Source organism: Hippoglossus stenolepis, chromosome 12 (assembly GCF_022539355.2).
Source record: "Hippoglossus stenolepis isolate QCI-W04-F060 chromosome 12, HSTE1.2, whole genome shotgun sequence".
NCBI lineage: Eukaryota > Metazoa > Chordata > Actinopteri > Pleuronectiformes > Pleuronectidae > Hippoglossus > Hippoglossus stenolepis.
The window spans coordinates 5,311,824-5,370,756 of record NC_061494.1 but is presented as its reverse complement, the minus strand read 5'-3'; the positions used below and the strand labels follow the sequence as shown (position 1 = coordinate 5,370,756).

Genomic DNA, 58,933 nt, shown 5'->3' with positions numbered 1-58,933 from the left:
AGTGATTTCTCACCAAATCATATTTGTTATGTCTGTTTCATCATTGTAAATTTCTTGTTGTGTTCTTCAATGTTTTTGTCTGCAACAGTTCTTTTTAGCTTTTTGCTGACTTATAAGTATGAGCTCACTTCTTAGCCATTAGCTCACTTCTTAGCCATTAGCTCACTTCTTAACTATTAGCCGACTTCTTAGCCATTAGCTCACTTCTTAGCTATTAGCTCACTTCTTAGCCATTAGCTCACTTCTTAGCTATTAGCTTACTTCTAAACTATTAGCTCACTTCTTAGCCATTAGCTCACTTCTTAGCTATTAGCTTACTTCTTAACTATTAGCTCACTTCTTAGCCATTAGCTCACTTCTTAGCTGTTATCTCACTTCTTAGCTATTAACTCACTTATAAGGTGTTGGCTCACGTATTAGCTACTAGATCACTTATTAGCTTTTAGCTCACTTATTAGCTATTAGCTAACTTCTTAGCTACTAACTCACTTATAAGGTGTTGTCTCACGTATTAGCTACAACTCACTTATTAGCTATTAGCTCACTTCTTAGCTACTAACACTTATTTGGTGTCTATACACACTATGTCATGTTTTATTTTATTACATTTTTTTAATTTTTATGTCATACGTGCTGGATCAAATTGTCTTGCAGTCATATACGGCCCCGATACAAACTTAAGACTGTTTAATACATAAGAGTTTCATACAGTATTGCATATGTTTATTCACGTAACAACACGTACTGTGACAGTCTGTGAATGTAGGTTTTACATCTCTGTTTTCTCATATTCTACTGTACATACTGTTTTTAGCAACATTAGAGTAGTGCATGAAGGTAGTTGACTAATTGGCCCTAGGATTTAATAATATTATATTTTATTTACAATTCAAACAATTTTTAACATACTCTGTAACATCTGAGATAAGTGTATCTATGTCCCAGTAGTTCTTGTTAGGATCTTATTTATTATATCATTATATTATAATATGCAAGCTGAGTTAGTAATGTGGATATTATACACAATTGCTGTTCATTAACATATAGCCTAATGAATACAATGTACAAAGTCTGTATATCAACAGGATATGTAAACTTTATTCAGTATCAACACTTAATATCAGTCAGACTGACTAAAAACACAAAGTACAAATAGCTAGTCCTTCAGAGCTGGAATCAGTTGCAATGTTTTAATTTTTTTCCAATCAACCCAATATATAGATTTATTTCAAATTACATAATTTTTGGTTATTTTTTTTATTTCACTTGAGATCAAGGTGATGCATCTTTGACGGAAATTACAGAATATTACATGTTAACCCTAAAACATTCTTGTGTACATACTTGAATGTGTGTGTGTGTGTGTGTGTGTGTGCACGTGCTATAAGAAGATCTCAGATAAATTCCTGACTCAACATTCTTCTGACTCAGAGTTAATTGTGCTGCAGGGAATTAAGACTCACATTCTCCATCCTCCCACCGTGACACTGCTGCCCTAACATCTGCCACACGCACATACACGCACACACGTGCATGTCTGCAGGCTCGCTAGTCTATCTGCTGCACCTGCAATTCAACATTTGGACATTTACCACATTTTCCTACTGCTTTGCTGAATTATGATGTCACCTTAACAAGCTGATGCCACATCACCAGTAAATTCAATGTATAAAGTGTGGACAACACACACGTTAAACTTCTTTTATTGCTACCATTCATATTCATACACCGGATAAACATGCATAGTGTTACTATATATTTACAACAGGTTAAGCAAACCGATGCCTATATTAACATGGTATTACAGTATATAAATACATTTCACATAAAGATGAAGTCCAAGGAACTGTGAGGTCGGTAGCCAACATCACCTTGAGGCATTACTTTACACGTCTCACAACAGGAAAAGAAAAGGGCAGTCCATCATTTTCCACTATTATCTGTTTGCCCAAAGTTGCTGTAAAGTTGCTTCAAATATGTCCAGGCAATGTTGCCCATAATGTTCCACTTCATAGCTTTATTTCTGTAATCTTCGCACCATCCTTGGGTTATTAATGGCCATCCAAAATGCTGTCCACTCAGACCAAACCAGCCCTGATAATGCAGTTGTGACTGTGGAGCCGTAGGGGGAATTGGTATTTTGAGCCTTGTGAATGGATCATCTCCATCACAAAAACGTTCTATTTGCATTCAGACTGAGAGGAAGCTGTGGTGGTGGCTTTCTTGTGGTTCTTTGGCTCCATAACGGCATTCGTGTCTTGTACAATTTACTGAGAAGATTAACTATCAAAACTACAATGGTGGTACAATATTGTATAAAACTTGACAGTTTGTGTTTTATCACATTTGCCTTTTCAGCTGGTCAGTGCTCACCGACATCCACAGAGCAGACACAGCTCAGTCGGTGGCAAATTAACTGTCATGAACACTCATCCTTTCAAAGAATAAAGTTCAAATAACTGAAAATGAGAACAGACGTTCCAACATCCTGCACTCTTGGACCCAGATGAGACCCCAAATCAAAGTGGCATCACTATCAATCAAAGTTTTTTTTTCCTTTTCTATAGCCTCAGCTAAGCATTTTATGATTTTCTGCTATCATGTTGAACCAAATGAAAATCAAATAAAGCAGAAGAAACAAAAGTTACACTCAATAATCATGCAGGAAGAACAGAAACGAAAGGAAATCGTACTTTTCGAATATCTGCGGGCAAAGAGAACAGTCAAAAAGTTTGGTAAATAATGGCATATTTAAAAACAGATTAAAACATTCAAATCAATGCAGCTAAAATATGAATTGAAACAATTTAAAAGGCAATGGAGCATAAATAGATACCAGCTTGCATCATGATACAAATTCTTGAAAATGGAACATTTGCTTTGTGCCTAAACAGACTGTTCAGTTCAGTTTCCATTTAAATGAGTGAGATTATGTAACAGCAATATTGAATACAGCAATAAATAAACATGCATCTCTGTTGTTCAACTCAACCCTGTTTTCCATCTGAAAATGTATTGTCATCTTCTCGTTGACTGCATGCTATTTCAGAATTCTCAATTATGATATTATCATTTGGTAATGCAATCAAAATGTCCTTGTTGAAGAACTGAAGTGAAAGCAAGAGGATTGCTAAAATGAAACTGGAATCTTTGGTTCTTAGGCTCACGTCACTGGCAACAAACATACTCAATCACCTGAACGTTAAAAAATGTATTTATATAAGCTTTGTCCTCCACTGAATGTGGTAGGTAGTTTGTGATGGACACTTGCCAAGAGCTTCACCTAATGTTGTGTTTACAGGACAATATATCGTAGGCCTGCACCCTCTGGCCTGCACTTTGACTCACTATCAGAAAGAGACAAGACGGGCCAGATGGGGCTAGCTAATTAGCATGCTAACTTCAGTAGAAACAACTATTACAAGTGACAGAAACTGAAACAAAACCAAGAAGTAAAATTGGTATTGCTTTTCACTGTTGGAGACAACTCTTGGCAAGTAAAGGAATGAAGTTGAACTTGCAACATCATATTGGTAAATAAACAGTTGTTATGCTAATGCTACGTAGCAATTGCAAAAACTTACATGTAGCCCTGTCAAAAACTTGACACTGCCTTATATGAAAAATAGCTAAGGTTGGTCCAAAAAGTGACTAGATATGTTATGTAGGTGCTTAAAAGCAGCCAATTGAGAAACTCCCGTAACACGGCTGGCCAAACAATGGTGTAACTTGATCATGAACGCACTCACTCGCAGACATTCACATCCAAATACTGAGGGAAAAAGTGATATGCCACCTCAGTTGTAGCGTATCCAGACATTTTACCATTTTCATAATGCACAGATGATGACACACTGTTGAAATATTTTGGCCATTTCATTCATATTCAAATCACTCTACAATGTCTAACACATCTAGGTCTGGCTACTGCTTTACGTGTTATAAAAGCACAGTGAGAAACACGACTTGCACCTCAAAAGGAGGAAAAATCATACACTGTATTTCACTATAATATGGTACCCGTCCATCCAGGTGTATCTTTTGTGCATCTATTGCACCTGCCTAGCTGCCGTGGAACCTCAAAGTCTAGTTTAAGAATCAATGTTTGCCTTGTTGGTGCTCGAGCTAACGAGAGCTGGTTGTTCAATGTTTGGCTTTACGTCACTGAAATAGAGGCGTGGTTCCGTTAGTAAACATCCTGTTCATTTTCTGAATAGAGATTTTGATGATCAGCCATAATACTAGCTCTGAGTTTGACAAAAAATATATGTAAACTCCTGTTCTTATAATATCAACTGTGTTTTAGGAGTTATATTTATGATGTCAAGGAGAACTACAACACTAGTCACAATATTCAGCGACTTCTCTGATTGGTAGAGCTTGCTGTTACCCTGGAAGTATTTACTACAACTGCGAAAATCATGTCAGCTATGATCAGATGGTTCCATGCTACATTATGTTTACCACAGAGCAACCATGATTTCTCTTTCTAACATGCTGCGGTTTTATATGATGAGGTTCAATGGGCTCAAAATGACCATAAGGTTAAATTCAAGAAGAAGCGCACTGGAAGTCGTTGGACAGCAATTATTTGCAATGATTTAGGGGATGCGTAGTTTCTTGACGTTTACATTTATAATAACACTATTTTTTACATCACTTCTGCAACCCATTATTTTTCCTTTTCCACTTTGAATGCTGTACATGGCGGCAGAAATGGAAAATTAAGCTATTACATATCAATGACCCATCCATCACACAATAAAGAGTAAAAAGTGAGGCAGGCATTTGCTCTCACTCGAGAATGCTAGCAAATTTGGCGACAGAGCTTTGAGTTACAGCTCCATCCTCTCTGTCCCAGATGGTAACAACCTGCACAATAAATGTACTATTGCAGCAGAGATGCAGACTGGCCGTGCTTTTTTAGGTCACCGATGTTCTTTTCATCTCTAGGTGTATCAGAATTGATGTAATCTTGCCAGTCAATACCAGATAGGTCCACTGTTGTTAATAAATCAAGGCGTATGAAATTTGATCCAAATAGTTACTTAAGTATGTTATAGTAAAAATGCCAATAAAAATAAATGGGGTTGTCCCAAAAACAACCCCATATGAGAATGTTACTTTGCTCATGAATCCAAAGGGATAAATTATACACACTCATCTTAATGCAACTAGAGTAAAGAACACTTCTTGTCTACATACGCTCTCTGTCTGACACTCTATTGGACACATGCCGCACTCGAGCAAATGCTAGAAGTACAGATAATATGTCCAGTAGAGCAGATTGACCATGACGAAAGACAGTGGGAAGGTGACTCTCGAGTAGTTGTCTATGTGGTGAGGGTTCTCCACATGACAGCAGTTTATGGAGCGGAGCACTTTACGAACGGTGGCCAGAGCAGTGAGGCACCAGTTGACGGGCTTCGGTGGCGACGCCTCAGGCTTTGGCTCGCTGCCCGAAGGGCTGGAGGGTCTGACAGTGAGTTCTGTGGAGTTAGGAGCTGTGGAGGGAGTCGCGGCAGGCTCCTTACGTCTCTTGGCTCTGCTGGCATGCGTGGAGATGGTGGTGATGATGCCGTTCATATCATCGTCAAAGTCATGCATTTGGTGGCGGTACTGTTGGAGAGTTAGGAAAAGTAGAATTAGTTTTAAGTGGAAACAAAGACATGATGCTTTTAAAAGCTTGCAGCACTTTTCAACTTACCCCAAAATGCTCATGATGACATGATGATGATGATGGTAGTGATGACAATGACAATGACCACCATCATGAAGACAATGACTGTGACCACAACGAGAGCAATGACCACAAACATGACCAACAAAGACAGTACTGTCAGGAGGCTCTCACCATGAGCATGTGTGGGTCCATGTATGAGAGGGTGCAGAAGTGGGCAACGGCGTACTCAATGAGCGCGCCAAAGATAAAGCTGAAGCAGATTCCCAAGTAGACATCGATGGCCTTGATAAAGCAGTTGGCATTGGGCAGTGATGTCCGGGCTCCCATCATCAGAGTGGTCATGGTCAGCACTGTGGTCACTCCTGGAATACACACAGATACTTTGTTGACTACAGGTTATCTGTTCAACCACTGAATCTGTGGACAACTGCCTAGAATCCTTCTTTATAAGAACTAGTGCACTGTCCGTTCTAAACCTGACGTTGTGTCCAGAGATTTGTATTTAACAGTCTGTGGTTCAGAGAGAAGTTATAAATGTTGCGTTCATCCTACCTTGTTTATCTACAATGATGATTTTATAGTCAGTGTTTTTCATAAAATGGAACTGAATTTAATTCATTAATGTTCACGTGTGGTTTTCATCAAAGTTTGAATTATTTACTTAACCGCTGTAATATTTTCAAACATGGCAGCTTTACTATATCAGAGGTCTGTTTTGCAACTGACACAATCTTCACACCCAAGTTCACAGCTTTTCAAATAAAAGCTCTGTAATTCAATTGCAGCAACAAAACGAATGTTGTGCTTTTACTTTGAAGACAACTTGCAAAAGTGATTCTCTGAATGTTGTTGCCATGAAGGAGATCAGCCCCCACAACACCTGTAAATGTGTGTGTTAGTCCAATATGGTTAAATAAAAATATTAAAATTATCAATGATCAATAATCTGGTGGGCCAGTTTTAGCTGCCGACCACTGCTGTAATTGTCCGAAGACATAGAAGAAGAAAGGTTCAACTTGGTCCGCACACTGACTATTAAGGCACACTACCCTGTCTCCACTAACTGCACAGTGCTGTTATTATTTGTATTAATATTTAACGTATCGAGTGTCCAAAACGCAGCAAATTTGGCTTCTTTGGGCCATCAACAATACACGTACCAAATGTGAAGCCAATAAAATTAATGATTCTTGACATATGTGTTCTACAGTCAGACAGACAGCCTGAGACCTCTGGTAATAGTAAAAAGATGGTTGTGAGTCAGGAAGACAGATGTACTTGCAATACATTCTGCTATATGCATTTATGCCTAAAGGGAAGGACACAGTTGACTACACAATGTAAGATGGTGTCATACTGGCTTTTCCTTGCAACTAGAGATACTGTGGTGCACATCCTGTTCATAACCAGTCTGGACTGGTTTCCTGTTGGTGACCTTAGTGTGCAGTCACTGTGTGTTTTGAAAACGTATTGTTGATTCCTGTAGTTTGGATGTTCTGATGAGGTAACTCCAGTTTCACAGATGCTCTCTTCAAACCTCAGCCCTATAATCAGTTCAAACTCAGAGGAGAGAACGCCTCTTCTATCTGTGTAATAGTAAACAAATGCTGAAAAAGTGCACATGTTTATCTCATAAAAACAGTGCAGCACATCTGCAGTGACACACAATACATCCTGTAGATAAGCGTTGGTGCAATGCAAAGGTAAATGACATTTAGTCAGAAAGGTACATTTTAACATTTGACTGAAAAAATGAATTTTGCCCCTTACCGATACAAACCCGTGCTGGAACAGAGGACAGAGAGATCCAAAAGGAAACCCATGAGAGGACCACCAGCAGGCTGGAGGGGACGTAGGTCTCCAGGATGAAGTACAGAATGCTCCTCTTCAGCTCAAAGTGGAAAACCAACTTGGGGTACTGGCCTTTGAGAAGAAGAATAATAGAAAACGTGGCATGAATGAGAAGTTCTACCCACAGGGGGCTCAATATTTTGACAATACCACATCGGAGTTTAAACTTAAGTACAGGCGTGGGATTAACATCATGCAGAGATTTAGAATGCCTTGGTTACCGGTTTCATAGATGGCCTCTGAGACAGATGTGTAGTAATCCTCGACTGTGTACTGAGCCAGCTGCAGTGTGTCCAAACCACTGACGGACGCATTTCCTCTGGTCCAGTAGAACATGACATCATTAATGTTATAACCCCCTGTAATAAAAATAAAAAGATGAATCTTTTCAATATTCGCGTTAGCTGGAGAGAATTATCACACAATTCTTTAGTTCATTTCATCTCGATGCAGCTTTTTAATCTGTCTGTCATTAACTGTCTTGGCTTTCAACTCACTGTTTCGGTTTTACAGCCGACAACTTGATTGTTTCAGTTCACAGTCACTATCCTCATTAACCCTTTTTGTCGCTGCAGCAGTCGTTTAAAAAAAAAAGAAAAGACAAACCCACTGCATGAACCTGCACAGCACCTAACAGAAGACACTGAAAGTATAGGTGATGAAGATAGTGGAGCAAAAAGACCATTTTACACGGCAGTCAGCACACACAGGGTGGGAGGCTCAAATGCTAATAGAAGTGCCCTCTGGGGACAAATAAAGTTGATTTGAAATTGAAATGAAGAGAATAATGTTGTAATACTGTGATCCAGGTTTATAAGTCAGAAAATGTCACTGCCGTCTGACTGATTCAGCATCTGAAAAGATAATGAGATAGTAAAAATGAGTCATGTTTAAATGACATATATGCAGTTAAACAGCCGCATATGTCCAATAGGATTGCATCAGGCCGGCCATAGCTTACATTTAGACGGCCAGAAAAACAACTCCACATGAACACTAACATTAGGCAACTATTTGTGAACACTAAAACCATTAAACTATTAGATGATAATATATGAATATTATACAGTGGATCAAATTCATAGCTTATCTTTTTTTCAATCCCAAAACACTTTGTGGTTGATTGCATTGGGCAACAACAGCGTGATCATCAATTCCTTTAATTGACCAACACACAGTGAAATGTACCCTTGTACTAGTGTAAATTGAAATATTACCAGCACATTATAAATTACCTAGAAACTACCATATTTTATTAAATTGATAACGTTTACAAAAAATAAGTATAACTACATAAGGTTTTTTTTCTAATTAAACCCCAAAGTAGCAATGGTGCGAGCAGCTGGGAATGTTAATTGCCAAAGCACACTTGCTATGTGCGAGTGTGATTCTCTCATGGTTGGGTTGTTTGGGATTGCAGCCCGTAGTGGGTGGTAAATTCCCTCTAATGCTAAACATCAGCACAAGAGAGATATTTGGCAAGAACCAAAGGGAATGGGATAAAATAAACTGCTTTGAGGAGCTAGATGAAGACATCATATTTCATCAGAGAAGCAAATGGGTATATGTGCACACAGTGTGTTGATCATGATCCAGGATGTCTGCATTAAAACGAGACATGAATTTGGTTAAGTATGCAACTTCAGAGGACAATGTTTGTGTATAGTTGCAGTCACAGTGGATTTCCCCGTTTCCCCATTAGTCACGTAACACAGTTTGACAGAGAGATCCAACAGGAGCTGCTAATGGAAATGCATTTGTTTGTAAAAGAAAAAAGAAAAAGACAAAGAGCTTAACTCTTCCCTCGCACCAGAACAGACCTTATCATGCATTTTGCACCAGGCCCCAGAGAGCGTACATATATAAACCAACTGAAACTACAAATAAGACTGCATGCTAAACTAACACTTTAACACTAATTAGAACAATGTAGCGATAATAGTATTAATAAATAAGAGATTGTGTGGTTTTAATTATAAAATATGTTAAGGATGACAAGACGTGATTAGCAAGGCTTAACCTCTTTGGTGTATTCTCCTAATGTATCTGCAGAGGGAGCAAGAGATTAAGAAAAGTGAGAAGAAGTTCTGTTGGTTCAGGTCGTATCACACCTCTTTAATCTGTTGTAATCTACACACATTAATTAGCCATCACACTCCGTTTTTGAACCCACATGGAGTCATGTATTATTGACCAGGATGAGGCATGAAGGATGCTGGGAGCGAGTGCCTCTAATGAAGGGCAGTGGTGAGTTTGATGCTGAGAGGTCCTGTAAATTCACTCTTTTCTATCGTTCACCGTGATGCTCTTACTAGAATAACTCATTATTTTTCCTGACCTTAAGCCCTGACATTATATTTACAAATTAGAGATACAAACGAGTAGTGACATGAAGTGCAATAGCATAGAAAGAGCTCCATGGGGGTATAATCAACCGTCCAGTGCCCTGTGGACCCTTGTAAACAAGTACGCTCACAAAGAGAAAAAGTTAAAACAGGGCCATTCAAAGTTTAATTAAAGCTGAAAATAATTTTCTATAATAATTTATCATTATCTCTTATTTTTGTATTTTATTTATTAATATTTTGACCACAATCCTGATCATTATGGGAGAATATTAACACTATGTGCAGTATTACTGTTTATTCAGCTGCAATAGTATTACTCATGTGCAATATTACTGTTTTTCTTCATATTATGTTCAATACTACTTACTGCCACTTCAGTTTAGTATTATTTTCCCTGTCTTACCTAACATATTCATTTCTATTGTTATTTCTATTAGGCACTGGTTCTGCATTTATAGCATTTACACTTTATATTTTAATTTTCCCTGACACGTTAAATCTTTATTTTATTTTCACTTATATATTGTTAGGCTTAATACTCTATTGTTTTATTCTACTGTAATCTATTGTGTATTGTGTTGCTGTAATCCTGGAGCAAACTGGCCCGAGAATTTCCTTCGGGATTAGTTAAGTCTATCCTATTATGTCGTATCGTATTGTATGGTATTGAATTGTATCTTATTTATGCCCCGCACTGCCACACAACAACACTGTCTTTAAACCTCGCTCCTGTGTAGAGGATCCACTTTTGGCACGGCATTAAAAGAAGCAAATCCTAGAATAAACATCTTCATGAAGAGACGGAGCAAGAGGGAGTCAGAGATTGAATGAGAGGAGGAACAGAGAAAACAGGAGAGGTAGAGCAGCAGGATGACAGATAAAGATACGGTGAAAAAACGGGAAAGACAGACAGAGAGAGTGAGAGAGACGCAGATATTCTGCCTGGAATTACTGAAGCAACAGAGAAAGGGATCCATCATCTTCTCAGTTACCTAACTTTAACCTCCAGATGTCTTTTTGTCTGCTGCAGTTAAATGTTTTATTTGGCACCAGGGTCCTGGAAGGCTGCTGGCAGGGATCAGACAGGGCTCAGCCTGACTGGCTGCCATTTACTAGCATGGAGCAAAACGCGAGCGGGAAAGCAAAGACGGCAGATGAGCGAGATAGGGGCGAGGGGACCTTCTCTTCCCTCCATCACTTTTACAGCCCAAAAAATCCATCTTGTCATGTAATTCAATCTTAATGATTTTCTTTAATTATAAACATACTGTCGCCGCGTTTCGCTTTGAAACCACTGAAGATAAGTCCAAGTTAGTTAAACTGACACGTATTTCAAGAAATCTCATTTATAACAGCAGAAGGATTTTTAGAGCTACTGGTAGATGTTCGCATTCTTAGGATGTATTAAGAGGAGTTCAAAGGATTTGTTTGGTGGGAAAGGCTGACGCTACAACATAGTGCCTAAGGGCCTGACCCTCTGGATTAGTTAACCCGAGGACTTGAAAAACTGTTTGGACATCACCTCTCAAAACATACTTTTACCCAATTATTATAATTTTTTTGATATTACTTTTGTTTCTTTTATTCCTTTCTCGCTCCTCTACTTTTAAATGCTGTAAAATGATGTATTCTTTTATTTGTCATTAAATTTAGTATTACAGAATTGTCTGTCTTTGATTTTAAATGACATTGTATTAATTTGCTTTTGTCTTTGATGTTTTGTATTCTTGTGTATATTTGTCGTTTGTGTGGCACTTTGTAACGTCTGTTTTGAAAGGTGCTATATAAATAAAGTTTTAATTGTTTATTAATATTGTAATTTATTTTGGGGAAAGGGGCTGCTGTAATGAGCACCTTCGGGTAAGACAAGGACAAACAGAATAATTTAACATTTCGGGAAATAGCCTTGATGTTTTGGAGTTTGCATTTTTCATCATTCGTACCTAATGATCACAACAACAAGTTTGTTTAATGTATTCAAGAAGAAAAATGTTATGACAAGTTGCAATTTCAAAGAAAATCTTGTCATTTTATGATGACATGGTTTAATTTTGTTATTGTATAGATTAAACAAGCAGGATACAATGTGGTAACGCTGTTAGATTTTAAGGTGGTAGCAGGTGGATGATTCAGATTTGGAGTAAGCTATGCTAGCTGTTCACCTCTGCAACATTATGCTAAGCTAAGCGGTAACCTTCCCCATCAGTGAGAGGTTTAGAATTCTTCCTAAACTGTTAAACTGTCCATTTGAAGGGGTTGATCATTTTGAAAGGTTACTGCACAGTAAGTACAGCTACATCTTTGTTTCCATGACAACAATCAAGTCGTTTAGTATTCACATACATCCAAAGAGAAATTACAATGTAAAATACTTCATCATGACCTGAACTGCACTTGCAATTTCTGACATAAGCATGCAGTCTCGCACACCATCACGTGCAAGCACACACACGCACACACACACACACACATCAATGGACAAAAGCACACACACACACACACACACTCACACACACAGTTTAGAAGATGAGAGAAAGTGATGTGTTTGATCCTTTAGTTTGATCAGATTCATTTGAAAATACGCCCACCCACTGACTCTCTGCCACAGCTTCAAGCTGCTGACTTCTGATATTCTTTATTAAGTGTGAGGTGTCCTTACAGCTCTCCAGTTGTAACGTGCAGGTCTGCTTGTCCATCGGATACTTGGTCAGATCCATGTTGCACGCAACAGTGGTCGTAATCCTAAAACAAGAGAACATAAGCATGAACGAGGAAACCAACAGTGAATGTTATTATAGCAGAAGAGTCTATCACAGTGGTTTTAACTAACGCACCATTCATCCAAACAAACAATGAGAGATTTGTGAATTATTTCCAGCTGTCTGGTTGTCGTGGTGCTGTTCTAAGGCATCAGATGGCTTGGTTTAAATTATGCAAGAATTAAGCTTCTAAGTCACATTGAGATCACTTGTAATGGAGAAAGTCTTCACTTTATATTGCTGCCACATTATGCCTCCTCCTGCATAATGTTTTGGTCTTAAGTGGATCAAAATGTTAAATATGATTCAATGTAATTCCCTTAGAAAGAAGATTAAGTGTGATGCATAATCGTCTTTGGACACTGTGCGAGTTTAGTTTGCAACTTGTTTCTATTTAAAGAGAGCACCAGAAGTCTCCTCAATAAGCAAGGAGAGACCAGCAGAGGCATTTGCTATTTACTTTATATGTTTTGGAAATGTTTGATGACGAGTTGATAAAAGACACAAGGCCTGGCCCTGATTGTAAAGTCAAAAAGTTCAGGACATGAAGCAAGTAGCACGGATGCGACCAAATGTTCAAATGTCCCTGTAAAATATATGATTTCTGGTCTGTTTAGAGGCCATTAATAATAAAAAAAAACATAGATAACAAGCAAGATAGATTAAAATAATATATAACAAAATATATATAAAATAAAAGAGAAAAAGTGTAGATAAAGGTTGTTGTATATATGTGGTTTTTATGTGTCTATCACAAAAAGTTTAATATACTTACTTTTACTGTCTACGAGCTTTGTTTACTTGTTACAAACAATTTGTAGTGTGAGAGGATTTTCAAGAAAGTTCCTTATTAGTTGTTTACACAGCAGCCATGATGTGGATATTCATATGTCATTTAGAGATACTGATTCTGCACATATCTTTATTTCTATGCACCAACTTGACTTGAAAATGGAGGACCAGTAGAAATGTTCACCATGGCAATCTATCCTGACTGCTAGAGCAATTTAACACAAGCCTTTGTCTGTGAAATTTGGATGACTGGTTTCATTTTCATTTTTAAATTACATTTCAGCTGTAGCCTCTTCAACCATAAAAGCAACATACAGTAATTCATTTGAAATCTCCTCTCTTAACTGCCCAACCACTGGCTCCAATCACCTCAGTGCTTTCCCATGTTCCCCCGTGGCACAGCACTGAAACATTTACCACAGCTGTCCCTTCCCTCCAACACCTCACATTTCTCACTTTACTCTGTTGTTTTTCACAGCCCCAAGTCCCCGAGGTGGCCTTCCCTGTCCTGACTGTCCTCTTTTTACTGTTTTACTCTCACTATTCATGCTCTCTAACTGTAAAGTGCAACCATCCTCCTTATTTCCTCTGTCGAGCCCAGAAACAGTACAGTTCAGTGTATGGGGGCTTCATATTTACATTATATTTACCACACATACACACACACACAAACACACAAACACACACTTGTACTTCTTTCTTAGTGAGGACACTTATTGGCATAATGCAACACCAAGCCCCTCACCCTCATCTTAACCATCACAACTATGCCTGATCCTAACAATTACTGCAAATCTTAACCTTTAATCATCCCTTTGAAAAAGTGAGGACCAGCCAAAATCTCCTCACTCTGTAAGGTCTATGCTCAAAAAGGGTCCTCAGAAAGATATAAGTACAAATGTACACAAACACTCCTTCAAAACCCGTAAATCAATAACCGGAGTCACAGTCTATCCAATAATGTTGGGCACTTAATAAAAACATAAATCACAATTCACCGACAAGCTCGCTCACATGCGAGACCCCCTCTGAGCAGTACAGGGCCTTCCTGACAAGTATTACTGTACCGACACATGATTAACTGTGAGGCCAAGCTGAACTGAGCCTGGATACCCTACTCAATGTTCTATAACAAGACACCTATGTACTGCACATTTCCCCCCATGATAGTTACAGGTTTCCCATTAGAACAGTCAGGATCTCTCCCATGTGACACTTTTCCCCTTTCATTGTGTAACCAGGCCATGTATAACTATGACTGTACAGCATGAAAATAAGTTCAGCACCAATGAGTTACAGGGTCGAGTGGGGGAAGTGAAATCATCATGGACAGCTCTTATACAATGCATATTTGAGATGAGGTTAAAGAGTGTGGCATAAAAACATGTAAAACCCATCATGACTAGGCTTTAGAGAGATTATCAAATTGCTGGATCATCTATAGCCGTTCTCTCACTAACCTTTCTTGGCCTATCCATTCAAAATACATGCATGTTTCATCTGACAAGAGCTTGTCACATGTCAAGCCCTTGCACACAGAGCAATATCTGTAGGAGGGATCCTGCAGTTGCAGGGACTTTTGTTAGACCACAGCTCCTTGTATTGACAGATGACATTCCGCTGTACTCATACAATCCAATAGTCAAGTAATAGAATTGACACAACTCCCTGATTTGCAATCACATTATCTCAAACTCAACCCACGCTGCCTCCCTCAGCCAATTTCTTCTCCATTCCCTGGCCTACTTTACATTGTCTGTCGGGGCAGAAAAAAAGAGAAACACAACAACAACCAATAAACAGTCTCCTTGACCTTCGTACCTTAGAGCGTACAGAACGGTTCCATTGGGGAAGATGCGGATCAGTCTGTTCTCGACGGTGATGTCATGGAGGAAGGACTTTTTGGAGTCCACGATAAAGGTGTCGGGGACCCAGAGGAGCTCCACGAGCCGCCCGTCCAGACTCAGGCTCTTGTTGCCTTCGAATATCAAGCGCTCGTCTGTCCAGCGCTGGCGGAGGAAGATGGTGGCGGTGTAGTCCTGCAGGATTCAGGCGCAAAGGTCACAGTTGAGCTACTATACAGCTTTAACAAGCGTGTCAATAATATGCTGACAGATACGTGGGGTTTTTGCAAACATAGCTTCTTCTTTCACACATGTATTTCATTAGTCAGCTCTCGGGTTCGTTTTGTGCTGTTAGGTATTGATGGCGTCAGGTCCCTCAGCCCTTCTGTGCCCAAAGCGGAAATAATCTTCAGCCTTGTAAAGTCAGCAAGTCTGTTCTGATTTTAAGGACGATGAACATATTTTTGGGTAATTCACTCCGTTAAATCCTGATATAACATCACGTGTGGCCACCTAATCACTTTCTCCAATTGTCTGGCATCAAGCTGTGAGTGGGATTTTCTAACCAAACATATTCAGCAGCACAGGAAATAACCCTGTCAGTCCCGGAGGAAAGCCAGAGACCTCACTGAGTGAGGTTACACGAGAACTGACTGGTCATCAATAGTCCAGTTTCTAAGGAACAGAATGTGCTGTTACGTGTGGTTGTAATCTCTGCTTCCATGTAACTGTAAAGAGTTCCAATCTCAGTAGCCTGTGTGCCAAGTATTTTCTCAAGTCGTTTTCAGACATGAACTCTAGAGAATATCTGCCCAATTGGAGCCAGATTTTCTCCGGAGTTTGCATTTCACAATTAAAAATCTCATTGAATCGCTGTGACAAGCGTTTCAGGAAAAATGTATATTCACACCATCAAAACAAACATGTTTGTCTGAGTGAGAGTAAAGATTAATGTTCGTGTCAAGGCAGAGGAATTGGGACAGGGCACAAAAATTGTTATAGCTTTGAGGTTAAATCTTTAAAATGTATTATTGTTTTTCTGAGGGTAATTTACAATTATAATACAAAGTTTCTGTATGATTTTATTTTGAAGTATCTCAATTAAAAGTGCTGCAGCTTTTAGACCGGCCGTCTATGTGTGTCGCTCTTACTGAATAAAGACTCAGCCTTCTTGAAGAGTAATACACTCAGGGGGCACTTTATTAGGAACACCTGTAAAATCTAATCCAGCACAACAGCCCTGCCAGAACGTCTGTCTTTACCAAGCTCTTTTTGTGACATTGTCATTGTGTACATTTACGTATACATGTCAGTGTTACTGATTGGTCAGTGACATGGTTTGATTTGAGGCAAACTTGAGTAAACATGTTGCCTGTGATGTTTATTTGTTGTGGTGATGTTGTCAAACTTGCCGACAGTTACAACGGAAACGTCACACATTGCACTGATAAATCGGATTTCTGTTCTGTAATTAATTATGTTTAAGACCTTTAGAATTTGAGAACCCAGTAAATCACCAGTCAGTCATGTTAACGATGACAGTGGAAAAAGCACAATTGATTATCTGTCAATATGTGCAGCGATCAAACAAAACCACAACTGAAAGAGATGTCAGAAGTTTTCATGTAAGAGAATTGCAATTTAATTATCCAACAATTTTTCAGTAAAATGAACAAAATGGTAATTAACCAGACTGAAAGAAGTCAGACAATTTCCTTGAAAACCTATTTTTATAAAATTGTTAACATCAAGACTGAATGAACCTGAACGTTTACCTGGAATGACTCGGTACCACTTGACACTAATCACTTGTTGATTAATGATTTAGTGCCAAGAATCCTACAAATCATGTAATAATTGATTATGTTGAATGAGATAATGTGCTTCAAGGCAACAAGATGCCAGTATCAGAGAAATTAAGATTATCTATGAGATTATTTAAAAAATGTATATTATGATTTATTTTTCACACTATTTGGTTGCAATTTAATTTCAGCAGTGTATAAATTAGTGGGTCATTATTTTTTGATTACTGAGTAATTATTTATTACATTAGACATGATTGTAATGAATGGATTTCATTTATTTATTTAACATTTAATATTTATTTAACAGCAAACACTGACTACAACATTAAAAGTTTTCATTTTCAAACAGCTCTAGTTAAATCCACATCTGAAATGAATAAGAACATCTTGGCATACCTAAACTAGCACAACATTGTTAGACCTTGTTTTGAAAGTGGACACAATGAGGCCTAAGGTGACAGTAAGGCTGTCGGTAAGTCTTACCATGTTGATCTCTGAGATCGTATCAATGCTGGCGATATCCAAGCTCATGCCCACTGTTACTGGACCATCTAGAAACAAAGAAGAAACCAGTGATTAACTGCTGTATGTGACATTTACTCTTCAGACAGAACACTATCCACACATTTCCAGAGTTTCCAAATGTGTTAATGCAAACTGTATATGACTACGTTTTAAGTGACATAACAGAGTACAGTATATTGAGAAGGCATGGGCTACAGTGTTGTGTAATGAAAGGTTAGTGAAGGATAGGATATTTAAAATGCTAAAGACCCCCACACAGCTGCAGTCTGTCAAGTGTGAACCTCCTTGAGGGAATTAGTTCTCCCTGATTCACCATCAAAGAGGAGTAACTTCTGCGCTCTCCTGTGTTTCATCTCCCCGTTCTCATTCTCTTGCACTTATTCCATCTTCGTTTCTGTGCGAGAGAGAGTAATGAGCCTGCTGTCATATTGCAGATACTGTACACGTCTGATTTCCTACTGCAGTCATGTGGAGTATATGTTTGCAGGCGTTTGTTTGTTTTCCTTTAAACGTGCAGTAAATAACTTGGGCCACTACGGGTCCTCACTCAAAACAATAACAAAAGACTTATTTTGATGACATTGTGAAGCAGTCTGGACAGAACTAGGCTGGATGTTTCCCTTCACTTTCCGGTCTTTAAAGAACAGAAGAGAAGTTAAATGATATGTTTTCAATAATTACATGTATTCATGACAGTACCGTAAATATGAAGCAAACGTTTGCAAGACTAGAAACAGTCTGTCTACTGGACAGGGTTGAGCTTGCTGTTTCTCTCTAGTTTCCACACTTAATGCTAAAATAACTGTCTGCTGGCTGTAGCTCACAGCCGTTCACAGGTTGTATCTTCTCATTTAACTCTTGGCAACAGAGCAAATAAGTGCATTACCCAATCTGATAACTATTACTCTAGGGTTACTTGAACTTTAGACATAATTATTAAGTTTGGAGTGAGGGGCCATGCTGTGTCACAAGGTCTAGTCAGACTGAGAAGACCTCCTGGCTGTGCCCGGAGGCTGTCTGGCAGAAGGATGACATTGACAAGCAATAAAACTCTGCGTCTTGCACCAAAATGTTGACAATTGTTTTACCTCAAATATTTGTGAGGCCAAAAGATGTCACAAAAATGATGGTGTCTCAAATTTTAGATGAGTCTAGTACTTAAGGGCTGGAGATTTAATCAAGAAAGTGTTTACAGATAGCGATGTAAATACACGTGTCTGGGTATGTGAATATGTACGTTTGTATCAGTACACGTGCTGTGTTGCTTGGCAGAAGGACTAGTGATAACGCTGAATAGCTTTTGTCTTGTTAAAGTCCGGGCTGTTATAACAGAGCAAACAAACCATAATCACATCGTGATGGATTTCCGCAGCCTGGACAAATAACAGTAGCAAGGGATTTACAGGGGATGATATAACATTGCTCCTCTGAGATAGACTTTATTCCCAGGTGAATTAGTCAGCTGGTGAAAAATAGAATTTACATTACGAAAAATATTAGTAGATATATTTAAATATAATGGGATTATAATTTGAAGATATTATTACAATTAAAATGGATTGTAGTATTTGAGAAAAGTATGTATATTTATTTAATGGCCTTAAATCAATGTGGATGCTTTTTTCTCCTTCTGCATACACAGTATTTCCTTGTTACATTTGACTTCTTCTCATCTTGTAATACATGTGCAGTAAATTCAAATGTATGCATGTCAGCCTATATTACTCAGCAGGGACATGCAAGCACAAAATTGTAATATGAACTTCTTCTCTGTCAAATCCACATTTCCCCAGAGTGTTCTGTCATTTCCATTTCTGGATGTGTCTGCAGATTCCTTACTGTCAAAGAAAGGCCTTAGGTACTTGTTGTATCCTTTCATCAGCTTTTGAATGGTAGGAGGCAGAATCTCTCCTTCCTTCACTTCTGCGTTGATCAATGAGCTCTCTAACAACCTGAGAACAAACACAGAGGGAGAAAGAGCGAGAGAAGAGCATGGATGAGAATAATTTGTCTCCGGCTGTGCATTTACCTGGTGAATTCCTCCTCGCAACCACCTTCAAATTCACAAAATCAGGAGGGATTGATCTCTACAGCAAATCTGTCAAACCTCACTGAGCCAAAGAAAAGGCAGACGATTAAAATTGCAACTTGGAACCGAAGAGCGGGAAGAAGAAGAAACATTTTCTCTTAATTATCGGATTACCTTGAATTGGACGCGGAGTATTTTATACCATCCATCTCTGTTTCGCCATTAACGTGCACCTTTGAAACTATCGCCTGCTTTCATGACATTTCCCCCCCTCATACTTTCTGAACGCTATCCTTAAAGGCACGCTGAAGTGTGGGAAGATGATTATATTGCTGGCAATTGCAGCAGGGGAAAGGAATACTCATTTTGCCTTCCCCAGTGGTAAGTGTGTTTGTGTATAAATCAGGCTCTAAATACAGAACGCCTGCTCTGCAGAGAGAAAGCCCCGAGGCACGTGCTATGATGTAAGAGGGGCTGAAGCAAGACAGATCAAGCCATGTGCAGAGGCAGAAAACATTCATCTCCATACACTGGCAGGATTTCAGACTCCCCTCTGTCACTTGTACGCTGCTGTAGTCAAATGTATCACAAAGAGAGGAAGAACAGGAAAACAAGATCGGCTGCTTTTATTATCCCACACCCTCATCAAATATCTATATCGTTTATTGTCGGGGCGAAGCCGTTTACAAACATCGGTATGTTATTGCAAATTAATTTTGAGTTCTTGCCAGTATTCATGCCAGTGTCTTCCATACACCCTGTAGCTCTATCAAAATGATACATGCTGCAGTGGAGCAGGAAAAACAGCATCCTCTTTCTGTAGTGTGTCACAAAGCAGTTTCTCCTTATGCTCTGGAGTGATCCAGAGGAGTTTTGTTGTGTCTGAACCTGTGGGACACGGTTTCTTCTTGGTGATGGTACGGTGGCCCAGAGAGCTCAATGCACTGCAAATATTTGCAGACACTTTTCTGTGTGCCCTGGAAAGACTTCTGTTGTCTGTGCGGTTTACAGTGCATTTGTTTGTTCGGTCGTGTTGTATTTGCAGTGTCTTATTTGGTTTTGTTATGGGAATTGTAGAATATTATTTGGCTGTGTTGTGTGTATTTAGTCGTTTTGTGTGTATTTGATTGTGTGTATTTACAGTGTATAATATTGTTGTGTGTTTGCAGTGGGTTATTTGGTTGTGTTGTGTGTATTTAGTTGTGTTGTATGGATTTGATTTTGTGTATTTTCAGCACATTCTGTGGTTGTATTGTGTATTTGCAGTGTGCCATTTGGTTGTGTTTTGTGTATCACAAGCTAATTTGTTGTCAAATTGATGATGCTTTCTGAATTTGCTTGTGTTTTGCCTATTAGCATATGCTACTTGCTTTTCTATCTTGCAGTAGTGTTGAGCTCTCAGGGCCACCGTATGATGACCCTGTTCTTATATGTTAAATATAGAAACATGATGATGAACATGATAATTTATTGATGATAAAATCTACATGTAACCCATTATAGCTTTGTTTGCTGTAGGGAGACACAACCACATGCACTTCATGTCATGAAACTAGAGTCTAAAAAAGCCTAGAGTCATGAGAGCAGCTCTGTGAGTCGTCATCATAAACTGAATATGAAGACGGGTGACATGGATCCACTTCCTCCCACTATCCACAAAAGAAGCTAAAATATCCAGCATACAAAAGCTGCCATCTTGCACATTTGCAGCCAGAGTCTGCGCAGTAGTAATCAGGAGATGGAGCTGTGGTCCTGTCGGTACACACACTCGAACAATCATGAGTCCGTCTCAGCTGTCAATCATGACATTTCACCATCAAATAACAAATCAAACTAAACTTATTTAAAAAATGAGCATTTGAACAAACATCAATATGATCAAAACTACAGAAAAATGACAGAAACCATTATCGAGAAAACTTTATGTAACGCATACTTTGAATTTTTAGTTTGGTCAATGTTCCATCCATTAACATGGGGGAGACGGGATTTCTGCCCTTTACTGCAGCTAGCCACCAGGTGGCGATCAAGAACCATCAACTTCACTCTTGGAACTGTCATGTCGTCCATCTTCATACACTCTATGGTCTCTACTTACACTTTCAGCTAAAAGCTAACGTTAGCACAGCCTCAAGCTCACCATCTTAGTTTAGTGTGTTAACATACTAACATTGTGTCATGTTGGCGACCAACATTTCCCTCCCTAAAGCCCCTGACGCTCGAATTAGGAGGAAGAGTGATTTGACCGAAGCTCACACAGAAAATTATAAACATCAACATCATGTTTCACTTACATTCAATTTTAGTTGACATGCTGCCTGGAACCATTTTATTGTAGCATGTGAGTTGCTACATTCTTTCTAAACCCACAACTCGATTTTGTGGTTGATAATTTTAAGGTGTGCAGTTTTTTCTGCATTAAATTGCTTCCCATCGCCTCCTCATGAGAGAACAGAGGGTTCTACTGGTGAATCCACCACATGAGAGCTGAACCTCTGGACCAGACACAGACTAGCAGAGAAAAAAAATCTTCCCAATGAAACTTGTTTCACCTGACTGTGTCAAATCAGCTTATACACTGAGTAACTCTGTTGCTGTGCTACATAAAGTCTCCCTCACATGGGAGGCAGTGGCCTTGGATGGGAAAGCTATGTTAGTGATGGGAGTGACAGCACTCTGCCTCTGGCTTGCTGCATTATCAATCTAGGTCACCCTGCGAGACCCTTAAAATACGTGAATATGAGGGATATGGGTGTGTGTTTCTACAAGGCATCAAAATATACGTCTGTTGTTAGATCAGGAAAGTTTGATGGATTACATGGGGCCATATTTTAGAGAAAAGCCATGTTATTTGGAGGAAATAAGCAGTAAGGAAATCCCATGCTCATCGAGTGTTCTACTCCTGGATCCAAAATCTTGATGACCACATTAAAAAAATTAAATATCACACAAATGTTTCTAACGATCTTGCAATCAACCATTACCAAACATTTCCTCCTCTGCAAAAGAGTTAATTTTCTGCAAGTATGTGTGGTTCTCTCTTTGGAATAGAAACTGTCTCGCACAATCTTGTCGAAGTTTTGATACTTATGACAATGTGGCACTGATGTGACAAAATATTTCGTTATTTGTGAATCCTAAAGTATAACTTGTCAATATGCTCAGATTCCTCATTTTAAGGCAGGAGACAGGATGATCTTCTGATATTCCCCACCTGACATGACACAAAGCCTTAAACTACAACTTTATTTTTGTAATATTATGACTTTACTCTAAAAATCTCAGATTTCTTTCCCTTTTAATTTGCCCTAACACTAAGAAAGCAACAATATATAAAATATATATAAAAAACAAATATATTAGAGAGGGGAATGTGATGAAGACATGGAAATATCAAAATCTACCGGTTTATGTTTGTAAATTATGAAAAAGCCTACAACTCAAGGCAGACCTAAAACCAAACTGCAGGGGTCAAACATCATGGAATTGATTTCCCAGAAGATGGCACTTACTGAAAGCGACAGACCTATTCGTCTTTGATGTTCACAGATGTTTTACAGTCTGACAATGACCAGAAAATGTGCTAAGAGCCTCGAGCTCCTCTCACCCCATCCATCTCCCCATCTCCCCAAATCCCCAGACTCTTTAACTTTTGGCTGTCTAAACCTTCCCCTGCAGACGAGGATGAGACCTTGGTTGTCCAGCCTGCAGAATAATTGCTATGCACTGAGCCCTGACAGTAGAAAAAAAAACATACATCCAAAGAAATCACACAGGCTAATGTATTATTGTAAATATATATATTTGTATTTTTATGTGCATGTCAGCATCATAATGAAGACAAAATGATATTTAGGCTGTTTGCTGCAGTGATAACCACAAACACAAGCTCATACTAAACTCACATGCAGACACATGCGTACTTGAATGCACACACACACAAACAGACTTCACTCATGTTTATGTACTTTAGAATCTCTCTCTCCAGATGAGAGCACGGTCTACGGAGTGCACATTTTCCAGGATTGCTCGCTGACAGACCTGACACTACTGCCCACCATGCTGCCTATCAACAATAACAGCATGACACATTGAATGCCCACGACTGAGCTGAAGGGAAGCTCTGCCATACTAAGTCATAAGCTACTGTTTGGCTTCAACACAATTGTATTTAAAAAAAATGTAATGTATATTTACTGGGGAGCTAAAGTTGTATATTTCCTGGTGTTGAAAATAGTTTCTGGCATTGTCCAACAGAATATCTGACTCTTAGATAAAAAGATCAGAAACAATTACCAGGTGGTTTAGTATAAAATGTCACTATAGTGCTGTCAACTCACATCTTGTAAACCCTCCAGCTGAGCCTCCACACTCCAACTTAACACATTCAGGTTATACTTGATCTCCCTGTGGGTGTGAAAGTGTTTCTCTTACTAAAAGTGTTAGCCAGATGATGGATGGACAAGTACCCTGCCTCTGACCCACTGCATGCTGATATAAGCTCCAGCTCACTCTACCGACTCTGACAAGCCTTGTTTAAAAATAGTGGGTTAGTTTTTTTCAACACAAAGTTTCTGGTACCTGGTGTTTCTGATTTTGCTGAATTAAAAGTTTATAGTAAACACCTCAGTGATTCGCAAGTGAGCAATTGGTGTGAATGACTTCGCATGAATGAGAGGGAACTGTTGGGTTGATAAATGTTCTTTATAAATCTCAAATTTCTTCATCAAAAGCTTGGTGCTCATCGCGAAACACAAGCTTGTGGTCGAAAGGGCAGCTTCACTGATGACACTGGTGATAGCCAACACCAACAGGGGCAGTTTAGCTAACTTGGAGCTGGCAGCAGCCAAAGGAATAGAGCTAACTAGCAGCGCCTGGCTAACCTGACTCTGTGAGGTGTTCATGGTGAGGTGATGAGCGTCAGCACAGAAGGAGGATTGTGTTGACCTGTATATGTGGGGGCGGGGCCTCAGATACACCGTCACAGGTAATCTGCTTGAAGGCATGTCTTCAGTCAGGCCACACGGGGGCGTGATACCCCACAGTTTACGTGTTGTACCAAGTGAAGCGAGAGTAAGGGAACTTGTCTTTTCTATTGCTGACAAATGATTTATGGGAAGTGCAGTACAAAACACCAAACTAATGGACACTCACAGAGTCCCACTACAAACGCATCCTGCAGGTTACCACTTCAGCTACTCGCTCAACAGTTGGATGTCGACATCAGTTGCATGGCTCAGAATGCGCCTGATCCGTCTTGGCACTTGTTGCAACAACATCATCAGCACAGACACACGACACTGTGCTTCTAAACAACACCTTCTAATGTGCTAATTGGCCGGTCACAAATAATCGCCTCTAAGCTCTGTGAACGCGGTGGATAAGGCAGTGCCAGCAGGAAGCAATGATCCGTCTGTCCCCATTTTCCATGATCACAATCTTCTGCTGTTCTCTGTAATGAGCTCTTTGATTTGTTTATTCCGCTCCTCTTATCTCCTGTCTCAGTCGCATACTTAGATTTTTTTTCGTTTGGCTCCTCGTGTCACATCTCTGTTCCCATCTCTTTCTCACAGCCTCGAACAGTGCACTCATTCAACAGTTCATTCACAATGCACCATACTGAAGCTAATTAGCCTGAATATCGCAACCTGAATATCACTACGTGACCCTCTATATGAGGCAAAGATTAATTAGAGAGCATCATGGGTGTGCTTTTTATCTGTGAAGAGAGCCAAGCTTTCTGCTTCCTGTACTTCGAGTCTCTATGCTAAGCTAGGCTAACTTACATAGCAGCAAAGTTAATGAACAAACATGAGACTGATATTTACCCTTTCAACGCACTTTCAAAAAGCAAGCAAAAATGCGTTAAATTATATATGTAGATGTTAATATGGTAACAAAAAAGAGGGGCGGTTGTGGCGGAGCTCTGCGGTTCGATCCGAGTCTTCCACATCCGCACGTCAAAGTGTCCTTGGGCAACACACTGAACCCCGAATTGCCACTCATATATAAAGTGCTGCCCATAGATGCACAGTTTGAATGTGTGTGTGAATGGGTAAATGGCTATAACCTATTTCTTTAAATCTGCATCACTATGTAGCTATACAGTGTTATATCCAGTACACCCAGTTTTAAATAAAACTCCCCAACAATGCATTAAGTTGGATGTAACAACCTAAGAACTAAACATTATTTGAGCCGTGCAATATAAAGCTTTAAGATAGCATGGAACTCATAATTTGATTTATTGTTACTCAGCTATTTTGAAACTTTCATCATTTAGTAATTACTGATGTTCCCTGGTAGCTGCTCATTACTGTATAACTGAGTATAACACAGCACATATAGAACATCTGGCCAGCTGTAGTGCTACACAGCAATGAGCAACCTCCCCCACAACTGGGTGGCCTCTATGTCTATATACATTTGTGGCCTATAGGCTATGCTAATATGTCTTGTGTTTTGATGTTGGATACGTGGGTGAAGGAACAGGTTCAGACAGACTAATATGGAGGTGAAGGGGAATGAAGGACTCAAACCCTGTGGGGGAATTTGCCTTTTCAGATCCTGTTTCATTACATCGCGTCCCCACAGACACCCCACACACACACACACCCTCCAACCCCTTTACTCTTCTTACCAATCTCCAATGCACACAAGTCATCAGTCCAGGCAGCCCTCGCACATTTCACAACAGATTAATTCAGTTGAACATAACCCCTGCAGAGAGCTGAGTAACACTCTCTCTGGATCCCCCTCTCCCAGTCCTTCTCCCAGTCTTCCTCCCACTCAGCACTACGCTCCAGTCCAACACGCTTCTCTCTCTACTTTCATTGATTCATGTCAACCCTCGTTCTCCAAACTCCCTCGGCGGGCCTCGTCCCTGCTGCAGAAATCCCTGCAGTCATTGCGATGACACTCCGGCCTCCCAGAGGAGTACAACATGTGTTCTGTGTACGCACAGGGAGCAATTTGACTGTACATTTCGTATTCAGGAGCATGTACAAATCAGCTGAGCATAGTGGGATTCTGATCAAATCATTTTTTGGTATACATCCCCCCAAACTATCAGTTAAGTTGCTGAGTCACAGAGTATTGTAGTTTCCTTCCTTATACAATTAATCAATTCATTATTATAATGCATTTAATCAAGCTTTATATTTTTAATAGTAGAAGTGAGGGATTACTATCCAACCCTGATTTAAATGAGGTCATGGCAGTAAGAAGATTAGTTATAGGGAATACGGCAGATCCTCAGGTGACCTTCAAGGTAAGAGAATCAAGAGGCTTTTTCATATTTAAATGAGGACTAATGACATTTACATTTTAATTCACAGCCCAAGATCAAATGGAAAACCATGGAAATCATTTTCTCTCCATACAGGGCTGACATTAGAGTAACTCACTGCATGAAGGAGGACCCTACTATGTACAGTAGGCTCAAACACTTAGAGGAGCCATTTATTGTCTCGTGGCAGGCTGCCGGGGAGAGCAGGTGCAAACATTCTGCATTGTCGCTCATTCCTCAAGGTGTGCGAGAAACGTTAGATGCTTCGCCTGTCAAGTTATATTAAACGTCTTCTTTTCTCCTTGTTGCAGAGAATATTCATTTTTTGCCACTGTGAAATGGGATTTGGGGAAAGTCGCTGCTGCTCTCATACACTAAAATTAATCTCTGCCTCATCAGGGACTTCCGAGGCTTCCTCAGACCCCTCAGCCACGCCAGGCTTCGAGGTGCAGAGGAAGGCAACCAGGCGCCGAGAAAAAAAAAGAAAACGTCCTCCTGAGTTCCTGTTGCAGGCTTTTGTGGATGGAAGCAGCTGTTTCTCCCTTTCATGCTATCCCAGGCAGCTCCCTAAGCCCCTCCACAGAGGAGAATAGAAGCACCCCCTCCTGCCAAATGCAGAACATTTAGTGTCTTTTATAAGCCCACTGAAGTTGGAATCTTAGACAAAAATGTGACTTGTGACATGAAAAATGTGTGACTCTACTTCTGGAAAATTGGAAAAAGTATTATGTGTTCACGTTTATATGGTTTTCCGATTTCAGTAGCCTCAAACCCTGAGAACAAAAAGCGTAAAGTAATATCATCTTGGCAAGTGAGTCGTAAAATGAATCAGAAATGTTTAATTTCTATGATACGTTTTGCATATCATACATTTTAATACCATACTGTATCCTTAACATTCCCTAAAGGTCTACTTATGTTCTATTAAAATTGCATTTCCGAATAATATCTGATAGACATAACTAGCGCTGCGCTCATCCCATTATATTATTCTGACCTCGTTTCTTATTAATAAAACATGCAGGCCTGGAAACCTCTGCAGATTATTGAAGGGGCAAAGTGATATTTGTCAATGAAGTGCTCTATCCATCACCCCCAGCCAATTAAACTGAAGCATTGCTCACTTTGCACTATCAACTTGTCATGCCCTCTAATATCCGCAGTGTTCAATCAATCACAGCACAGCACTGGCACCATCACAGATGAAGCCGTATCCTGAATCATGTAGTAAATTAACTGGGTTTTCACGTGGGCCTTGCAGCACGCGCCTGTGTTAATTCTGCTGCCAATGCACAGCTTCCACTGCTCTCCACAAGTGTGAAAGTGTAGTTTCTGTGTGTGCTAATATAGGGGTGAATCATTGCACTGGCAAACTGCATCTTTACAAAAGAGAGAAGAAGAGACGAAGACACTTGTGCCTGTCTGAACAGTAAACATTGCAGGATTTGACAGGTGGGATTCAACACAACGCTGTTATTCTTCGGGGGAGTTTTCAGAGTGATTAAACACAGCTTTTGTGAACCTGCTGTGAGACAAATCCAGAGGCAGTGGGGAGCACTTATGGCTGGCTTTCAGTCAGATGTTTTATAGATCCAAACTCTCACTCACCTTTCTGTCATGCAGTTATGACGAGATATTGGTCTGAGAGTCAGCCATGAGTAATTGGCTAAATGTGTGTACAGCCTCCTGAGTGGGCTCAGCACTGGTGGGTTTGCAGGAGAGGAGTCCCTGACTCTTTTCCACAGTGCTGAGGAAAATGATGTCCCCTGCTGCAAGATAATGTAATTTGCATTGACTGTACAACACTGATGGAAATGCCTCTTTGGAACAGGGTTTAAGTGATTGAGACTTTCAGGAGCCTCAGACTACTGTACGTGTGTAAGTTTAATCATGCTGACAAATGAGGGCTGAGTTTGATCTGTTTTAATTAGAGGCAGTTGGTCCTGTTCCTGATGCGCCACCAGACGATCAACATTTTCACGTATCCTGTTTTATATCACATGTGCAAAACAGTAGTTACCAAACTTGGGTGCGGGTAGGTATGTGCAATTTCAATATGTATGCGAGCAATATGTGGAATCCTGTCTACATTGTTCACCATTCTAACCCGTGCTCCAAATAAACTTTGCTGCCAGGATCATCACTTGCACCAATTCCATTGACCACATCACATCACTCCTCATCCAGCTTGACCTGCTTCCAGTCCAACTGAGAATACATACAAAATTCTACAGCTCATTTATAAAGTCCTCCATAACCAGGCTCCCCTGTGCCTGTCGGACCATCTTCCCGACCATCTTCCCTACATCCCTTCCCTTCCCTGTGCTCTTCCTTGTCTGCTCCTCAGCCTTCAGCTGCTCTGCCCCATGACACAAAAACAATTCTTGTTTCACATGTTGTATTGATGGGTGCTAGTACCTTTTATTTTTATTCAACAGGAGTCAACAACAAACAGTATCAAGGAAGCAACAGTACGTGGAAAATACATAAGCAGTTTTGCTTTGTTTAAAACATGCAGAGCACGGAGTGGCTGCATAATATTAACTCAGACTGGATGGTAAAAAGAAACACAGATACATCTTGATGCATTGATTTGAGATTTAAAAGCCAACTGAATCAATATGAAATGTTAGAACTGATTAAAATCGATTTCAATCTGAGGTTTGTCATTGAAGATTTTCAGTTCGTCATCTCAGAGCCATGAAAACAAAATGTCGTTCTTTTCAACTCTTTCCGCTCACTAAACTGTGAGCAGAATCGGAAACTTCATGACGTCAAGAATCTAAATGAAAGATTAAACCGAGGCGACAAAAACTATGGACTGCATCTTAAGACTCCATTACATGCTAGATTATCATTATGGGAAGTCATCAAAGATGCATTTTATGCCTTTATGGCTAATAAATACATATTTAAGCATTTTTCCAGTCCTTCACAGAATAATGCTATTCCTGAGAAGAGAGAAAAACATTATGAAGAAAAATTAACCAACCACAAAAATGTCATCTCCAGGATAATTAACTGCGTTTTCTTTTTGACGCCAGATGAAACAGAGTAACAAGCATGTTAATATATTCCTCTATCAAACATGTCCACACATCAGTGAAGGAAGAGTCTTGCAAATTCATACAGACTTCAGAGTCATCGTGCCGTAAACAACAATGTCCCTGTGCTGACAACAGTGTGTGACCTGGAGTGTGAAACACAGTTGAAATTACTATTGTAGAGCCGGAATTTAAAAATCAACCACACGCAGAGCTTTAATAATCCTCACAGTCGTCCAGGTTTCCAACACCTCCTCCCCCAGCTTTTAAATTACAGGCTTTAAAAAACTGAATTTCACTGCAGATATTTTGTCACATCTATACGACAGCACATTAAATCAGATCCCCCGGTTGTTCCAGGCACCACTGAGAGTTCTTTGAGATTTTTGGGAGCTGCAACATTAAGGAATGTATGGAGACATGGGATGTCTGCGGGGCAGGTAAAATAAGAGTCTCATTATACTTTATACTGTCATTTTCCAGGAGGCGTTATCAATGGTTGTTTATGATTATCAACCCGAGCTTTAATTCAGTCGCAATTGTGGATTCAACAGCAGCAGCCATCTTGGATGTAAGCAAAAATGCTTCAGCAGCACCCCCTTGTCAGTCATCATGTCAAACCCGCCCCATTTTAAAAGAATGGTTGTGATTGGTCCTCGCAGTTTTAGAACAGATGGAAATCCTTCTGTGGGAGGGAACTTACTTATAAGTCTGGTTTTACAATAACAACCCCAAAAATGTCCATTGCGCTGATTAATTTCTTGGGCAGGATTTTGAAATGCATATCTGTGTTTGATTATGTTTTGAGTTTTGATGGAAACATAGAGAAAGAAATAAGAACAAAAATATTATCACTAACACGCTGTATTTCGTCTCCACAAAGCGCACACACACACACACACACACACACACACACACACACACACAGGAGACAGTGCATCATTAATTTTGTGAGGAAGGAATTTTGAAGGTAAGACATTTTCCTGGGTGCTGAAACATGTTCAGTGACAATATGTTGCAGGAGTCATTCACTCCAAACACTGAAAGCACACCGGAGCCCTACAACATTTTATTTTGGTAAATGAGCTGGAAAAGTCTGGATCATTAGTATCACATCTGTCCATTTGGTTTTCCTGCAAAAGGGTTAGTGCATTCTTCAAAACTTTTATCAACACACATAGATTTTTTTTCTACTGTACGATCCTGTATTACCCAAGGAGTCCAAATCAAGCTTACTTCATGGAACTAAAGTGCTTGAGTGGAATAGAAAGATGCAGACTGGTAATACTCAAATGTGTAATGTCATCAGGTAAAAAGGTCACAAAGCTCCATACTGGTACTGTCGCGGAATACAAGTGGGATAACTGGGCCGTTTTGACAATGTTAGACAAGTATCATTTGTGGTAGAAAGCTGAAAAATGTTGAGATCATAAATAGTGAATAAACTTGTTATAGGTATGTGAACTTTGCTTTCTCCTGATACTTCTTTTCATTGTGGAGACGCTACAGCCTCTGTGTCTAAAATCAGTTCTTATCAACCTCATCGAGATTTCTCTAGTGTTTTGTTTTGTCTGTTGTTCAGAGTTGGAGAGATTGTGAGTCCTGTGTTTTCACTGTGAAGACTGGACTTCTTCAGACATGAACTACTGCATTCTCCTTCTCTGGAGTTATCTTTTTACATGTGAAAAGGAAACAGCAGGAGATTCTCTGGTAAGATGCGCTCAAAACAACAAACAAATCTCCAGGACGTCTAGGTGGGATGGGGGTTCGCAGCATGTAGGACGTAATGTGTAACTCCTGCTGCGCAAATCCCATGTTATGTTTTACAGTATATCAACACCGGCATTGGCCTTTATCACTAAAAGCTCCTGAGTTTTATCGTCTTTCTAAGTTGACAGGTTCGTCTGTGTCTTCTCCTTAATATTATTTTAGTATTAAGAGTATATTATTAGTATTATTAGTAGTATTTTTTTCTTTCAGTTCAAATCTGTCACATGTTAGAAACGCCATCAACACGACCACTGGTCCCCGCTGAGTGCTATAGAGAATATCCTGCTGTGTTCTCACATGAGCTCACTCGGACATGATCCAGAGTTTTTACTTGGAAGATTATCCAGAGTTCGGTGCATGTCTGAAAACAGCTCGGGGGTAATATTAAACATACTTCAAGGAGTTTTTAACTAGTTATGAGCTAAATCGTGAGTCAACCTTGGTAAATCAACAGATTTCAGAGAAATACGTAATCAGGATTCAAAACTGATCCTGAATTGGCTCTTCTTCTTCCTCTTAAACAGGTATGTCTTATGTTCATTTTATTTGTGAATTGCAAGATTATTACCTTATCGCTATGCATGCTGCAAACAGCTGTCTTTTTATTCACTACTTCCAAAATGAATGCACAGGCAGGCCAGACCGAGGTTTTTACGACAGGAGACGGTGGAAACATGACCGCTTTTGTCAACTTTGTAGGAGCTTCAGTCAGCTGGTAACAGTCAGTCAATTCCTGCAAATTGTACTGTGGCCGCTTTTTAAAATGTTTTCCTTTATCTTTCTTCGCCTGTTAAATACAGAATGTGTATGACACTGTATCAATGGTTAATATGTAATGAGTTCTTGATTTAAGTTTGACTTATTGAGTAATGTTTCCGTCTAACATCATCTTTAGTGTTGAGAGAAAATTTACTTTAATGTAAGTTACCAACTTGTAGTTTTGAAAAACTCTCAGCTTGAACTTTCCGCGCCCTCAGATAATGATTCAATTACAGTGATCGTCTTGAGACTTATCCTGGTATGATCAGGAAATTAGGTCTGTAAAGCTGTGCTGTGTGAGTCATTGAGATGCATAACAATCCGTTTGCAAGTGGCTTCTTAACCATGAGAGAGCGGTTTCATTGGTGAGGGAGAGACAAAAAAAACGTGTAAGATCTTGAGTGTACAGAGCCCCTGTCCGATGGGATAAGCTATCAGCTACAGTAACATCCCTCTTAAGGCAAGCATGTGCTCCTTTATTAAATCTTCTCTCACATAAGCTCTGAGATTTTAGCGGCTCAAACGAAGGCCAAAATAAGATCTCTGCTTAGTATTAATTAAAATGACACTACAAAGCGTTATCGTGGTAATAAGAGTCTTATCCATGGCTTCAGCTTTGTAGTCTTGTAATGTGAAATGGACCTTGGAGCTTTGGAGAAGCCCGTGAACAGACACTACATAGAGGCTTATATCTTTGAATGTTATCATACTGAGCCACTCATCGAAAGTCACCAATAAAATCACATCCACGCACTGGAGAACAGGAGCGGTAACTTGCAGGTGGTAAGTGGTACCCGAGTTGTTTGATTTAAAACTGTCAGAGAGATTGAGATCTGACCTTTCCACTTTATATGATGCACAGATGTAGGTTTTCTAACCATCAAAAGGACATGTAACTTTTGAACTTTCAAGGATTTGTACGCTCTCCTCAGTTATACGTCACCTCATAATTTCATTTTTCTATTCAATTACTGTGAACTGTATTTATTATCTTGAAAAGATATGGTAGGTGGTCTGTACTTATGTAGTGCTCTGCTTGTGCTGATGACCACTCAAGCAAAATGTTTCGCCCATTCTCCTATTCACACACACATTCATACACTTTCTCTATCGCACATCACTCACACACTGCCGGTGTTCCAGTTTAACTGGTGATCATGGCAACTGACGATATGTTTACTTTATTCCAGATGTTGATGGTCGGTTGCAGAGCCAGTCGCAGATTCGTCATTTTCACAAAGCGCCTGTGTGTGAAGTGCGGTGATCTACTGAAGGTCTCGTTGAAATAAACATCAAACAAAAACCCTTCACGAGTTAATGTGTTCGTGTCAGCATCACGTTGAGACAACAATATAAATCAAATGGTTAAAAATATATATATATAGCACAAAAATCTTGAACGGGATTGGAAACAACGAGCCAAAGCACTTTTGGCCACAAAGCTCCTGGCCTGATGACGATCTCATTACGCCACCGAGCCGCTGAGATCTTCGGTGCGCGTCACCTAAATGAGGGTTTGTTTGCTTTGTCAGCTGTATAACACCAGATGTGCTTTAAGGTAACACCCATGTTATCTGGTGATAGTCCGAACACAGAATAAACGCTGCATACTTAATACCAGGCTTCACAAACTGATGCTCCTCTTCATAGGAGACACGGGGAGTTATGAAGAATACACACGCGTGACCAGCTCCACTCAAAGAGCTTTCGTTTCACGCTAGTGATCATTACAATGCGCACACACCAAACAAGTGTCATATGAAAACATCCCCTCACATCAACAAGGCGGAAGCTCGTGCTGTGTTTTTGTGAGTAAAGTTGGTGAACGTGCTTCTATTGGACGTGTAAAGCTTCATGTGTCCTCCTGTCGCTGCTGGTTAAAGTCAGCAGACGTGATTTTAAAAAAATGTACTCGATGTTGTCGATGATCAGGTTCAGTCATCGGAGAATGAAAACAACCCAAACGCTCATCAGAGAACGGGTGTGTTTGTTTTTCGTAGTTTCTGCAATGCAAGTGTTGTTTATCTGTGTGCACTCATCAGATGATCTGTCTGAAGTGTGTCGAGTGTGTTGTCAACATGACACATGTGTGACGAGGCAAATCTGGAAAAACTAACTTAACGTGTTCATTGTCGAGCAACGTGTTGTGTATTTCTTCTCTTCTGTCAGATGACTACGTGCTTTGTTGGAGCTGTGCCAGTCGAAGGAGTAAATAAAGTTCCCTGTGTAACTATGACAACTCTGAGATCAGGAATCTTGTGTACATTATTAAACACGTATGCAGATAGCAAACGGTACTTGCACATAGAAATTTACTGCAACCGTCTTTTCTTCCTTAGCTATAAGGGGTTAAACAAACAAGAGACTGATTTATCATCTCTGTGCAAGAGCTGCAGTACGTGTAGGAGCTGTGAGTGCGTTGTGTTCCAAGTGATGCAGCTGCTTTAAAGGACAGTTCAGTGTGCGTAGCGGGAGGGTGAACGAAAGGGAGAGAGACTGAGAGTGTAAATAAATACTAAATCTCAAGACCGAAGACAAGTTCCCTCACTCTGCTTGCTGTCAGATGCCCTGGTCTGCAACACTGCTCTCATGGCAATCAGAACTGCTCTCTCATATTCTGCCATCAACAACTGCTGTCAAATCCAGCTTTGGCAAGAGGATGATAAGTTACATTGACTCTAAAGGACACATTTCGAACACACAGCCTCACTTCTGTGAGAAACCCTCGTCGGTAAAACTGCTCTCAACTGCCCTGGTCCAACTCACAATTATAAATTCACCTGTCCATCCATACTTTAATACACCACATTCATGTTTCATCAGATTTTACAAGATCCATCCCTTTAGTTCTCTTCTGCTTTGTCGTTATCATTATGGGAGAGACATTAGACTTCAAAGCATGTGCCCAAAAACACTGCACTTCTAGATGAGAACATCTGTCACCTAGCAGGGAGGGAAATCAACTTCTCATAAAAATTTTATATCAATCATTTCTCAAAGATGACTTTTTAATAGAATGTTTATCCCTGTCACAAAGAGAAACTAAATTCTAGTTCTTAGTCCCTTACGACAGTTTCTTCAGTCAAAACAGTAAACAAAATAAATTCACACATGAAATCAGTGATGGTGAGTTTTTATGTTGTCCCCCAGTTATCGGATATGAGATGATGCTCTCACAGAATGAAAGGGGACGGTAAGCATCAACAGTCACGTGGTTAGAAAGTCTAAAACTAGAATTATCAAGTCTAATTGCAAGTGACAATGGCACAAAATGAAATGGCAGAGAAACCTAACAGATGGGACCTACAATTAAACTTACACTGCTTTAAGACATGTACTGAACTCCAGATATTCTCCTGACATTATCTGAACGCAAATGTCCGAGTCAGTTGCTGCGGACATTCTCCGGAGTCTCTCCTGCCAGCCCCCTGGGAAAAACAGTGGATAATGTCCGAAAGAGCTCATGTGAGAACAAAGAAGGAGATTCTGCCCAAAATGTCCATGTCATGAAATGCCCATCTCAGTCTCCATGTTGAATTTGTCTGGTTGCCTTGGTTACTGCTTTGGAGACAGTTTTGACACTCAGACTGAAGATGGTGTCTTAAAGTTGTATTTGAGAGGGACACTCATTCAGCCAAAGGTTATGGTTGAAATTACACTAGGATTGTTGTATCATAATTATTTGTATTGGACCATTATGTATTGATGAATTCTGATGCATAAATGTTGAATGTGCAGTTTGGTTTTCCTTTCTTTGGGAAAAGTACAATTAATCCATGACTCAACTCTAGTGAATTAACTCAAGTATGATTTATTCACAAGCAGTGCCATCTTTCTTTCTGACTGTCGAACATAATTCCTGTCTTTCTAAACATTTGATGTAGGATTTCTTTGGCGTACTTTAAATATATATCAAGAAAAAAAAGCTCACAAAAAATGTATTTGTCCCTGTCTAATTAAACTGTACAAACATATGCAAGCTCAACTAAAATATTTGTTTATTAGGCAAAGAATTTTTCAATTACATTTTGACATTGCAAGGTCAAATAAGTGGTGTCACTATCTGAAAAGGAAAGGCTGCATTGTAGGCTGCCTATTTGCCTGCCTTTCTCTTATATCTTGGCTGAGCCTGACTCTCAGCTGTCTGAAGGAACTGTGCTGTGGAAGTGATCAGCAGGCCTGATCAACTGGTCTGAATGATGATGGCTTTTCCTCTCATCTTCCCTGCTGTTGTAGTCACTGTTTCTCTGGAACCCCCTACTGGTGTTATCTGAGCAGGGAAAATATTTTCTCTTGCTAGGCCGCACATCTTCATGATCACCTCCTTGTCTTTTCAGTGCTAACCGAGCCTGACTCTCAGTCACTCCTTCTCCCGTCATAGTTTCCCTGGAACCTTCTGTTACTATTTGACCAGGAGAGTTTCTTTTGTAAGGCGGCACATCTTCATGATCAATCTTCCTCTTTCTTGACCCATCAGGTCCTCTGGTCTGGGTGGTGGTGTAGGGATGTAGGTTGGTTTGGTGGTGCTGGACTGGGTCGATAGCTGTGCACGGGGGCTGCTTCACTGATCCACACACAGCTGTGTCACTGTCAAAAGTCTGGATTTGCTTCTGACAGATTTCCATCATTTGAAAACAGGACTTAACACTGCAAGAAAATTAATCCTTTCATTAGCTAAGTTTATCATGTGTGTGAGATAATTAAGATGTATAAGAGACATTGTAATGACCTATGCATGAACTTTATCCCTAGTAACAAAAGGTACAAGTGGAATATATATAAGGAAATAAATTATATATTTAAAAATATTTAACCAGATCACAATGTTGACTTACTGGTTGCTGTGATGGACCATGCTGGCAATGTGGCGCATGCTGATGAAGTTATGTTCCAGCACCTGAAGGGGTGTGATCCTTCTGTCGGGATCAAGCTGAAGCATCCTCTTCAGTATGTCCACAAACATCAGCATGTCATTCGTCTCTGCAATTTTATCTGCAGAGTTGTGATGGCAGATGCGTTGGATCTAAAACACAAACATGTCTTCAGTTGGCTACAGTAGTGAACCTCTCTGGAACATTTGAAGTGTTTTATTTTTATCTTAAAGAAATAAGCTCATGTTGAATGATCTAAAAGAAGACGTGCATTCAAGAGTTCATCGAGGGAGGTGAACTTCAAACTCCTGTTCTCCATTGGCTGCTTCCCCGTCTCTTTAAGGTACTCCTCTGGTGTCTGTTCGGAAAGTGTTGTTGTTAGCAGTGATATTCTGGGTACATCACACTTGCACAGAGAGGGAACCCAATATGTATACAGCAAGGAAGATATGAGATAGAGAAAACATATATTTGAATATAATAAGCTGTTTCAGGTCGGCACCTTGAGTTTCCAGACGGAGGTGGTAGAGGTGAATTATCTCTTGAAAAATCGGTGAGTTTTACGTCCATGGTTCAGTATGGTGTCTGGTAGCTGACCCTGAGTATCCATAATGAATTTGATCTGAAAATACAACACAACTTAAAAATTCCAGGTGACCTACTAATGATTTATTTCTATATTATGCACATAATATGCCCTAGAACTTAAGAGAATAGAGAAACAGTGCACTTCAAGTTGTATGTGTACCATTTCATATTCACCCGAACCAGGGCAGAGCAGTGCACCGAGGTACATTGCTGCAGACATGCAGCCCAGAGACCACATGTCTATGGCCTCTGTGAAGGAATACCCCAGCAGGATCTCTGGAGCTCTGACAGAGGAGCAACAACCATGATCACATCAATATTTGCGTGGTTTTGAAGGACACCTTAATAACTACATTTGGAGCAGCGTAACTTTTACTGCTACAGGAGTAAAACACCTCACAAAGACATTTGTGTGAATGGATAAAGACAGGATACATGATTTTCCAGCTAATAATACACCACTAAGATCTCTCATGGTTCCAGGTACTCACCGGTATGGACGGGTCTGAATGTATGAACCCAACTTGCAGGCTGACACTTCACAGGCTAGTCCGAAGTCGATCACTTTGACCCTGAACGGCTCCCGATGATGATCAACCAACATGACATTGTCTAACTTGAGGTCTGCATGCACAATCCCTGCAGCTTTCAGGTGGTTGAGTGCATGGGCAATCTGAAAAGTTCAGACAATCATGTTCCACCTGTATATATTTTCATACCGTTTGTTAGTGTAGAGAGTAAAACAGGTGGATATACCTGCTGGACAATTGGTCTAATCTCTTTCAGAAGGAGAGGTCTGAAATATCGTTCCTTCATGAAAGCAAAGAGACTTTTGTCCAGGTGCTCAAACTCCAGGCAAATGTGTCCTCTGTCACTGAAATCCTGGTACCACTGAACAAGGTTGCATTTGTTCTGGTCCAGCGATCTCAGTTTCTTCAGAATAGCCACCTGGAGATCCATGGCAGGTCACAAAAAGATTGTATATCAGCTTGACACATGTTAACTTAAACAAGGCAGTACATATGTGTAGATATGGATGGTAGATGGTATAATTCAAACTGGGATAAGGACAAACAGATTTGTTTCTTACCTCTTGAGCTGCCATCGTTGCATACAAGCCCTGCTGTTTGATCATTTTGATGGCCACAGTCTTCTTATCGTCCAGTCTCTGGCACTTTACAACTTTTCCAAAAGCGCCCTGTCCGACAAAAGACTGCACCTGGTAGTTGGAGGACCCGGAGGTAAGAAGGCTTCCTGGAGCCAACTGGTTGTCCTCTGCAGGTAGCGTAGCAGGCATGTTTCCTCAAATGATCACGTTACAATGAAGTAAACAGCACGAAGTGTGTTGTAGGTTTGAAATAAAAAGGTTTTCAATAAAAACTACAACCAGATGAACACCAACTGCATCTGCCTCCTCTTTCGTGTATTGTGATGTTTATCCATAATTTGATTGGCTGTTGCCTCCTCTGCAGCATGAAAAGTTGACTATACCTCTACCGTGCGCAGCGCAAGCAACACAATGTGAGGGAACAACCATTCATTAATCCATCCAAACTAATAATAATTAATTTCAAACTAATAGAGCTAGGAACCCTGTGAAATATGTGCACTATGCATGTGTTAAATAGGATGTTGCTGCAGCTCTCAGTAACAGTAAACCTATTTCCCCCCCCGAGTCCCAAAAATGTGGAAACTTTTAGTTATATCACTAACGAATTAATGGATTTAGTAACACGGGTTGTCGTGTGTTTCTATGGTCACCATCGCAGTAGGTGCAACATCTCTGGTTGCAATCATAAGCCACTTTGTATAAAAGCTCAAATCTGACCTTATGAGCTTTTTGTCAAGCTTTAAATGGGCTGAGGCATCAGCTCTGAAACGTGAGTGGTGTTATATTTTGGTGACACTTCAAGTGACAGCTTCAGCAGCTTCAAGCATTAAGTTGTCAGAAGCAGTCAAATTGAGGATCATTCTTCCAAATCAACGTGTCGAAGAACTTGTTGAAGTCTAATATCATTCTCTCAAGGAAGCTCACATTTGAACAAACCATCAAACTACATCCATAGACTGTGTCTGATTATGATATATAACTGCATAAATAAAATTGCAGATAATTAATTATCTTATAAACTATTTTGAACAATTTAACAGAGCAAAAACAATGTACACAGAACAATTTTATCTTAAACCATTTCACTTACCTCTATACAGTTCCCGTTTGCAGTGTCAGGTTTGAAACAATCCAATCACTTAATTATCTGAGCATAGGGGTACACTAATCTCTCCTGTGACAATCAAAGAAAGCTGACATGAAATGGATTTGTAAACAGGAGTAAGTCCTGTAAGTAAGTAAAAGCATAACATAAGCCTTTAATCTGTCTGTAATAGGCTTCTGTAAAATGGTTTTCATGCTTTCTGTAACCAGTGTTATGAAACCACTGACGCCTATGTACAGTATTATGATGTGCTACTTTATATCACTAAGCACCTATTGAGAGATTAAATGAGAAATCAAGTCTGACTGCTTTGATGCTGCAGCCTGTGTTTAAAAATGTGGGTTTCTAGACAGTGACTTATAAATAAATGGCAATAGCATATAGCCCAGTAATTATAACTAAACCCTTTCCCCAAATAGTCATGCTGGGGCTGTTTGTGTTATGTGCCAGTACGAGGGACACTTGGTGTTTAAAGACTGAACGTTGTTGTGTGATGTTTTTAGCCTTTCCACAAACAAATAGACAAACAACAAAAATAAGGAATGGATTAAAAAGTGTCTTTGCTAACCCTAATGTTAAACTCCACACGAGCTAGGAGAAGTTTCCCCTCCAAGACAATGTAAATAGTCGGTATTTATACAGAGCTTTTCAGATTTTAATGAGCACATTCCTACAGTGCATATAAGGGCAGCACATTGGCACAGCCGTCAGCCACAATTTTGGGTTCAGTAGCTTGGCCAAGTACACTTCGGCATTCGAACCGCCATTAATGAACCGCTGTCCTTCTGGCTAGAGGAGGACCCGCTCAACCCCTGAGCAACAGCTGACCCATTAGGTCCACTCTGGATTTGTTTGTGGGGAAAATATAACCATATGTTTTTTAAAAATAAAGTCCTGTTTATTATTAGCATATCCAATGTGTAGTATTCCAGAGACCAGTCCTGAATATTGTCTTAGGCAGGGATATGGAAGTGGTTCTATAAATGTTGTTGCCATGATCAGCATTTGACACCTGTGAATTTCTTTGTGAGTATGATACGGTGAAATAAAACAAATCAGAAATAATCTGGTGTGCCAGATATGACTGGCCACATGCTCCCAGTTGCAGACCACTGTTGTAGTTTAGGACTTAGAAGAAGACACGTTCAGCTCGTTCCATAGACTGAAGGTCCACTGCCCCACCCCAATGATTTCTCCAGAGCGCTGGTCGCCTGCTTAAGCATCTTTTATTAAAAGTGATAGTATCGTTTATCCAAATAAAACCAAACTAGGTGCTGCACTTCCTCTGGCATTTACAATATACAACCCAAGTGTGAAGCCGATAAGTTGAACGATTTCACGGGACATGTGTTCCATATACAGAAAGACAGAAAGACAGACGTTTGTGGAATAAGCACATCATTTATGTGGCCATAAAATTGCTCATTTAAGACCCTTTTATTGTTTTAATACAAGTCAGCTGGAGATATATGACAAAGGATTTAATGGGGTAAGACTGACACTGCATGATGCATTCAAGAATGTAATGCTTAACAAACATAGCAAGTTCACAGTAACTAAGGGTTTAGCACACAGTAAATTAGATATCATAGGAATGTATTTTAAGCAATAAGATATTTTTCATGTTGCTGGTTTCCTGTGTCTCTATTTCCTGATGCTTGGTTTTTTTTACCATCATCATTGCCTTGTCTCTTGTTTTTTCTGAAAGAACACCCGCATGTGTTAAAATTAGAACTGAAGAATCAATACTTTATCAAAACTTAAGGGACTTTAAAGCATATGCGAGATCTGCACCGTTGCCATGTTGAGTCAACAATTGGTGAATACTTAATATGCCAGCCAAAGCCATGGCTGACTGCGTCACATAGCACAGATTCAGTTTCTTTTTTTTCAAGCAACTGCTTTTTCTTTAATAACAAGCTCAGCTGCAATCCTCAGCCTCTCCCCTTCAATCTCTTGCTTTGCTCTTTTGACTAGCGCAGGAAAATCCTCGAATGCTATCAACCACAGGAACATGATAAATCTCAGCCTGGATTGACAATCAAGCCTTTACCAACATGTCATCATGGAGTTCTACATTGGTGGTACACTGTATCCTCAACATGAAGAAGAACATCAATCTTTCCCTTATTCAAACAGACATTAATGTCCCTGTGAGCTCTTTCTGCGAGATGAATGTGTGACTTCCACGACCCTTTATGAGCTCACATTATAGCAACTTGTGACCTCAAACACGATACTTGTTTGCTCAGAGGTGAGGGTCTTAGCAATTTCAGCACTGCAGAGGTCCTAGGTTGTGTTCATAAAGCTGGGTCAACAAGGTTGCCATGTATGTTGGGGAATTACTTTTTAGACATTTGTATTCAGCAGGTTAAGGCCAAGCAGTCTTTCCTGATCACAGTAAAGCCATCAAAGCTTCTGGGCTGAGCACCTCTTACAAAGATGGTTCGCTGGTGAGCATCAGAGTGTGGTAACGGCCCGGTTCTTCATACACAATGTCATGGAGGTCATATGCCAATTGCAAACTGTGCAGTTTGGTAACATTTCCAATCACTGGATGTTCATTGCTGAATTAATTAGTTTAGTTTATGTATTTTCTGCATGAATTGAAGAATTGAACCTGCCCATGTGTCTTACCCACGTTATATGCAATTAGCTTTTTGTACGTTCAAAATGTGCCGGTCGGTACAACGCATTGTTAAACACAAAAATGGGATAATGGGTTGTACTTAAAAAAAAATATATACAAAAAAAAACACAAAGCAACATTCTGTGGCTTTACTGATGTTTACACGAATGTGCACAGCAAGAGCAATTCTAAATAAATGGTGTGTTACGTTTGGCGTCTCAAAAATCTCGAAGAGATTGATGTTGTCAGAAGTTTTTTTGCGATAAAATTAAGGAAATTCCATCCTTATATGTTCTTGTAAATCACTAAATCACTGTAGACAGGTCATTGGGTGCTTAGCAGTACTCATTTGAAGTTTGAATATGATTGGATGAGTGGTTGTAGAGAAAATTAATTACAGAAGACAGTTGTGACACACAGAAATCATGTACTCTCACACTCTCACTAACAAGCAGCCAACATGCAGTGCATCTTTAAATACCCACAAGTTGCACTCACAACTGTCAAAAGGTTTAGTGTAAGATTATAGACACAATGTATTGATTGAAGTATCTGATTTGAGGCACAGCGAGGGAATCTTCCATTTGGAGATAGATGATGTGAGGAAAAGCAGGTGGTCGAAGTCGTTCCATTCATCCTCTAAAGATCATCTCTACCAAATTTCAGGGCAATACTAGCTTTTGAGTTATTTCAGTCTGGACAAAGGAGATGGACACACATACTGGGTCTGAGGGTGCTCATCTACCTCTACACTTATTTTGGACGTCTACTTTTAAGTTTTTCGTGTGTATTTACTTTTCACAAGCAAGCAATACAAATCAAGCAATTCACAAAAAAAATGTAGTGGTCTGTTTCCTGTTGAGCTATAGGGAGGACAACATGTGTATAGGCAGCAGAATGTTATTCAGTGCTCCTTAAAAACAGAGCAGGAACTGATGGCTGCTAAACTGACATTTTAAAATCATTCTACCACAATAAAACCACATTTCTGATTTATAACAGAGTTTTCCTGCACAAGTTGATTGTTGATTGTTGCTTCTCCAGGCTTGTCTGACATAAATCAGTGATTTGATATCCAGAGCTCACTGGTGCAATGTCATCAGACGACTCAATCACAACAATGATCAATGCAAAGGTAATCTGCAGGGGTCTTTGAAAGCTCCCGGATTCATGAAATGAACTCATTTCATACTTGAATGGCCAAACTCTGGCATATGGTGTCAACACTGAAAGCAGATGCATTTGGCAATACACGAGTGCAGCAGACAACCTGCTACAGCACATTAATCCCACAGCTGATTGTGCAAAGGCGCGTTGCACTATACAGAGAATATCTTATAGCAGGACTCAGTGTTTGCCTTATCTAATATGTGTAAAGTGCATTCTGTGCTTTGAAAGTTAACTGCAAGAAGAGGAGAGGCTTCTCTTTACTGCAACAGACCAAAGTGCACCAAAACATTCCATCATTCTCTCCGTGTGACCTCCGCAGGGATTTTTACACCAATTGTACGCAATGAGTGATGCATGTGGCGCTGGATCCTGCCTCATTGCTTCTGCTCAGCAGTGCCATGAACGTGGCAATGGAATTGCAGCGCTTCGTGTCTGATGCATGGGGAGTTGTTACGGAGTATTGATGGCTCACAAGAAAATGCTACCACTGAGAACCTTTCTATCTCCTCCTCGGCTCACTGCATACAAAGTAGTGTTGTTACAAATTATAACCTGACATGGCTTGATTATGCTTCCTGCCGGTTAAGAGAGCTGTGTGACTACAGAGCCCAGCGGTTGTATTTCTCCTCCTGTAAGTGCTCTTACCTGCTAATGAGGAGAATGGTGAACACGGTCCATCCTGATGCCGACACTGCCATGGCTGCTGAAGGAGTGGAGACACTAAGAGGAGTTTATCTGGAATAAGAGAACAGAGGACAATGAGAATAAGCAATTTAGGTGGATCCAGCTGAGGAGTAGATTCAGAAAATAAGTTTTTTATTCCCCTTGAAAGCAAAACTCTTTAAGCAATTGGAACAAGGGGGACACATTGTGCTTGTGCAGAAAGTGCAGAATCGTCCCTCTTCTGCTGGCAGGCATCACAGATGGTCTGTGACCACTTTCCTATTTTTTATCTTTAAAATCTGCAGTCCCACAATTCTTTGCACTGAGGCATCTATCACTCAGGTAACAATGGCTTATCTGTGCTACTTGGTTATCAAGGACAATCTAGATGTATTTCCAGTAGCCAGTTCAAGTACTGACACTGACTGAGACAATCTTTTAGTAGCATAATGACCTCTTGTTAATGACTTAACCCTAACTGTTAGTCTGGCACAGATCTCCAGACTCGAGTGAAGAGTAATAAAGCAGGTTGCAGTTGCAGAGAGACCTCGTGTTTCTTCATCTTGCTGCTCTCTGTCTCTGCCTCTCTTCAGATGAAAGCAGACAGAAAGCCTTCAGAGACCAGAATGACTTAACCACAGAGACCCCACCGCTGCGGATGGTAAGCTGAGCTAAGGAAATATATAAAACCACCAGGCCTTTACTTTACGTATGGTAGTCTAACTAGACTGCTGCATGTTTTCAATGCTACAGCTGTGAACTGGTGACATATTTGTTGTGGCTTGTATTAAGCAGAGAACATTGTACACTACTATGAGAAATTGTCTACATACTGACCAACTATGATTATATTCAGGGAAAGCATTGGAAAGAGGCCGAAGGTCCCCACTCACTGGCGGTGTTACTGCTGCCAATGTTGTCACAGATGGCAATGGATGACATGAGTGATGCTGACACAACTGCAGCAATGTGTAAAGTTTACATGTCCTGCTCATTCAGCTGTCATGCACTATGAGTCATGAGTACCTCAGTTACATGTAAAATAAAATACATAAATACATGTGCTCTCACATCAGGGTCCATTTTACTTCCATTGAAATGTTCCTCCTTGTCTTGCATGTGTTTTAATGATGATAAATCACTGGTGAAATTGGGATTTGATCGCAAAAATATGATTTGAAGGTGTTTTTCATCTAACTCTCAGAAAGAAAACTATTGTGCCTATGTGGCACAGCTCCCAAACATTGTAGTTGCAGACACACACAAAAAAAGGGACTGAAATCTACGACAAAAAGCTGTATTTCACAGACTCGTATGATCCATTTTTAAAAGACATCAAACAGTAACGTCCTGGAATACACAGTATCCATACACATATCCAGTATGACCCATACACGGTATGGTTCCTGTGGTTGTCCTTCTTTCTGGCCATCTGGCCGCTAATATTTAAAAAAACATGTTTGCTCATGTGAGGAAACAGCTTAATGAGTAAGTATGTGGTTTTCCAGCAAAGTGAGTAAATAAGTAATGGGGAACTGTTGAGATCCATTAGGAGGTTTGGTGTAGAGCAAGTTCATCCGGAAAGAAAACTCCCTTTTTAGTTGACAACTCAACACACCTAGCGGTAACACACACCTGAAAGACTGCGGAGAGCGACAGCAACAGACAGGTGGCCACCCAACAAACCTCCATCCAAGATGAGTCTGGAGACGGTCACTGTCCCACAGCACCGACTCTTTTCACAACATTTATTCACTATGCACGGTGCACTTCCCCGTCACTTATGAACTAAAACCATACGGCCACATCTGAGCTGGCTGAGCTCGGAGCCCGGCTTGGCCGAAGTGGACGCCCAACAGACCGCGTTGTGGTTCACAAGCCCCCTGGTAGAAGACGTCGGGAAGTTTGGCTGAGAAGCATTAGCAATCCATAACCTCCCTAGTCAGTTAGTCTGTCTACAAATAGGTCAGTGAGGCATACGATACCAGTAAACCGCATGCACCACAGGGACTGAATCAAATATTACAAGGTGATAGTGAAGGAGCTAGCATAAAGAACAGGACAAGCTTTTAACAGGCGAGACAATTCACTTTGCATCGTAACAGGGACATCACCATGATATGAAATTTCAAATGAATTTTAAATCCAGAGCTGCTGCTAAGATATTTGCAGTGTTACTGCCAAGATAGGACATCCGTTACCACATTTCAACTGAATCTCTCCTCACTGACCTGTCAGTTAGAGAAGACTGAATAAATGAGCTCCACGCGTGTACACCAGAGACCTCCACTTTAGAGTGAGTTAAGCTCAATTATATGAAGCAAAATGATAGAGTTAGTATTGGACTGATGTGCTGATTCATGTTCTGCCCAAACACTATAAACCTGGCTTCAAATCAAACAACTCACTGAGAAGAAGAAATAGAGGAATTAACAAAAAAAACTATTGAGTGAGAGGATCCGACAGTAAATGAGAACACTACATACTTTATTATTTGTTTTTTCCACTGTCATATTTAGTGGCTTCATCTGTCACTGTCTGTGGATAAGTTTTTGATCAGCAGTAAATAAATTACACACAGCTCTCAGACAATACTTTGTGGCCTTACTGCACACACACACAAACACAGGGGACTGAGTGTTGACTATTTTAACCGAGGTTTTCAAAGTGCCAAATATTTCTTTACATGTTATTTTAGGATATGAAATCATAATTTTTCCCCAGGTTAAGCAACTAGGTTATACAAATTCACTCTTCAGCCCACATCTCTTAAGTCTCTTCTGGCATGCGCCCGAGCTCAGTGACCATCCTGATGAAGAACACTCCAACATGAGAGGAAGGGTTTTCCTCCTCCAAAGTGAACCCTGTCCCTCAAGAGTGACTCTAACTACTGACAATTTGATTTTAAGCCGACTTGAAAAGGGCAGCGGCAAATATAATAAAGATATATCAGGCAGTAGTGAGTCACTTCATCTAATTCTCTGGCTTTTCTCTCAGAGATTGCTCTTCAAAGTACTTAGTACAGGCATCATGGATGAGTCACATCAATAGAATGTCAACCTTTGTGACCACCAAGCTAGTATCCAAATTCCGCCCTTCTTCTGGTCACTCCCCTTTCTTTCCTTCATAGTCATGACTTATTGGATAGCAACATTTTTTACATCATTTTTACCCCACCACCACATAGTTCTTCATAGAATAAGATTGAAGTTGTCCTGTGAAGTTTCCTGATGCATTTGTATGCCAACATCTGCTAAATAGATTTTATATAAAAATGGACGACATGACTGTACATTAAAAGTGAAGCCAAAGTTTCTCGATTGCCACCTTGTGGCTGGCAGCAATATGGGTCATAAATATTGCCTCCTCCATGTTAGTGGATGGGACATGAACTAAACCAAAACGTCAAAGAACTTGTATAGCAACTTTTTCTCTAATATGTTTTTTATCGTTTTAGATCTTCCTCTTCTAGTTCTACGCCATTATCACAATGGCGTATGTTCAAGTGCTCATTTGTCCGGTGAGTTTGGTTTTAATTAGTCATTTAATGACAGGGGGAAACATCATGATTGACAGCCAAGATTGATTTACGATTGGTAAAATTGTGTATAGGTGGGACATCATGACCACGGTTCCTTCCCCTGATCACTACTGCACAAGCTCTTAATCCAAAAGCACAACAGGGCAGCGTTTGTTTTCCAGGATATGTTGGCTTGATTTCTGGAAAGTGGGAGGAAGTGGAGATAAGAATTATACATCCTTAAATACAGTCTATAATCTGGTACAAGTTATAATCTACTCAGGATATGTTAGCATTCCATTTATTAAAATAAAGCAGCATTTATTGGACAGGCTACATTTGCCTCTTAGCTAGTGATTTAGGGAGCTAACAATGCAAAGATAATGTTTTTCAGGCTTACAAATTAGGTGAACACCCAAACCACAGCTGTGCCCAAAATGCCTTCCTTGCTCACAAGTTCTTCTTTACTGTGCCAACATAATAAACACTAAGTTTAGCTACGTGTTGCAGCCAATTGTAGTAGCAGAAGCGCTCCATAACTGCAATTAACCTTTTTTCACTGCAGACATTGACAGGTCAGAGCTGGAAAAGCCCAGGTATAAATAACAACATTAATTATGGCTGCTTCTCATTAAGGCAGGTCTCAGCTGTAGTGCATGCTGTCTCAATGTACAGCAGCTAACAGTAACACCATTAGTCTTATAGGTAATCCTGGTCCTTCTTGCTGTGACACACGATTGGTTTTACTGTGAAAAGGGCCAGTTAACACATCTATCAAAGGTAAATGCTCTGGACGTTCTCTAACCTTGTTGTTGTGCGTTACATAAGAGTTTATAGCAACTAAATCGTACACTTGCAAGAAGTCCAACTACGATGCCGGGTTAAGGTAAAGGGTAGTCTTCATAGTCCCAGAGGGGCAATTTGGTTTGCAAACAGTAGTCACACATTCAACACACAACCCACACACATCACAAGAGCACATGAAATACATGCAGTCATCATTGAAATAAAGAAAAGAGCACGGAGAGTCTGTTAGTCCGTTGATAAAATGAATGTGTGTGATATCACTAAGGCCTACAGCTTGTTTAAGAGTCCAACAGCTGAGGGGACAAATGATCTCAAATGTCTCTTTGATTCAGCCTTTCCAGGGTAACCTCATGATGGTAGAAGTCGAAATTCTACATAAAGACGTGTTTAGAGTCTTGGGTGCTGGGCTACATGCTTTAGTGCTCTTCAACATGGGGTTTCACTATGTACAAACCTAAGGTTTTCTTTACAGATACTGACTTAATGCATTAATTGAGGGTACCTCAATCAATTTATTTGTAAAGCCCATTTTCACAAATCACAATTTGCCTGCAGGGCTTGATCAGGGGGAATCCTCTGCCATTAAGACTCGAATAGAGTGAGGAAAAACTACCCCAAAAAAGATACTTTTAACTGGGGGAAAAATGGAGAGGCGCAGGTGAGGGATCCGTCTCCCAGGTCGGACAGAAGTACCATAAATAATGTTTCTAACAGAGCATGTCAACAAAATAATATGTACAACATGCATGAGAAAAGACAGTGTATAGCATAAATGGAAATGCGTATTAAAGTTTAATGTATTTAAACAAAAGACAAAGCCTGACAGAGATGCAGGGAGCAGTAATGACAATTGTAATGATAGATGTATTGTCAGCTTCTGCTCTGTCTGCGTGTGTTTGACTGAGGGACCAGCTCTGCCTCTGCTTCGGCAGGTGTTCCGCTCAAGAGAGCATATCATCATCCTGTCTGGTCTACTAGTGATTTTAACTGCATCAGACCATAAACCATCAGCTCCCGTCAAGAGCCTGGATCAGCAAACAGCTTTAGCTCGTCCAGATTGATTTTGTTTTTTCATCAGTTTGTGTGACAGGACTTTATGATGATTATAATTTTACAAATGTAGCCCACCCATCTGGTATAGTGAAATAAAGGGGACTATACAGAGAGAATGAAAAAGTATTCGACAAGAAATGGACAAGATACAGCCCTGGTCTGCTGTCACATCTTCATAATCTAAGTGACCTGGGTACTTTCAAAGTGTCAGTCATCAGGACTGAGCAGTCACATGACAAGCTGTGTAAAATATAACGAATGGTCGACATGACAGCTCCAAAAAAGTGAAGCCAACCCATCCTGGTCACCCCCTTGTGGCTGGTTGCAGTATAGATCATAAGCCCTTTCTCTTCCATGTTAGTTTTGGTAGTTCTTATCACACTGATGTTTCTCCAAGTGAGGGCTTTTCCAGTAAATTGGGTTTTAATTTGTAATGATAAGACTGAGTGGTGGTTGGTCGACCACCTCCAAATGATTTCATGGGATATTTTAGCTTCATTTCATTACAACAAATACAATCTTTATAAACAGTCTATTGTAGAAACAATACATAACAACTATGTGCTGAGAGGACAGAAGAAGAAAATGGAGACAATATTTAAAGACAAGAGTGCATATCCGCGTTTATAAGAATGATATCATCAAGAATATATTAAATGGTAAGTAAAGCATTCTTGCTCAGGCTGCAGTCCAGGTCCCTTTAGTTTTACTTTTCTTTTGAGTCCGCAAATACACTGGAACTGAAATAGAGAGGGGAAAAGAGAATTGCGAATGTAAGGGTGATGGGTCATTTCACCGTGCTAGAACAGATTCTTCTTTGTTATCAAAGTCTCTTAGTGATGCTGTCATTGCAGGGTTGTTAAGGTTTTTGCCAAAGTCAAAAAACATTTTCTATTATATAACAGTGATTTAACTCTGTGTACTCCTCAGCTCACCACCCGACAGACACCCTCTCCATCACACTCTCTCTTTCAAGCACACTGTGGCGATGTCTCACAGAAACATTAAGGACTCTACGGATTTCATCTAAGCGAAGTCCTCCCCCACCCCCTTATTTCATCTGCGGGTTTAGAAGCTTCAATTGAGCCTGTGAGTGACTTCTATTTCTCATCATCCCAGAAAGGTCTCTAGTGTCCATCACTCTGCATTATTATTTGGACGAGCTAGAAATTTTGGTGCTCAAACCCACACTTAATGAGAAGTCAGAAGGCATGGAGAAGTCATAAAATGTGACTGGATTGTGAGTATAGCTTGAAGTATTTCTTCCCTTTAAAAGTGACCTCAGCTACGTCTTTCGTAATTTCAATCCAGAATAGGAGAAGGATTAAAGTTTATCGCAATGATTTGCTGGATGTTGGGGCGGAATGTGGAATAGTAGCTATAGTGCCTTTCATTTTTTTACTTTAGGCTATTATATATGCATTATATACCACTTGGTCTGTATCTGGCTTCGAATTTTTATCTTGCACGTTGAAGTCAGTGGAAGAGTGGACAAGTGTGGATTCAATCCGAGAAATTTTAATGCATTGGACTCCTGTCCTAGAAATCCCGTGAGACATAACGTATGTGACTTCTTGAAAGCTTCCATGGTCCATCAGCACCAGACCTCTAGGCTTTGTCCACATTTCTATCACATCTAATCCTTGAAACGTAAAGCCTGAGGGAGACCAGTTGATCTGAAGACGCATCTGGACACTGACAGCTCGATAGGAGACAATACCAGGAGGGCCTGAGCCATCAGCTTATATTACTGATGACACATGACACTGTGCCACTGAGTCAAGGCAAGGTCCCATTAGACAAGAGCCAGAAATGGACATGGCTGTTGCCAGGACGCACCTGCTCTGCGCACAAACCTGAAATATTGTTGCTTTTAACTAAAGATAGATAAACTAAAGATAAGGATAAACTAAAAGTATCACTGCACGGGGTCGTAAGGTCTGCACCTGGTATAAAAAGTGCACTCTAAAAAATCTAACACAAACCACTGAGATTAATTACCTACTCCTGTTGCATTGACACAGGGCAATGCTTCAATTTACCTTGCCAGAGCACAAAACGCAGGGGGGGGGGGAAATCAATACGGAGAGAGACAACTGAAAACCAAGACAATACCGCCACACGTCCAATAACACACCCACTCCCGTACTTCAATCTCCTCTTCAAGACTGTAGCTTTCTTTTTCTTTTTTTTTTTATTCTTCCATGTTGTCCGTTGGAGAGAGAAACAAAATAACACTCACAGCTCTGGTGTTTTGATGATAACATACAGGCTTTCAATTATCTCTACTCAACTCTACTTATGTAAATCTCATCCCCCTTTCCTGTGCCTTCTTGTGAGGGCTGGCCTGCACTGTGGGAGCTGCATCTGAAAGGCAGCTGGCAGTTTATACCCAACGACGAGTGAACAAAAAAAAGAAATCTGCACAAATTAAGCATGCCTTATTCCACTGATTACAGGCATTATCACTGTGGTAAATATAGTTTGAGAAATTGGAGGCGGACTCGGGAAAACACACCATAAGGCTTCGGCGAGCATTAGCGTGATTTTAATTACCGTTTTAAATCACAGCGGAATCATAGCATTGCTTGGAGCTTTTGTCTGTTGACTTGACGGGGGCAGCTGTGACTCAGGAGGGAGAGCGGGTCGCCCACTAAGCAGAAGGTGGGTATAGTTTGATCCCGTGGCACCTCCAGACTGCATGTCAAAGTGTCATTGGGCAAGATATTGAGTGTCAATCATAGACGCCAGTGGTTCTCAAATGGGGATGCACCAACCCCTCGGGGTCTTTGGCACTGCCAGGGTGTCCGTGAAAAGTTTAAAATTCTTCCATTTAATTGATCAAGATATACGAGTTTTCTGTGGTGATAATATTTTCAAGACATGTCTAATATCTTTCGATTTTACATTTCTTTTTGTTGCTCTTTCAAATAACACAATCAGAAGTGTGAACAAAAAGGCAAAGTCAAATCTTTCCAAGGCAGATGCAGTATATAGGGGGTAATGTTGTTAACAAACACACATGGTTTGTGACCATATCAACAGTGGTGGTGAGTTCAGGACTGCGCCACATGAAGGATACGAGTGACACCACATGTCCTCCACAAACAGAACAGCAGTGCCATATCTAATAGAGAGGAGGTCTTGACCCACAATGTACCACTTTATTGTCACATACTTTCCAAACACTGCCTGAAATGCATTTCGTAAGTGTCATTTGCTATACGATAATACATAATTCAAAATAGAAAGACAACCTACAGTGACAAATAAGGGATTTGGAAATATTGGAGAACTCACTAAAGCAAAATTAAGTCCTCGTTCATGCTTCCAACGTGCTTCTCTCTATTTTTCAGAGGAAATGGACATTACTACCTCTTTAGCTGGGATTAATCACTGCTATGCCCATAAAATCTTAGATGAAATGATACATTTCAATTCAACAGGAGTCGTTGCATCATTCGTCTGAATAGAGCATCAATGATCTGGTACGATCTTTAAGAGAGCATATTTCCTCACTATAGTACGTATACTAAACTACATGGGCACTGTATAATATAGATAGAATATTTTGTTGCGCAGGTGATTGAGGATTTTGACAAACTGGTATAATCTATGCTGGCGCTTTACAGATTTCTATCAAGAAAGGGAGGGAAATGAGAGTTAATGCCAATATTCTGGATCTTAGGGCTCAAACGTGTAATTTCTCTCAACGGGAGTAGTTATGTAATAAATCGGCAAACTATTCCAGGGACATGCAGAACATGAGGGGGTACGTGCAATATGTTCTATCCTTTTTGAGAATTGAGAACTTTAAGCTATAGAAGAGCAGCCCCTTGCTCTCCTGCAGATCTGCTGGGTCATGATTGGCCATAAGAAGTAGCCCATGTAACACACAAGGTTAGAATGGCTTGTAAATGTCCACAAAGTGTACTGGTTAAAATGAATAAATTCTCCATTTACGTATCCCACTAACAGACCCTTCCTATGAGCTGCACATCAGCCTGAGGGTCACTGTTAAATTAATTCCTGACCTTCACCTTCTTGTCACTTTGAGAACCGTCACAGTAAAGATCGCCTCTGTGCTCAATTAAAGGTTACAGTTTGCTTTATTAGCTTGACCTCAGCTTGGAAGCATCAACGCGCCTACTTTTTAAAAGCTGAGCCAAATGTCTAAAGAAAATGGCCCTGAGGGGAAAATCCATCAACGATTTTAGCAGTGCGCACGGTTAAGCAAAAACTTGTTAACCTCCTTAACCCCGTGCACATCAACACAGGACATCATCCGCGCACTGGTGCTCCAGCTTCTTCCACAGACAGTTAATTCAAAGCAGCAGAATTCAGGAGATGCGCACACACGCACGCACACGCGCACACACCATCCATGCACTTATGAGATGCCAGAAATGGTAGATTACTGCACAAACACTTTCACCGATTGTCGGGCTTGAATACAAATACAATCTGACTCCACACTTCAAAGTTGCAGCATCCTGCTTGCGTTAGATAACACGCTCCATTCAGGCGCGCTGCATGGTGAGCGCACGGGAACATAACCTGCGTCCTCCTTCCAGACGCAGCAAACACCAACATGCCCCACCACGTCTTTTAAAAAGCAACAAAAAAAAAATCCCCCACAGTGATAAAGTTAAAAGGCGAACTTTTACCTGGAACCGCCGATTGCAGAGAGCCTGTCACACACGTAGGCGCATCCTGGGAAAAACAGAGCCCGGTGCCGTTAGGAGTTCTCCGTCAGATCGCTGCGGCTGTGACCGACACTTCCATCCAGGTTTATCTTAAAAAGACAGCACCCGCTGGTCCGCGTGCACACATCACCGGACAAACAACTGGTTGTGCTCAGTCAGCGGATTTCCATTAACCACTGTGGGCGGCATGCGTTGCTGCGTAATGACGCACGGCGCGGTCTCGCAGCTGCTTTGGAGTCTCCAAAGATGAATGCCCAGAATATCAGTCGTGGCGGTGTCTGCTGTGTGTCACACTGCCAGTACACTGTGCGCGGATGGACGGTATTTCACGCCACAGCTAAAATAATGAAGGTGTTGTGTTTTGTCTTTTATCATCTCCTCACGAGACAATTACCTCAAGAGGGATTAATTAGTTTCAAAGCTCATCTTTCACATCCAACGTATCATGGTGGAATAATGTTATCATATAATAAAATAAAGTGACAATAATACTGTCAGTGCAGGTTTAATGCTTGGCAGCAGCACAGGGTTCACACTTTCTATTCAGCTTCTGGTGGAGACAGGTTGCTCTAAAAAATACAGGAAAGGAGACTCAGGGCCTGCCCACAAGTTAGGATTGGAGGATCTTGTGCCAAAGTGTTGGTGTCTGATGGATGCAGGTCGACAACCTTCCTGGGGCCTCACCTCTTTGCCTCTGCGTGGGCGTACTGCGAACACTTGCATCCAAAACGCCTGGAGGGGAGTGAAGGGCGGTCAGTCAGGCAGCAGCTGATCCGATCTCCGCAAACATGTGTGCCATAACTGTTGCTCCCCCCCCCCTCACTGCATGGTAGGGCAGGAGACAGCTAGAAACAGAGAGATGATCCATTCAAGCGGGAGAGGGACGGTTAAAGGCCTTCTGTTGGCCAACAGCCATTCAGCTGAACCATGCCTAAGCAGCACAATGAATCTCTTCCACACATGGATGTATTAGCGTCCACCTCAGGGGAGGCTGCTCTGTAGCGGACCCTGACCTCTGACCTCAGTGTGGAAGAGGAAAGAAAAGGAGAATTGAGCTGCATACCCTCCATGCTGTACATGTTAAAGAGGCAGAGCCATTCCACTGGAGCAAATCAAAGGAATCTGTATCATGAGATTTTCAAAGCTCTGTTAAAAACTAGAATGTGGCAGGTATTGCTCAAAAATCTAAAGGTAACCCTGGGTGTAACGTGCCAACTCATAGTGTGTGAATGTGACGTCTTTAGTTTAAATTCAGCCTTGCACTTATGTGACATGCCATGCTCTCTGTCAATGACTGTGTTTACATGGACACCGATATTCTGATATTAACCTGATTAACACAACAGTCTTAATAAGATGCTGCCATGTAAACAGCATTTTTGGACTTAACTTTACCCGAAGCTCATACTCAGAATAAGCAATTATCAAATTGAGATGTGGAGTACTGATTAAGACATATATGTAACCATGTACATGTCTTAATAAAATAACGTCCATGTTACCATGGGCTTGATAACACATGCCCTGGGTGTAAACAAGATGGAAAAATAAAAAGGAGTTGTAGCTTTTGCAATATCAGATATCGCAGCATCTAGCTCTACAACATGTTACAACAGGAATATGAATGGAGCTTATGTAAACACCATGATCAATATTAATGTGTTTTTATTCTGAATAAGGTAATAGTCGTCATATTGGTGTCCATGTAAACAGAATCAGTGTCTCCTCTCTCCATTTTGAATGATAACAAATGCAAAAGATGAAAAGAATGCATACATTGGTAAAGGGAAAAAACTGCACAATGAAAATATAAGAAAGTGGCTCTTTACAGTCTATGCTCCCAACCTGGGGGTCTGGGGCCTCCAAAAGGTCACATGATCAATCTCATTGGTCACAAATTCAGTAACGATGGTAAAAGCACAGAAAAACTAATTCCTGCAATAAATCTTGGGATATTTTACTTTAGTCTTTTTTTGGTATTTTGTGTGCATCATTTCATAATCTAACACACACTCACACACACAGACTCTAAAAACTTTAAGACGTCACGAGCCAACGTAGAACAACATTACATACATAACATACAATACAACATGAATAAAATGTAATTTGCTGAACATGCAGACAAGAATTTATTATATATATTATACACACACATAGTATGTGAGAATAAAACGGTATGGACAATGACCTCCAATTATGTTCAAATGTCGCTTTCTTGTTCCTGCTTTACAGCCGGTTGTCCTGTTTAGCGTCTTTTCCCGCTGTGCAAAGATTAGTGTCGCTTGTCATGTCTTGCTGACCTTGTCATCTGAATATCCTTGAAGTTACAACTGGGGCTCCTCCCCTTGTAATTCTTTATGCATGTGAGAGTGGGGGGATTGATAAGAACTCGAAGGCCATCCAGCTCTCAACCTCTTCCTCCAATGACAAGCCCATTCGTGATGAATATCCCCCTCATATCTCTCCCTGTCACATTTAAATCTTGTGGGAATATTTGACGACATCGACATGTACCCTCATTCATCTGCCGCTGCTACTTTTGCTGCTGTTGCTTTCACTGGGACATTTCACCCAGGGTTCCATGGCCATGTCAATGTTTTATGTATGATATGCGTGCAATGTGTTCTCCATGTTCCATCACTTAGCCCTGGATCACCAGGAGACCAGATTAAAGATGAATCCCGAAATCAAAGCGTTCATTCATTTGTCCAGGGATCTCTTAATGTCACAAAGGGTCAGTTGTTTGACATATGACTCATATTCAATGGGATACTATGAAGATATTACTTTTTTTTTTAATCTAAGCTTGGCAGTCAATTTGTTCTTTGGGAGTCAGACTGGTTCAGTTGTCTCCATCTTGTCCAATGATTTAAGATTTTACAACAGTGCCCATGGGCCTTTCTGGGATGGTAGCATGGTCTTTCTGTCTGCAGCATTTTCATGATCTTGGCATGAAAACTGTTGTAGCCATTAAAAAAAGAGGTTTCGATCAGTTTTAAGGTGACCTTCCTCTCTTCATCTGTGTGATGTATCACAGTGCCAAGCCTCACTCATCCACAATTTATTGCACTATCAAGAGCGTGGCCTTTGCAGAGGTAGCCACGTATTATCAGCCATGGAATCTAATGCCTTTGACTTGGAAAGATGAAAAAGATCTAGATCTGTATTGCAACAGTGTTTATACCATTCAATCATTTTTGACAATGTACATAAAATGACAATAGTGTATTTTTTTATCATAAGTTTAGATTAATTTAGAGCCATGGACATTATCTGTTCTAATGAGAATGGCACAAACTGGAGCTGTATGGAGGCCATGAGATTAAATGAGTAAAATAAATAATCACAGCGATAAATTGAATAAAACATAAAGATTAATCAACAATTTGTGAAACATTTGACGCTATTAAAACTCATTAGGAAGTATAATTTTATTATTCACATTAACAATAATTCATAAATTTATAATAATTATTGCAACTGGTATTATTTATCTTGCACTATGGCAGCATATAAGACAATACGATTCAATAAAGAAGGATGAGTCTTATATTAAATGTTGAGTGGGTTGTTTTGTTGTGTTGTTGCAAAGAGAAACAGACTGAGGGTATTCGAAAGTGAAGCCAAGTGTAAGTCTCCCCAGCCATTTATTTTATTCTTCTACAAGAGTAGAACACTCTGTGCCTTTACTTGCATCACTCACGCCTTGCCCAGGTAAACCAACTCTATCCCTTCTTGGTTAAAATTGTTCAAACATTACTTGCTAGTTATTGCTGCTGCTGCTGCCGGGGACATCTACCCTGAGGAAAGAAAATGTGCTGTTCTTCTGAATGCGCTTTGCACAGAGAGAAAAAGACACAGCTACTACCTGTGGGGGATATAACTGAAAAATAACTTTCTCTCCCTAAGTTAACGTGATTGCAGAAGGTCACATATTAAGTTAGAGAGCACCAGCGCAACATACAGTAAGTAGCTGTCACACAAATTCAGTGACATGGAGGAGCAAATGCTAGCTGATCAACAGTTGTCAATACATTGTTTACGAGTTGGACTCTAGTTAGATTAAGAGTTGGCCCTGCTATCGTGGCTTTCAAGATCAAAACTGGCCCTTTGAATTGAGGGCAACAACATTGTATCTACTATGGACTGCCACCGCTCATTCCGGTTTTACTGAGACAGCCACAAGTTGTCTACCTGTGAGACCTCT

General features: G+C 40.3%; 1 protein-coding gene across 1 annotated transcript; it reads right to left on the bottom strand.

Annotated features, from left to right (window-relative positions):
- Nucleotides 1–1,687: 1,687 nt before the first annotated feature.
- On the bottom strand, nucleotides 1,688–54,972 carry LOC118119520 (gamma-aminobutyric acid receptor subunit pi). Its single transcript, XM_035173606.2, has 10 exons — nucleotides 54,685–54,972; nucleotides 44,620–44,709; nucleotides 19,450–19,562; nucleotides 17,569–17,636; nucleotides 15,255–15,472; nucleotides 12,542–12,624; nucleotides 7,756–7,893; nucleotides 7,454–7,606; nucleotides 5,855–6,045; nucleotides 1,688–5,619 (listed from the first exon to the last, which is right to left on the bottom strand). Exons 2-10 carry the CDS (start codon nucleotides 44,670–44,672, stop codon nucleotides 5,254–5,256), a joined length of 1,383 nt encoding a protein of 460 aa, XP_035029497.1. The 5' UTR covers nucleotides 44,673–44,709; nucleotides 54,685–54,972; the 3' UTR covers nucleotides 1,688–5,253.
- Nucleotides 54,973–58,933: the final 3,961 nt, after the last annotated feature.

Coding starts and splice junctions, on each gene's coding strand:
- LOC118119520 (XM_035173606.2), bottom strand. CDS start 44,672: ATGGCAGTGTCGGCATCAGGATGGACCGTGTTCACCATTCTCCTCATT. Junction 19,563..44,619: donor ACCATTCTCCTCATTAGCAG/GTAAGAGCACTT, acceptor GTTTGTTCTCAG/GTTGTTAGAGAGCTCATTGA. Junction 6,046..7,453: donor TCCAGCACGGGTTTGTATCG/GTAAGGGGCAAA, acceptor TGTGTATTCCAG/GAGTGACCACAGTGCTGACC.